We start from the raw sequence: 72089 nt of genomic DNA on the forward strand, positions 1-72089 counted from the left end.
TTGTGTCTCTTGCCCTAAAATAAAAATTGTTCTCAATTCAACACCACTTCTCTTTAACTTTGCTTGAGTGACATGTTGGGGTTATCAGAGTAGGGGCTAGATGTCAGAATCTCCTCAATTTAAGCAGCTGTAAATGATGGAGAACTTGCACCACAGAACTACTTGCACTATAGAACCTGAAGGTTGAAGTTTAGAAATAGATATTTGCTTTACCGTCATCTGATCCTATATACATCTCAGAGTCTAGTCTGATATTTTAGAGAGCTTCCCTTTTTGGAGAAACACAGCTTAGAAGAAAATCTTAAAACCTGGTCTTTTTTACATGAAGGAAAGTCCCCCCATGCATGCCTTTCTCGCTTTGAATTAAGACACTAATTTTCTATTAAAATGGAGAGCCACAAAACCAGCTAAAAAGGGCAGCATCCCCCTCAGATGTCCAAGGTATACTGTTTGCTCCTGCTTTCGTACCAATTTCCCATGCTAAACAGCAATTAAAAAGCCGACTGATTAGCTTACTATTTTTCCTTCCTTTCCAGCCGTGCCAGAGATGGAGTTGGCAAAAGTCCCTGGCTAAGAGGAATAGAAAATATAGAAAATAGAAAATCAAGACTTGTGTCTCAAGTCTTGATTTGTTCCCTTACATTTCACCCACTGCCAATGCACAACCGATAAGCAGCACATATGAAGTTTGCCAGAGAAGGACAGCACAGCTTTACGAGTAAACACTTATCATCTAGCTTCAGAAGCTTGTGACTTCTATTTCAACATGAACATGGATTTATTTCACATTCACATGGACATGTTTTGCAGTTCTGCCCAGCAACCGGGAGTATGTAGAAATGAGTGCTCTTCTGCACCCAGTTTGTTTTGATCAGTATGGGTAGGATCCAACCCACAAAGAAGCACACAAGAGGATTTTTGTCTCTGATCTTAGCAATATTAGGAATTATACTTCCTTATACACCCAGAAACTTAACTAGATAGATAAACAAAAATGTGATCAAGAAGTGTCCAAAGCTGTTGGCAGGCCTTGAACAGGATTTTCGCGCTAGGTATGGGAATATAGTCATTCATACAGACTGGATTCATTCTCCTTACAATTAAAAGGCACAGGATGGTGCCACACACTACTTTTACGGAATCATAGAATGTTTTGGGTTGGAAGGAACCTTAAAGACCATCCAGTTCCAAACCCCTGCCATGGGCAGGGATACCTTCTCCTAGACGAGGTTGCTCAAAGCCCCATCCAACCTGGCCTTGAACACTGCCATGGATGGGGCAGACACAGCTTCTCTGGGCAACCTGTTCCAGTGTCTCAGCACCCTCATGGTGAAGAATTTCTTCCTAGTATCTAATCTAAACCTATCCTCTTTCAATTTAAAGCCAGTCCCCCTTGTCCTATCACTACATACCCTTGCCAAAAGCCCTTCTCCAGCTTTCTTGTAGGCCCCCTCTAGACATTGGAAGACTGCTGTATGGTCTTCCCAGAGCTTTCTGTATTCAAATATTATATTCAAATAAGATTAAAAGTGTGTCAAAGTACTTGTTTTTTTCCTAAATAATGCATAGATCTAAGTTGAAAGCACAAGTACTTTTATTTGGCATATTTAACAAAATTCTTTTGCATGCTTTCCTAAAAGGTTAGCATGGGAAATTGCAAAGATTGTCTATGGGAAAACTGCTAACTTTTACTTCAGATATTTTGTGTTTTAACCTTCTCACCCCAATTTCAGAATTCATCTTTTCAGTTTGTTTGTTCTGCTTTCTCGGTCATTCACAGCCCCACCCTAGTGAGGAGAAAAGGGGGGCAGGGTGCACGTTCCACAGCTTCCTCCATGTAGAAAACAACATAACCAACAAAATACGAAGAGTTATCAGCATCTCTCTTCTACTCTTTCCTACAAGTAGCAAGGAGCAATAAAAGGGAGGTAACTTCAGGCACCCCATAAAAAATATTCTAAAAATAGCAAATAAACCTCTCTTAATTCACAGTCATTTCAGTTTGTAAAATCCAAAGTGACTATTACAATATTTCCGTCAGAATATTTCTCCTATTTCGATGTATTTCTCATATATATATTTTTCAATCAGGAAGAGTCCTGGCTGTGGGCTGTACTTGGAAACTTGGCCTTCAGAAGAAGCCCTACTAGCTAGAACCTGGTACCTGGCTCTCAGGGAGCCTCTGTGCAGGATAATGCCACCAGCATCCCAGTGCCCCTCAACTCCCCCTTTCCAGATAAGCCCTTCTGATATGAAATAAAAAATTTCCTTGGTCCGTGAGCTGAATCTCTGTGGGTGTTTCATTCTGGACCTCTGTGCTCCTATCAGTCACAGTACCACTCCCTGTGCTAGGGTGGCTGTGTAGTCCAAGATAACTACTGCTTGAATTTGTTTTCATCCCAAGACACAAAGCACCTACCTTGCACACTTTTCTGTGTTTCCACAAAACATCACAACCCTCTCATAAGTCACCCCTTACGAGTCCAGTTTTCTCTGGAGCTAGGATGAAAATCAAGGCAGTAAAGGTCAGTAGTGCACCCCTTTTCCCCCGCTAAGGCTGCCTGTGTACCAGAAGTCAGCAGCAGTCACATCAGCTGCATTGCAGAAGGTATCTGCTGTCGTGGTTAAAGCCCACGACATCTGCCAACATGAAAGCAGAAAGAAATCCTTTAGCAAGCTCATCAAGTATCCCAGGCTGCACAAGACCTGTAGGTGAAGGACATGTTTGAGGAAGAGCCAGGGAAAGGCAATGCCAACAGGTTCGCTCTCAGCAAGATGCATGGCCCCTGACAGGGCTAGGTTTGCTTTCCCACCCACTGCTCCCCTTTATTCCTCAAGCATAGAGTCAAAATAAAGCCACAGCCTGCAATCACACTGTGAAGCCAGGCAGGGGATGTGGAGGAGGCCACATCTGCGTGCAGGTCAGGGGAGTTCTATGAAGGCTTTCTGGAACAAAAAGAAGCCAAAATCTAGCAGGTGCTATGCTCGGCCCAACCTTTTTTATTCCAGGGGAGATTTATATTAGATATAAAGAAGAAAGTCTTCACTCCAAGGCGGGGCAACTGGAATGGGTTGCCCAGAGAAGCTGTGAATGCTCCACCTCAGGAGGTGTTCAAGGCCAGGTCAGATGGGGCTGTGAGCAACCTGGTGTAGTAGAAGGTGTCCCTGCACATGGCAGGTGGTTTGGACCTAGATGATCTTTAAGGCCCCTCCCAACCCTCACCATTCTATGATTCTCTTACTCATGGGGAGGTAGAGGCTAAAAAAAGGTTTAAAACTGAATCAATCAATCAATCAATCAAACAACAAAAAAACCCCAACAAAAAACAAACATCAAAAAACACCAAACCCTTGCTGAAAGGCACAAGATGCAAGTCATGAATTTGAAAAAAAAGAAACTTCCTGACCTCCCCCACTTCTCCACAAGTCCTTGCTTAAGAGTTGAAAGAGTTATTCTGCAGGTTCTTCACGACTTAAGTCCAGCTACAGGAAATTTCCTTGAAGGGAGTGAAATAGCTTTTTCCTGTGTAAAATGGTCCTGAAAAGCAACCTGCTCTGTCACCGTCTTCATCTCCCAGAATTAAAAGTTTGAGTTCTCCATTTCCATGAGCTGCAGGTTGCTGGTATCATATTGCACCATGCATTGTAAAGACCCATGATACGTGCTCAGTGAAAATATTTCAGTTTTTTTAAGTGTCAGCTGGTCTGCGATTTTATCTATTAAGCTATTGTGTTCAGGGGAACCCACAAGCCAGGCATGGGCCATAAGAACAGGCACTTAACAGATACAGGTTTGTCCTGTTTTCCTAGTTCTTACTACCCTGCCCCCTATAAATTACTAACACTCTACTAAAATACTGAGGGCAAAAGGTGAACAATAGTCTGTGGGCTCCAACCTGCTGGGAGCAATAGAAATGTTATCAGGTGTTTACCAGACTCGATGTTATGTCCTGCCCTCAGCCTCATGAAGGGACCCAACCTCCCTCTTTGGCTGTTTTTGGCATCAGTCACCACTCAGGCACCTCTTCCTCCTCCACTACTCTTCTGTTGTGGAGCTGGAAGAAAATGTAGAGATCGGCTACTCTTAAATAATAACAGCATCTCCCCCCACTTTCCTAGCTCATGCCTCAGCAATTTCACTCAGTTGCCTAAAAGCTAAGGGTCAGCTTCTTTGCCTTCAGGCTGAGTTTGTCCCAATTTCTGCAGATGGCTCCATCTCCACCATGGGTATCACAAAGCCACTTTTTGCTACCCATTAAGATAAGTAGTTATCTATTTTCCAAGATGTTTTAAGGAAACTACTGGAGTTGGACTGTAAGTAGTGAGCATTGCTGCTAGAAACCTTGTGAAAATTCATAAAGATCTACTCAGCTATTTTAATAGCTCTGGCATAAAATTCAAAGCAGTCAAAGGCCTGTTTTATTTTATTGTAGTACTGTCAATTCTAACACTTCCTGTCTCAGTGCATCTACTTTAAAAACAGCCCCTTGAAAAAAACACAGCCCCTAGAATAAACTTTTGTTTATCTTTCAACAGCTGTCAAAAATCCTCATTGAATAATACCTTACTATGCTATATCTAATTGAAGACCAGATGCTGTTGAACTGAAGTCACCAATACCCCATAAAAGTACAGGTCTCTGTCTGCATAAAACTTGCTTTATCAGCTCCTTACCTTCAAGCTCTTTGGTCTAGGACCAGTCTCACCTGTGAGGTGCATTACAAACATAAAGTATTTGTAAAAAAGAAATCTCATTCCTTGACTGCCATTCTACTCATGATAAAGAGGATAAATTGTAAAATTTTTATTGCAAAATATTAAAATAAATTACATTTTACAAAGACTTAGCAAATATTTACATACAGTGTGATTCCAGTGACAATCAGCAACAAAGAACAGACAGACAGGCATATCATGGAGTGACAGGAGTCAGAACTGTACAAACTTCAAAAGCCATATGAAAGACAAGCTAATTTTTTTAAAAGGTAAATCCATCACAAATGGAACGAATCCCACGAGGCACAAAAATTACAAGTCTACAATAAAGTTCTTGGGTTTTTTTGTTTAGGTCAACAGACTTGTATATTGCTTTTTGCTTTCCTCATCAGTGACGCTTGTCTGTCGCTACACATACTCTCCCAGATCAACTGGAAAAAAACAATAAAATCAAAATCTCAACATATACAACTGTGTCACCATGGATCTGTTATCAATCTGGTTTTATTTCTGCATGTTTTGTGACATCTATTGCCAGCAACAGATTCACAAACCATTAGTTCAAAAAAAATTTAACACATCACTTTTTGTATTTCCTCAGTGATTTCGTACCAGTGTATTAGATGTGTTAGACTGCCTGCTGTGAGATATGTATCTGAAAATGATGCCCTCCCGGTAAAAATAAACTTCAATAGCAGAAGACAATCAAGAAGTGTCACAATGAAGTCAAGGATGGGGTCACAGTCTATAGCACTTAAGAGGGCTTTTGTAGGAATAGCCTTTTGTTGTCACATTTCAAGATTATTTTTTTTTAGCAGTGGCTCATCTTGGCAACATTAGTAAGTTTATATTGTGAAAGGAGACCCATGCTTCACATAATGCGACTGAAAATACAATCTATTTGTAGGCAATAGCTAGAAAGAAGAGTTTCCATTTCTATTCCATCCCTTCCTTATATGCGCTTTCAGGGTTTGGGATTTTACCCCCCCCTCCCCCTTTTAAAAAAAATCCCGTTTCCCCTCTTTCTGGGAGGAGATGTGTCTCACCTATAAAACCAATTCCATAGCATTAAGACAGCTGTTAACATTATAGGTTAACCAAAATCTTACATGGCATCTGAAGAAAATGTTTCCAGGTCGACCAGGTAATTGAAATAAATAAAAGACTTTACCAAGTAGCATGGGGGAATTCACTCACAGGCACTTCTGGGGCTGAATAACTCAGAATCCAGTCTGGACGTCCCTCTAACTCACTTCAGAACATATAAATCTGAAGGCAGAAAGACATTAATTTGGATCCCCCAGGCATCTGCTTTTCTCAAGACGTGGAAGACAGGCAGGCAAAAAGCTGTCTTGCTTAGCACTTCGGCAATTCTGAGATGGCACCATAACTTTAAAAACCCTGGGAAATGGTTCAACTTCTTGGAAAGAACCAATATGAAAGCTATGCGCCAACTAAATCCTCCAAAACACTGACTGAAAACAAGTAGGGCTTAACGAGACCAACTGTGATGGCCCCTGTGTAAAAAGAAATTTTTTCCCAGTGTTAGGATTACATTAAGGCACACGGTGGGATGTCTTGAGAACAGTTTTGTGAGGTGTGATCATGTTTCCCGAAAAAGCAGGAATATTATACTTTGTTTTAATAAATTTAAACTATTACTTTAAATCCCATGATACTTACTACGAAGACTTAGAGTCTATGCTGACTACACTGGGAAAGGCCAGAGAGCCACATCTAACTTGATAATATGAAACAGATCCCATCCATTCTCAGCTCTGGCGTACAAGTGCACTTCGCTATGGAGAACGCAGAGTCTGGGTTGCAGTGTGCAACATCTCCTCCCAATCAAAGCAGCCCAGCCAAGTGTCTGGGTTGTATTATTTCTGTATTAAAGAGAGTTTTTATTTTTTTTTAAATGGAGATTGGAGTATGCTTTTCCATTTCATGCACTTTCAGCAAGCCTCTTCTTTCCTGTCTTGTAGCTTTCTAACTGTCACTAAAACTTTGATCTTTGCATCAGTAATGGAAGACAAGTTGGAGAACAACAAAAACTATATGGAGTGCTTTCTCATTTTCTCTGAAGTTAATGTATACTTTTTAAAAGAAAAGAAAAAGAGAAGGCTAGACTTGCTACACAAGTATCCTGTGTATAATGCACGTAAGTCTTACCTACCATTTCTAACAGTTACAAGGTATAGCTGTTAACCACAACCCTTCAGTTATATAGAAATAGTTGAAGGGCTTGGGAGTCATTTTTAAATGATGGGGGTGTGGGTGTCTATTAGAAGTAAATCAAAATCCTCTCAGTATGGTCTCTCCCTCTTTCCTGTCAGATAAAACTCAAATTCATCCAGCCACCCCTGCTTCAAATAGCAGTAATAAAATCTTATCTCAAATTAGAATCTTTTTTCAGTGATATTATCATAAAATACAGATTAACTACCAAATCCAACGATGTCGATTCCACATTTTTGCCAGTATAACAGAGGTGGCCCTAGCCTTGTGTTCAACTTGTGTTTGAAAAAAAAATGTCATATACATGGAAAATTCTGAAAAGACGACTGATAAAGACAGTCCCTTGTTTCACAGTAGATGACTTCAAAACTTCCCCATCAACAAGCTATCCAACCAGAGTGTCACCTTCCTGTATGTCCTTCTCCTCCTTCTTTTGAGGAGGCCAGCAACTGAAGCTGCAGCCAATATCTGCAGTTATTAGAAATAGCTAGTAATTCAAGATTAGCATTGCAAGATTCCATAAGCTCTTCTTTCAGAGCTAGTGAGTCTGCCAGCATTATGCCAAAAATGAGAATGAGAACTTTTAACTGTTCGCTGAACTTCAGAAACTTTTGGACATACTGGAATGACTTAAATACTGTAAAGCTGAACAGAACAACAGAACTTGACGTGTTAAGGTTCAAAGGTCTTGGGTATTTTCTGTTCCAAGTATAGTGGATACAATCGAAGTCAGTACCTTTTGCCAACATGTAATCAAGAGCCTCATTTGAAAGAGTTGTCGGGGTCAATACATAGATATGGAAAAAGAAAAATAAAGCCATGGTATAACTTTTTTTCTAGCCAAAACAATTTGGGCAGAAGTGTTATAAAGAGACATACTTCCTTCTTAATGAGAAGCCCCTCTCCAAGCCAAAAAACCAATACTTCTAGGAGCTTAGAGCCAAAGTTCCTTTAAAAAAGTGCCTTATGGCCTTAAGTCACTAGACCACATCTCAGTTTGCCCAAGATTTGACATTGCGCAGCCTTCTTGAAAGTGGGATAGAATAACCATTGTATATGCACATAGGTCAAACTTTGAAACAAAACAAATAAGCGAAGTGTAATCAACTGTTTCAAAAAAATCGTCTCTTATTCAAGTCTAGTGTGAAGTACCAAGACAGGCAGGAAGGGAGGAAACATGAAACAATACTGACTATCACACTGCACAGATCAGCAGCAGTGCTACAGGTCCCTTCTGATAGGCATTAGGGCATTTGGAGAATATCTGTGCCTCCCAATGTGATTTTCTCCTCAAAACTGTGTCAATAAAACTTCACCTGTACATAGATACTGTATAAGGTTCATTCAAGTATTTCCTCTAGGAAATGGACAGTGGAAGGACACTTTCGACATTAAAAAAGTTCATTGTATCCTGCATATGCTCATACATGCTTTGATCAATAGGTCTTCCAGTCACTTTACTTGTTAACAGTCCGGGGGCTGATGTGCAGTTTAGCAGCCCAATTGGTGAGCTTTATCCCAGGTGATTCTTCCTTGTTAGAAGGCTTCTTCTCAGTCCATTCCTTTGGAATTTTTAATTTTAATATTTTATTTATGAAATTACAATTCACTATAATTTGACAAGCACTGACATATTCTAGACAGATGTTTCAGAAGCTTCCTTCTCAGTCTGCCAGCATACCTCAGCTCAGATCTGTGTCCTGGTATTCCATCTGAAGTTTCTCATTAAGTACAACTAGTGGTTGCACCATTTTTTTTGTGGTAACAACTTAACAATGGGAAACTTGCGGCAGGGGAGGGGAAAACACAAACCCCTTGCTTTCATTTGTGATCAAAGCAGGATTCAAATCCAGGTTTTCAGAGGTGAAAGGCTAATGCAGTAACCGAACACATTTGATGCCCAGAACAGTCTCTTTGCAACAGTATAGTTACACTCCCAAACTACTTCCTCAATGAAATGCATAAACGCAGAGCAGGTCCAGTGTATTAACTAGTCTTTTCTTTTCTACGTTGTTCAAGAACCATAAAATGCCAAGAAGGAGCAGGACTCCAAATTCAACTGTTATTTTACAAGTTTTTTCAGAAAAGCAAAGCTGACTGGCTCAGAAATCAACTTAGGATGGGAAAAGGACACTGGAGTTTATTAGTTTGGGACTTGCATTTGTTTTCAAAGAGACAGGAGAAGCTGCAAAAACTTGCTTTTCTCCTTGCTCCATTAATTTTTTCAATATGCACTGACCACTTTCAGAAAACCATTGTCAAAAACACTTCACGTTGCAGCCTTCACGTTGTTTACTGTATTATATTCATTCATCAGTTGTTCGTAAGGCACAGAAAGTTCTAGCTCATTATTGGTAAAGGTAGATTCATCAGAGGATGGGAATTTTACCAGTTTTTTTGCAGTTTCAGATTCCTCTGCAAGATTATCATCCATGGAGGATTTTGAGGTTTCCTCATCATCAGAGATATCTTCCTCTTCATCATCATCTTCATTTACAAATGTTATATTGGCATTTTCAAATATTAAAGGTCGATAGTCTCTGGAATCCCACACTTCGCCTTCTTCTTCACTAATCCTGTCCAGTTGGTTTACAAACATGGTTCCTTCTAAAGGGCTGTCTCCAATACGTTTATCATGCAGAGGTCTCAGTACATGACCATTTTGAATGTCCAGGGAAGCCTCATCATACTCAAATGACTCTGTCTTTGTGTAAGTCACCTGGGCATCCATACTGGCATTCTGCATATTTTGTTTGGCATTTTCTACTTTAATCATTTTGTCATTGCTTGTTTTCAGGGCCTTCTTCCCAATTTGTTTAATAAGATCATTGTAGGTCTCTTCCTTCTTTGAAAGGAAGCTGAAAATGTTGACATCCTTTGAGGTACCCATTTGAAGGGGCTTTTTAGATCGAGGATGATTGTCAAATGACTCTTTTCTTTTTTTCCTCCGTTTCTTGATTGCTTTATGGACTTCCACAAACATACTGACCTTCCAGTTAACAAACAGTGAAAGCCAAGCTAGTCCCAGATAAATCCATAACTCCACAAAGTATCTGTAAAGGGCATGATAGTTTGCATCTGGATTTACACCTACAAGGAATTTAAAACAAGAACATTACTGAAAGAGGACTTGCAGCTGATAAACGTTTGAAGGTATGACCCTGAGAGCTACTCCCTTCTACAGTAACAAAGCTTTGTTGTTTGAACACTGCTCTGAGAGGTGGTAAATGGGGATCTGAAACCGTTCTGAAAGAAACAGTTGGTCCCAGGTTTTCCACTTCCTGGCTGCATGTATTCTGGCCACTGGACTAAAACAAAATGGCAGCATATTTATCCTCCCTTTGTAAGCTATGAAAATGAACTTTTTCCCTGTTTGAAAATTATAAGCCTTCTCCCTGCCATTGAGGTATGGATATAAGTACCTTCCTTGAGAAAAGGATTCAGAATTCCACTTACAAGGACCATCTCCAAAGCCCTTAACACGGCAGTGGATTCAGGAGGGAGACACCAGTATACTTAACATTTCCTGTTGACTAGTTCTAAACAGCTGCAGAGAGCATTGCTTAGTACTTATGCAACCTGCTCAGTAAACTGGATCCCATTCAAAGATCCTTAACTATCACAGTGGCTAGGATAGGTCCTTGCCTGAAATAGGGACCTGGGGCACCTGAAAGAGTTACGATCTCCAGACTTAGCCCAATAAAGGCATTAGGTATCTAAAAGAAGATTGAAGAGCCAAGATTCAGTCCACTGGATCAGTACTTAGCTTTAATTGGATCTTCTATTCAGCAAAATGTTTTGGGAAAGCACCTTTTCTAATTAAAGTTTGGAAATAGAATTGCTACGCTATGTGTACGTAGTGAAATAATACATAAAATACAGTTACTGACCAGCAACAAAATCTCCAAATCCTATGGTGGTGATGGTGATGAATGAGAAATAGAGGCCTTCAATGTAATCCCATCCTTCAGTCACCATAAAGACAAAGGGAGGAATAACCAGATGGACCAAGACACCCCAAACAATGAAAATAGCTGTGCATGTAATTTGTGCTTTCCTCTGTAAAAAAAGAAAGAAAATAAAAAGTCAGGGAAGGATCTCCAAATTTTCTTTTCCCATCCATGGCATCAAGCATCATCTGACAAAAACTAGGGTTTTTTCCCTTTACGCAGGACTCTATTATTACAACTACTTGCTCAAATAGAATTATTTCCTTATAGTTTTCTTTCACATTCTTGAAAAGCTTAAGGAGTTCCTGATATTTTATAAATAGGCATGGGATACAGACATAGCATTCTAGTCTAAAAGGCAGTCAATACCTCCGATTTTCCCTTTATTCATTTGAGTATAGAGGATTAGAAGTGTCAAAGATGCTTCTCTCCTATTTATGTCTCCTATCCTTTGCCACTCATGCAACCTCTGCACAAAGCTGCACTCACCATCCTTTCTGTACTTTCACCAGAAAAGGATGCATTTCACCATCATTTTCTGTACTTTCTCCTCAGGTACTGAACCAAGAATGTAATGTTCTTGCTTTGTTTCTGAAACCAAAACCTAAGCCAGTCTCACAGCTGTCCAGGCACTACGGCCCTGCATTGCCTCTCATCTCCATGCAGAGTTAGAACTTACTCATTGGGGGGGGGGGGGGGGGGAGGTGGGGGTAGGGGAGGAGAGGAAAAAGGCAGATAGTCACATCCAAGACACCACCAAAAGAATAACAAAAAACCACAAACAAAAAAACAACAAGCCAGTAACTCATAACAAAACATTATTTTCCAGATGGTTTACTACACAGCAGGAAGTTCTCATGCTAGCATAGAAGCAGGTGGGAACAAAGCAGAATAGCTTATTTCCATGCCAGGGCAACTTGCACGGAATGTCTGTGAAATGGAGCCTCACCTACATTTGTCCTACAGGTTTCTAATATAAGGAGACATATGTTTCCATAGAAGCTACAAGATCTATATCTAGTATCAAAGGTTTCTACAATACCTTATTTTGCTAAAGCTTCTTGCAGAACTAACTTATCAGACCCAATCCCGTTCTTAGTTATTTATATGCAACACCATTTAGGAAAATTCATATTTGTGCAAGCGTTCATTTACTAAGATTAGCAAGCAAGTTAAGAAGTGTAAGCTTAATTCATGCATCAAAAATACACAGCACAAGGGTAAACAAGCAAGGGCCTTACCAGGCTTACTCCTCTTTTCGTCAGAAACTGGCCCAGCCTCTTGGCACGTCCTCCGAAGAACTTCCCCAAAGCACTGATCCATGTCAAGCAGAGAGGAACTCCAAAGAGCCCATAAAATATGCAGAAGAGACGCCCAGAGGGTGTCTTTGGAGAAACATTTCCGTAACCTAAGAGAGATAAGTTTGTGCATGGTCTGTTCCTGTTGCGGAGAATTCAAGGCAATTCTACCTATGCACGAAACAACATTGCGTGGGCTTCTGCTGTATCAGATGCTCCTTACTTCACCATCTATAAGAGCTTTAGTCTGCTCCAGCTGTTGATCTTCTGAATCTGGATGCCTTCCAATTCTACTCTAGCAAACATATATTCCATTAATGAAAGCTGAGAGTATTACTGCATTTTAAATGTTTCTTAGATTTTGTGCATCCTTGTTCTTGACAAGATGAGATAAATACGAAACAAAGTTCATCTCAAAACTTCTAATATTATTCTCCAACCTTAATCAGCACTGTTAAAAGCTTGACTGATCGAATTTATAGAAGAAAATCTCAAAATTCATCCTGAAGCTAGGTTCCACATGAAAGGTGGAGAATGCACATTTAACTTGTGACCTGGTACATTTCCAGAGTAAGGGTTTGAGAGTTTAAGTGCACGATGAGCTGTGACATAGAAAGATATTTCAACTGAATTTAGGTCTTTGCTGGTCACAGAACCCAAAAGGGCATTACAAACTCAGGCTCTAAAATCAACAGCCTATTTCCTGAACTTCTGCCAAAGCTTTCTTATTTAGGGTGTTCCTGACTTCAACTTTTTATCATCAGTTATATTATAAGCTGGATATTGTGAGTTTCAAATAATAAAGAAAACCATGGTACTGCATATGGTTTAACAGTAAGACTTCCATTTCTGTATACCTCCAGCCTTCTCTAGTTATTTTGCATTCCTGGGGTTTTTTTGCACTGTAGGTGTATAGCAAGGGTGTAGCAATACCAAGTAGCAAATATTTTTCTGTAAAAGCAGAAGGCAGATGATGTTGAGTTCTGAAAAATCTGCCTATCAAAAGAGGAAGAAGTCTTTCAGTGTAGAGGGTTTTACAAGCACAAATCAGTAGTGAAACTTAGAAGACTACACTTGTTCTACTTTGTCTTCTTTGAGAGATACAAAGTCCAGATTGTTCTGCAAACCAGGAACACTGGTAATTCAGTAGCTTAAAAGGATGCACGTGAGTAACAGCACAGCTATACAATCCTCATACGCACATGCTTTAAGTAGTAGTTTAATGGAATGCTTTGTAATGCTTTCATTTGGGGATTTCATGATTTGGAAATTTAAGTGCATGAATTAAGGGAACTGGAATGACACCAGTCATCCCCAACAGCACCTTGAATCCATTACTTACTGGAAAGGCACACATTTCAATATACCCATGGAGAGAGTTCCAAAAAACTGTTTTTTAACTCTATGGACCTGCAGGTGAACACGTACTCTAGGCACCTCCAGCCATGGAGACTTTATTCAGTGGCTAGCTTGGCACATAAATGGGAGAGTACACACAAACTAGAGCAGACAGAAAACTAGTTGGGAAAGTTGACATAATAAATACTTACCAATTGTAGTGATCACAGTAGCAGCAAAGATAACAGCGTTAGGCCAATTCCAGTTGTTAAAAGTGTTGTTCCCAGTGATGGCAACCCCCTGTCCAGCAGCATTTGACACAACCTGTAAGAAAACACTGTACAGTCAGCCAATCTTGGAAAATCCTGGCAGCCTCAAAAAAATAAAACAAAGGTTCCTCTTGGGTTTTCCACCATTGTTCATACTTTCAAAATAATCACTGAAGTTCTTTGTGAATGCTAGCCTAAGTATATTTGCCAACAGTAATGCAATGAAAACTTAAAAACTTGCTTCACCTAAGAAAAAGTAGTGCAGGTGCTATGGCATTCAAATAGGGGGGTTTCATTAGATAAGCTTTTACTTGATTTACCCGTTTAACCCAAATGGAACTCTTCCACAGACAAAACACACTCCTCCAGACTGAACTAGCATTTAACCTCCAGTGCAGTTCTTGAATTTAGTTTAATATTAGGAACTTCATCACAACTACTATCCATTTCAAAACACTGTTACATGCCTCAGCTTGACTTAGGTATGAGCAGGACGTCACAGAATCCTTGGCAAAGCTAGCGTGATTAATGTTAATTCACCTGCCGTCTTTGGCAAAGTCAAACTATCTACAAGCCAATGTGAAACTCTACTTTTCAGCAAAGACAGACAACACTTTCCCAAAGTATTTCGTGCAACAGGATTACAATCACTGTCCTTGACTCAGGACTCTTTTTTTATCCCATCTTTGAAACCTAGTATGCCATGATGAATGTAAACCATTTGATTACAATGTTTCAGGGAAGCAAGTAGTTATTGGCATTTCCAGATTCAGCAAGTCAACTTTTTAATGGGTGTTCAGGTCTTCAAGTGCTCAAGCATTATTAACCAACTTCATCTTTTGTAGGGAGGGACTTGGAAGACCCAGCCTTCCCTGCCTTTCTAGAACTAGACTGTAGAAACCTCACTGATTAAAAGAAAAACTAATGACTATTTAGTACAGAGAGTCAAAGTTCCAGATCAAAATCATGCACCTTGCTGATTCTGACATTTATTTCTACCTCACTGAAATAGAAGAGAAAAATGATTTATCATATTCTCTCCTAGAAATCCCTAGTTGTTTAAATCTTTGCTCTGTTCACATCGTGATGCAGTTAAAGCCTTCCCAGGTTACTCTGCTTTTTTCCCTTCCGTATAAACCAAGATTGCCTGAACAAAACTCTGAGGCTACATCTATATACAGGAGAGGTGAAGATATCTCCAAAAGCTGATTCATAACATTATCCAACTTCCTGTGTTTTTCCTTCATTAAGTGCTGTACACGAAAACTATCTTGAGCTAAATACCTAAAATTGGAGGCAATGTACATATTTTAGTAAACATGACAGGTGAAGTTTCTGTTAAACTGGTAAGAACTTCAGAGGTTCCTACAAACAAACGTTCCTTCCCTCATCAGCCCTTTCTTCCTTCCTGCTTGATTAAGATCTGATCTTGGACCCAGCAGAGACTCAACACAAAGTTCAATCACTATGGAAAGCATACACAAGTTAACACAAGTTTCAATTATTCTTGAGACTTATTACATATCACCACACTGATGCTGTAATAAAAATACCCTCAAAGTAAATGTATTGTGCATACACAAGATGCAAACAATTTAATTAAAAATGCACTTTCAACACACAAGCTATTACAGAAGATAAAAGGAAAAGCATTGAAAGTCAATGAGGGTACAGAACTAGATTTTTCTCCTGGTAAACTGCATACAGTGTCTTTCCATAGCCTACAGGCTCTGGATAGAAAAGGATAGAGAGAGTTCTCACCAAAACAGTCATTTGTCCTAAGAAAGTAGTGCTGAAATGAGAAGTATCCCTAAAACAGAAAGGTTGAGAGCAGGCAAGTAAATACACAATGCCACCAAAAAAATATTTGAGGTAGGTACAATGGATCACAAGAGTTCATCTAAGTAGAGACCAACAAAGTAACTTAATCTGTTTCTGCTAGGACCTGCAGATGAACTTCCTGGAAGTCCCAAAGGACGCACAAAGTACCTGATAGATACAATCTGTGATCTATTATCCCTGAAAAGATGCCTTGACTTCTGCTGCTGCCCAGCATTCAATGCAACACTGCATTAAATGTTATGTCAAACACCAGTTCTCCAGTCATTTTCCATGCAGTAAGCACACTTGGATATTCTTTTATTATACCTTCCTCATAAAGCAACTGATCTCACAAGAGAGGCACTGAAGTATCTGTTTCCATTATCATTGGGCCATTATCTCATTGCATTACTCCACCTTCAGTCTGAGGTAATGAGCACTGTTTCCTAGTACATACACTTACGTTAAAATCCGTCAGTGTTTGAGGTCTGGAGCTGTGAAGGGGGCTCAGACTCAAGCGGAAGAAGCTGCTGGACTGAGTAGCACACAGCTGCCCTTCACACCCAGGTAGTTAACATTTTGGAGCAAGAAACGGCCAGGTCTCCGAGTTAAAAATCACTTCATATAGAGAATCACAGATACTCTCCAGCCAAAGCTGCCACCCTCTTCCTGTCCCTATTTGCACACAGATATCTGCTATTAGCACACAAATATCCATGATCTGCAGTCTAGTATTTTAAGTTACTTTACGCCTGCAATAAGCCTGAATGCACGCTATGCTTACCAGCTGCAGGAACAAAGATGGTCACAAAACATGCTTTAGATAGCTTTGGTGCCGTGGGAAATACGTAGCTGCCTTCCAAGCAGCAAAACTTTTGCCCATACTGAAATAATCAAATATTTTGGCTTCAAACAATGTGAGTGGACACTATATACAAGTGAAAAGTAAATTTTAGTGTTTTTTATTTTCTTGGATAGGCAATGTCAGATGCACCTTTATTTTTATATGCTAGGATACAGACTGCCCCAAGTTGCCTGTGCTGGATTTCTTATACTACAGAAAAGTTGCTGTAAATCATCTTTGATTTAGAAAATAGGGGCAAGGAGGAAGAGGAAGAGGATTCATGGTGCAAACGTTCTTAGTATCTTGATGCATGTAATTTAGAAAATACCTTTTCAAGTATGCCCATATTCGAAAGCTGAAAATAGTTAACTAGGACTTTATGCACCGCCTTAGCTCCCCACCTCATGGCAGTTTGTACTGATAAAGGCAGGACTTTATTTTCAAACAACTTTTGCCTCACAGGAATCAAACCCGCTCTTCTCCCTCACTCCCCACCACTCCAATTCTGCACTTTGGCAAAGGAAAAAGGAAAAGAAGATCTAGAGTCCCTGGAGCTATTGCTGAAAGTAAACAGACTAGCAATTGCAGAGGGAGATTTAAGACACACACATAAAACTAATACATCCTCTGATGACATTAACAGAAGTATCCCATTTGATCATAATCAAGCAATTTGTTCCATTTGCAGGTACTTCCCCACAGACAAACCCCAGCACTGCTCCAATAAAGCCTTGCGTTTTCTCGTCTTGGGGACATTTTTATTAACCCTCTGATAAGCAGGTTCACTCAAGGTTTACGAGTTATCACAAGAACTAGTTGTTCTTGGTTAAAGGAGAGGAGGTTCTCTCAGTTGCTTAGGGCACGTGGCACTTGCATGCCTCCCTACAAAAGTAACAACAGAGCTGAAAAGTTCTCAAAACAAATTTGAAAATAGCAAGGGGAAGCCTTGACTCACATAGGTATTATGGATATATTCCTACAGCTTTTTATTCTACTTCTCCATTTTCTGCAGCAAGATTTTCCCAAACTGGGAAGCTACATATTAATGCATTTGTGCCACCTCTATGGTGGCCGAAAAGCTTGCAATAGTCAGCGGACCCATTTCAGCTGTCCTTGTCTTGGTTTTAGCAGGAAGGATGGTTAGGTTTGAAATTTGATCAATACCACTGCAAGGTAAAATGGTTCACAACAGAATGACATTTAGTCCCTTAGAAGTAATGCAAGGGTACAAAACTAAGAACAAGCACGTTGGAGACTGCCTCTAGGCAGTCATGTGCCTCCAAGCATATCATAACTAGGTATGTGCAATATACCATTTTACTTTGGCTTCTTGCCCATCAGAAGAAGGAAAAATGGGGCAGAACTATCACCTTCTGCCTCTGTAAGCATGAACAAATGCACAAGGTTCTCTTCCTTTTAGGAAAAGAAGAAAAATATTATTTTACACTCTCCCTTCAGGTATTTATATACATTTATATAGGTTGATGAGATCTCCCTGAGCCTTTTCTTCTCCAGGCTGAAAAGACCCAGCTCTCTTAGACTTTCCTCATAAGAGGACTGGTGCTCCCTGCAGTCCCTTGATCACCTTGGTGACTCTTTGCTGGACTCTCTCCAGCACATTCCATGTCTCTCTTGTATTGGGGAACACGAAAGTGGACACAGTACTCCAGGTGTGACTTCACCAGTGCAGAGTAGAGGGGAAGGATCACCTCCCTCAACAGGCTGGCAATGCTTTGCCTAATGCAGCCCAGGGTACCTTTAGCCACCTTTGCTGCAAGGGCACATTGTTGGCTCATGTTCAACTTGATATCCAGAAGGATGCACGTTATTTTCTGCAAAGCTGCTTTCCAGCATGTGCTGATACATGGATTCACATGCAGCTAGTGATTTTATTCTAAGAGTTAAGGACTGCAAGAAAGTTGTAACATATTTTGCATATCAAGTAGGAATAATTTCACATTTGGCATGAAATCCTAGACACATTAATAAGGGTTAGCTGGGTTTGATAACAATGAGCAATAAAAAAGAAAAGGGACTTCTGGGGTACTTAAGGCCAAATAGATAGGCCAGACTAAAGACACGAGACAATAAACAGGCTATATAAACTAGAACAACAATTCCTGCCCCACAGGCACCCTATTGCATACAAGAAGAGCCAGATATTGCTCAGTGCCAGGTCTCTTTTGAAGAGGCTGAAGCTTCCCATGTTATTCAAAGCACTCCCTGGAGATCTGACACATAAGTCTAATGGTAGTTTTAAGCTTCTCTCAGTGGTATGAGCAATTCTGTTTCACAAACACTAAGTGTTTCTCCATAAGAAAGGAGATGTAATTGAACAATTAAGCCTGAAATCAGAACCAGTGGCTTTCATTCTACTCTCAGGAGAATCGCCACGTACATAAAGAACAATCACAGATGGCTGCTGCATCCCAAAGCAATAACTAATGTACCCTTTCAGGACTCCTTGAATTTGTCCCCACTTCTGAATCTGAAGGAACATGGACTAATTTTGCTTCTTTCTCAAGTTCTTTTATTGAAAATGTAAAGATCCAATGCACAGAAAAAACACTGAGAATTACAAATCTACCAAGTACTTTAGAGACCTTCTTAGAAGCAATAAAGCTTCAACAGCAATCTCTTTTCACATTGGCATCCAGATCTTTTAATATAATTTGAAGAAATTGGAAAACTGCAGTAGTTATCTAATCATGGATACATACAACACTGGCAACTTAACCAATCATAATAGGTTGTGCAGGGTAATAAGGTTTATATTTATCATATCAAATGAAACCCTATACTGATGTTCATCTTTAGGCAGATTTTAAACAAAGCCAGCAGCAGCAGAGCAAAGCAAATAGGTTAAGTGGTACAAGAAGCTGTACGGGCATTTTTCATGGCTTTTAAAATCAAGAGAAGGCTTAAAGTAACTCCTAAGTTACTTTAAAAATAATAATTTTTAAAAAATCCATGACATACAACCTGCACACCCTCCTACTTGTCCTGTTTTTGCAGTTAACTAGGTTCTCTGGCTCCAGTTATAAATTTACAGTAGCACTCAGCTGTTCATAATAATCAGATTTTTAAACGCAACCAAAACATATTTAATTGTTAATGTTTGTCTTTCCAGCAATAAAAAAATTGAGTTAAGACTCCCAGGTCAGATATGCACTACAAAGTTCTATATGCATTACAAAGTTCTGCTGACCTACATAATATTGTCTTAGGATGACATGTAAATAAAGAGAACTCTCAGTACTGCTTTTGAAGGAAAAAAGTCTGTGGTCACAGCTAGATTGACAGAACAACCAGGCAACACAGTGGCCATGGCCAGAAATTTCCTGCCCTGTTGGCGTAATTGCACTTTGACATCTGTTTGTATGCTAAAAGCAGCAGAAGCTCTTTCACAGGCAGTCTGAATTTGTAAATACTTCATAGCTAGATCAAAAGTAGCAGATTCACAGCCAAACTAGGAATATACTAATCCTGGCTAACAGTTGTCATAACTCATCTCTTGAGTAAGTTTGTGTGTCTAGTTGTTAAGCAACAAATATATATTTAATATAATAATAAATGCCATGATCTACTGTTTAGAATTATAGTAGTTGGAGAAAAAGGAAAACAAAAAAAAAAAAAAAGATAAATTTAAGGACAACTGCCTTCCCTCTGCACCCCCGATGTGTCCTGACTGAATAGAGGATATTGCCCATCAGAGAAAATATTTTTCTCTCTAGAGTATCTTGGCAGCTTAGGATTTGGGTAAGGAAAGGGAAACAGAAGCCGACTATGCAACTAATAGTTTTACCAATGAGCAAACCTCTCTCCTCCTCCTGCCTTACTTTTCATGTCTAGATATATGAGGTATATACACATAATGATTTATTAAATTTTTCTGTTTGAGTTCTCCAAAACCTTCATATTAACCTATATATTCTGGAGACTGAAATATTTCACTTCTGTTCCTAGCCTTCACTTCCAAGATAGCTGCACTACTGCTAAGAAAATCTTGCCATGCCACAATGCTCACTTTGGTAGCCAGAGGCACAATGTGACAGTGCTGCGGAAAGATGAGAGAATACATGAAGTTAAATTATTTCATCAAGACAGCAGAAATACCAATGTCATCCTTAGGAGGGCTGCTATACACAAGTCTATGCACAGAGAAATTGAAACTCATCATTTCTCTGGGGTGGGGGGGGAGGGAGGAGAAGAAATCCTTTGAGGAGCAGAATACAAGAAAACACAGCCTAGAATACAGAACAGCAGCACCCTATCTGGACATGCATATTTCTGCCAGCCACTAGGCACCTGGCACATTCGGTATGTCAGGGGTTCAAGACCTTCTCAGGGAAGGATGTTGGTAACTATCCACCCCTCCAGAGCAGCTCAAAGTCACCAGAAAAGCATATACTTGTAGTACCTGACATTCTTCTTTTCACCCTCCTCTCTAGTGTAATGACAGGCTTATCTTGATTGCTCACTTGGACTCAAGAGTTCCCAGCTGAGTTGAAACACACTGGCGTATGACCAGGGCCATCACACAGGGCCAAGCGAACGAGCCTTTCAGGCTGCCTTAGCCACTTGACAGTCTCTGCAGGACTATGCTAATCAGCAGGACGAAGGACAGCTGACCTTTCATTTCCCTCTCCGCACTATCTGTGTTCGCAATATGAATTTCATGTTTGTCAGGACAAGAACCATGCCAGATGTAAAAAGAAATCCTTTAGCTGAGTCCTGTATTTCCTACTTTACTTCTGTGGGAATGGTTTGCGACCTTTTTTGTAGAAAGAAAAATAAGACAAGTGAACCACATTGTCTCAGTCTAACAGGCAACACCCTTGTGTCTTGCTAACCTGTGAAAGTTTTGCTGTCCTTTACTGACCTATGCAGAGAGTCGAGTTGGAAGGTGGCTGGGGGAATAAGCGCAGGATGTGAGTCAGCAGCACCTGCATTGGAGAAGGGTGGTGGGATTTCATAAATTCCACATTTATTAAAGAGGACATCAGTTGACTACACAAGTCTGTTTCTGGATCAGCTGAGTATGTAAGAGCGAATCTGCAGTTAATTCAACTGCTGTGCATGGCATTTCTTCCCAGCTGGCCTACAGTAAGAGTTGCTAGGTTCTCCAAGACTCTCACTAATACCAGAACTTACATAGCCTACTTTAACAATTGTAAAATCTGAGGCAGAAACAGCTTGTTTCTAATAGCACAATGGAGTTACGGCCCATAGCCACCTACCACAAGACCAAAGTTGATACTGAGGCAAAAAAATAGGAATTAGTCATTGATGGAATAATACTAACTTTCACTTCTAAAAGAATAAAAACCCACAAGCCTCATGCTTGATGTTGACAGATGTAAATAATAAACCTAACCAAAAGCATACACGAATATTACCCAAAAATCTAGAGAAATCAATACAGATATGCAGGATTCCTTCCCCCCTATCCATCAGTTGAACTAGGACAAAAATCAAAATAAAAGCCTGGAAAGCAAGTGTTAGTCCCAGTATTTACATTCCTACATAGATCAACTACAAATAGCAGGGGACAATTTTTCCCCTTGCTGTCATAATTAACCATTTTATAAATGCAATGGAGGTGTTACTGCAAATAAAAAACATATTTTGCATTTTACAGCCAACAGCTTAGTCTTAAAATACAATTCCTATCAAAGGCCAAACTTCTGAAAATTCCCACTTGGGAAAAAAAAGAGTCTGGCAAAATCGGGTTTACACACTCCATTGGAGGTTTTTCCCTCCCCCCACCCCCCCAGTAATAGCAAGATTTAATCCAGAATGAGATGGTATTTTTATAGTCCTACTGATCCAGCAGATAGAATGTTATCTTGTCAGTTTTCCACAGTCTTCAGAGAAAGGAGAACTTCTTTAAGTTCTCATCAACTGTTCTTTTTAACTGCTTCAACATATCACTGTTTCTTTTTTCTCCTAAGAGAATAAAGTTATTTAAATTTGAAAAAAGTGACTTTAAATGATCCACCAGGATCTTAGTGTACAAAAAAGAAAGGTATCATATATAGGTCAAATGCATTGCCAATACCACATTTTATCTGAAGGATTATAAAACAAGATTGAACTTGCTCTACAGAGGAAGTTTAACTAATATTGTTGATTCTTCTTTCACCCAGGTAACTTCTCAGTGTTTCATTCTATTCATGCAACAGCACTTCTCAATGCATAAATAAATTACAGAGCCAAAATACTCTACTGCTTTTCCTTCATTATGCTTTACTTTCGTGTGTCAGCAACTTGGACCTCCATCTAAGCATACCTTTTTTTACCTAATAGAGCCTCCGGCACCTGCCACTTCATACAGACGTGTCCCTACATCTAAGCATGATATTTAAAGAATGCACATAAATACATGCCTGGTTTTCACTTTGCATAGTTTTGCTACATAACAGGACAACAAACCAGACATCATTTGTGTCGATTAATTTCGAATACAGCACACCCAAAGGGCTTTTTACATGCATCTTGGTCTTGGTTTCTTAATAAGCCCATTTTGTCACAATTCTTTATTGACTTTTTTATTATTATTATTTTATTGCTAGATTTAAGTGTTCCTAGCTTTTTCTTTTTTTTTTTCCGAAAGCAGCCTTGATAGCTTTATTAGATGGAGAAAGAACAGACTGGGATATATCATCTTGTACTGGACTTTGAAACCAGATTCCAATGAAGGTAATTAAGTGCATGTTATGAAAAAAGCCAGGGATTAGAGCTGTGGATTCCTTTAATTTACTGATTAGCCAGGAAAGCAGAAGAAGCTGTCTAGTAAGAACACCTGAAGATGAAGAATAAACACAGGCATACAAAACACTACCAAACACAGAGAAACACAGAAGTGGTCTTCTGCAGAGGGAAAACTCTTGACTGAATGCATCACTCTGTGCCATGAAAAAAGACCTATTTATGTCCTTCAAAGAACATGACTGAGCTTGAAGAGGGAATAGAAAGCATTCAACATCTTAACCCTACATACATACTTTGACACTGGAAAATATTTGCTATTTAGTGTAACTCAGACGAAGCTTCATCTGAGGTTTATTTAGGTGCTCAGAATTGAGGAAGAACACAGAAATATCTCAAAACCAACTGGAACTGCTCAAAAGTAAGCTCCAAGATATCTCTGCAAAAAAGAAAGCTTGTGGATAAGCCAATGAATTCCTATTGGCACCTGAAGTTACATCAAGTTAGCTGTTCTTTTCAACATTCACACGACCCAATCCCAGAATAACTAGTATACACAAAGAAGATTTAAACAAGAACATGCTTGCTATGGATTGGTGTACTACTGCATACAGAATCCAGGATTTTTCAAAAATGTTGTAAGCAAAGTTTTTCAAATGCACTTGCTAAAGACAGTACTAGAGGCACAAACATCTTTTCTTGTCACTGTGTTCTCTTACTCTACATGCTTCCTAGTTGGCAAAAAGAATGAGGGTAGAGAATGCACATTTGTCACAGATAGGAACACTTGTTATTCCAGTCTTAAGTGTTCATTTGTTTTCTTGTCTTTCGATTATAATTTAACCAGACTAAATGATCCTTTAGAAAGGCATCTGTTAATTAACCCGTATTGGGCAGGACAAATCATGCTCTTCAAGCACAATCTCATTTTATTAACCAGAATAGCTCTAATCAGTTAGAGACAAGAAAGGGAAGAAAGGTTTTTACTAGAGGATATATGCGTTACCCGGGATTTAGCTTGTTATCTGAAGGCCATGCAATAAATCATGAATTTAGAGGAGATGTAAAGAACCATCTTTGTACTTGCTTGAACCTGAAAGACTCATAATAATTTAATTGTGGCTAATATTTATGAGTCTGGAGGCCTCAGGACACAGTCCAGTGGAAACAATTTGTGAGTCTACAACCAAATTAATTCCACATTATTGTTTGGAAATAAAGAAGGTAAATAATTGTGCCAGCTATTCCCTGCTTGGAAAGATGATTAAAATTAGACAAAGCATGAGCAGGATGAAACAGGATACAGAAGAAGTAAGGAGAAATATCTTGGGCAGTTCTACAGTGCCAGAAATAGATGTATTGAATATTCTTCTCTCCTTCCTCCCCCTGCCCTCCCACCCACAATTTAAACCAGACATTCATCTGCTGACCATTTTAGTGGTTCATATAGGTGCAAATGCTGATCACTGCAATGATTTCTACTCTAGCTACAGCAAGTCTTTAGGATTGCTTCTACTTGGAGAAACAGTCTTAGTATTGCTGTAACATATTGCAATAAGATTACCTGCTCAATCAGCGTTGACAACTAGCACCATCGCCTCTTCATGCCCACCACACAAGCTTCACAAAATGTATTGATATCTTTTAATTTTGCGTGGAAAATAACAGCTGAGTAATAAACCTAATTAAGAGGACATGATGCTTCCCAAGATGCAAATGCTCTTTTTTTTTGTGCGTGTGCGTGTTGATTTTGGTGGCTTTTTTGCTGGGGGGAAAAGTGGGGTGTTTAGGTTTGGGGCTTTTTGTTTGTGGTTTGGTTGTTGGTTTTGTTGTTGTTGGGGGAGGGATTATCCCTTGACATGGAGAACAAGGGCTGAGAGTTTTAAAGTTAGTGGAAAATAACTTGGGAAAAAAATCACCATTGACATGACCGAAGAATTATCTCCAGTGGGACAAACAAGTGGGTGGAGAACAAATGTACCACTCAACACTCCCAGCTTCCGCAGTATCAGAAAATTAATAGAAAAGCAGTCATTTCAAGAAAGGGTGTTGATTTAACAACAGAAAATGCCTGCCTGTAAAAGAAAACCACTGGAAAACCATCTGACTTATTTCAATTATAGCCTTCCACAAGAGAGAACAGACTAACAAAATACAGCTTAAAATGTACCTAGTTTCCGGAATTTCCTCCTTCAGCCTATACTATGAACTGAATCTCTCCTTCAATTAGCCTGAAGTTCAGAGGGGAGTTCCAGAACTTCTATATCTTGAATTTGGACTTCATTGCCCTTAAAAGTAATATAGGTTTTGGCATCAATTTTTATTTAGAGAAGATAAAGTCTTATAGAGGTAGCACATGGGTTGTGATAAGCTCCAGCAGTGCTTTAAGCTTAAAGAAAAAGTAATGACAGAGCAATCAGTTGGCACAATGGCCATATCTTTTAAAGTCATTTGTTGGCATCCATAGCAAAGACGGCAGTAGACCTTTCATTCATATTACCCACTTGGGCACCCTGTAAATCTGGTCATTTTACAGACCTTGACATGATTTTGACATACAAACACCTTTTTCAAGCATTTATTGCTCAGCTGATTTGAGAGGCCTGCAAATAGTCCTGGCCAATTGTACACTAAATCATTACTGCTTTACTTTTTTTTTCAAGGAAACATATCTTAATGAAGAACCATGTTTCAAGAATTGGGTATTTTTAAAGTCAGCTTTAAGATGTCATAGTCACCCACTGCAATTTATTCTGGCTCTTCTTTTTCATTCAATGACATAAAAGTGGTATCATAACAGCAGTAAATGCAAGGGGAATACATTTTTTTTCATTACATCTCATCAGTCCAGTTGTACAGTTTAGGCAACTCAACAACAGAAGCACATCAATAAAAAAAAAGGGGAAGAACTTGAAGGAACAGCTAGATGCTAGAAATGTCTTTCCTGATGTCTTGCTGTCATTTCTGCAAAGCACCAATGAAATTTAGCCAGCTATTTCTACAATTCTGGTCATCTACCTTCAAGAAATGAGAACAGAGGCAGACAAGGGCTAGAAGAAGACGACGACTGTTATGGGTCAAAATAATTTGTACTGCAAATATAAAACCTGAGAGGGGATAGGATTGCTTTCTTCTGTACCATATCAGAAACTACAACACAGGACCACAAACAAAAGCCATTTAACCAAACCCCAGTGTTAATATAAGAACAAGGCAAAACTAATGAACATGAGTGAAATTAAGCTGTAATATAAACAGGTTCTCTACCTATGCAATAGTTTTTAATCAAAGCATTCAGCATTGTAGTGTAGAGAAACTTCACTGTCTAAACCAAGATCCAGCTTAACATGATTGGTCTAGTTTAATGTAAATATTTCTAGAATATGGTGTTATAGGTAAGATCTTTTGATCCAAAATCCTTATTAAAATTATAATGCACAGGGGAGCATATTATTGTCCTACAGTGAAATCCTCTTAGGAAGATAAGAGAGAAGTTCTTCAGAAAGAAGCTGTGAGAAAGAGTAAACAATTTCACCTTTTCTGTGGCACCGTTCAAAGGCTTGCAGTTCTTCCTTAACAACTGGCACAATGCAGAGCAGGTGAGAGATAAATGCTAGAGAGTAAAACAAATTACTTGGAAAGATACAACTGTACTGATAAATAGAACACCAAAACTTTAGCAGCACCAGCGTGATTGATTTTTTTTCCTGGAAGACCTTTAAATGTCTTTAAAAAAAGGCTCGAGCATCATAAAATACATGTCTTTTCCTTTACTGAGTACACGAGTGGTTCTACAAAGTGGACACACTGCCCTAACTGATTTTGTGAAGCCTCATCTTAAGGCCATGCTTAACAGAAGTACAAATCAAGATTAGTGATTTTGTAATGATAATTTGTACTCATTACTTGTACAAAGAGCCATTCTACTGAATATTTACAGATGGCTATTGTCTACAGCTACAAACATAACACAAGAGTTATCCTCTTCAGATTAAGCAAATTTTGCATGAAAATATTCCAGTTGATAACAAAAATAGAATGTTAATCAAGGACTGCATCAGAAACACTACACAAGTGGGGGGGGCAGGAGAGTGAAGAAGGGCAGGTCTTTGTTCTTTTGTTTTGTAAAAAGCAAGGCAAGTCTTACATTTATCCTTGAAGTTATCCATCATAAACCTCTATTTCACAAAATAGCATTTTAAAAACAGGCAGTTTAAGAAATTTTCAGACAAAAGACACCTAAGTCTTCACATTGTGTACATGTGTGTTTGTGGAAACCTGTTGTACTCTGCCCAGCTAGGATTTGGATAATATTTATTGATTTCATGGTCTGCAACAATTTCAGTGTTTTGCCTTTTTCCTCCATCCTTCTGGAAACTCCCCATTGCTTTCCCAAACTACCTCTACTGAAAGGAATGCCCCAGGTTTGAGGCTTCAGTTTTCACACAGAAAAATTAAAAAATAAGGATGCAAAAGGATGTTCAGCCCAAATAAGGTTGGACCTAAGCACATGCCTCTTCTTCTTTACCAAGGCAAGCTGAGGCCAAGCCAGCACTGCTCATGTTAGTCTACAGAAATCTGTGAGCAGCCAGGTCTTTGGAAATATTTATTACGTTTCTGTATCTTAAAGGTGTAATCATGAACTCTCTTGTAGCCCCATTGGCAGTTTTCATTCTTAGAAATTAAATCAAGCATGCAATTGAGCCCTTGAGAGAAAGCACAGAAGAATTTAAAGCCACTGTTCGATCAGAAATCAAGCACTTGTAAGATGCTACATGGTGAATTTTGAGGGTTTGGTGCAGTATTTTTTGCAAATTGAACCATTACAGCTAAATTAAGTTTCTCCTCATTTCCAACCTTTGCTGTCCTGCCGATGACCTTCTCTTTCCCATAACAGCTAGCTAACAGCATGCTTTATTAGTGATCTCCCAGCCCAGACGTGTGAAAAAGAAGACTAAGGATAAAGTATTGTAATTAGAGAATGAATTAATTCTGCAATAAACCCACAAGTTTTGGAATAGTTTTAGTTTTAGGATGAAATGTGAAGTCAAGTGAGACTTAGGTAGTAGGAGTTCATTAAAAAAAAAATAATAAATTTTTAAACAAATGGAGCTCCATTTCCATTCTGCAGTACAAATAGGTGTTACTGTTTCCTCTGGAAAAAAAGTGATAATTTGTAGGGATATTAACCTTTTGGAGGCATGTCAATATTTTTACAGCATGCTCTGTTTAAGACTTGCTTATGCATGATGTATAGCATGGGCAGTTAATTTTCCTAGAAGTCATAATTCATAGGACAAACAATGTGAGGGATATTAATGGAACGAGATCAAGGAGGTTATTTCCTTTTTGTGGCTTTCTGCAGAGTTAAATAATACGTGAAACTCATAATTCAGCAAATTAGTTAACTGGAACTATTTTGTCATTGCAGAATTGTATGCTAAAGCTTACCTATTTGTGATATGTGCAGATTCTATACTTGAATGAACTAATGGTGCTTAACTTTATTTCTCCTTTCCACTTATGTGCGGTGGATGTAAATACTAGCAGTTTTGAAGAGGCAGCTGACTTCTTTGTAACAGATCATGATTACAGGATTTAACAGTTGATATAGATTCCCCCCACCCCCCATTAATTTCAGAACAGAATTCCAGTTTAATGAACTAGTTAATAAACTATTTTGATGAAAAGCATATTCAGTGCTTTACTAGCATTCCCTTGCTCTTGTGATTAATGCAATTATACAACTGTTTCCTTTTCACTTTCCCAAGTTCCACATAGACATGTTTTGAAGACAAATTAACTAAAGGTTACTGCTGCATGAGAACTGCAGCTGTTCGGCAGATGCTGAGTGTCCCAACTTTTCTTTGGCTGTTTTTATTTCTCATTTTGAAATACGACCTATCAGACTATTTCATAGCTTCCATTAACACAGCTTAATTTTGAGGGCTTTTGAGTCAATATGCTTGTAACACACTTTTCCTTGGTTGGAAGGGGGGAAGTATTTCAACAGCTTTTCTGTTACATCAGCTGAAATTAAGATGTTAGAATAATCTGCAATAGCAGATTAGGTTTCCTTCCTATCTGACTACATACATGGTCACTAATGTAGCCAACTCCCCTTTAGAAAGGCTTTGGAAAATGCTGTTGTCCCCCTTTTAGAGATAAGAAAGCGAAAGCAGAAGAGTCAAGAGTTTAATCAAGCTCTCACACCAGTTGGTGACCTATGTTAGGCAGGGTTAGAACCAGACAGTGTTTACATGAGACTGTTACAACAGAGTTGGTACCAATTGCATAAGCAGATGCTAACCCATGCAGCAGTGAGTTTCCAAAATAATGTATTTCAGTTTAGCTGAAATTGATTTAAGTAGTTTAAATTAAGCCAAAACAATTCTAGCGTCAACAAAAACAGTTTACTGAGATTCATTTGCTAGATGGGGAGAGGTTGGACCATATCTTTGAAGTGTTGCAATTCTCCACCCCTCCCCCATTCAAACGAGGCCTGAAGACCAGAAGCAGCAACCCAGCAATCTTATTAATCTGCAGATTTTCACCCACTCATAAAAGGGTATAAATTGGAATATTTGGACAGAAACGCCTTGATACAACATAGAAGAAGTAAAAGAGGAAGCTGAGTTTCATTTTAAACTTCCCCCCTACCCCTCATGCTTTCAGTGTATAAGAATAGTTCATTAGGACAAGTTAGAACACAGGTAATCCAAGCTTGAAAACTTTGCTTACAGAGACCTAAAGAGGCTTTTCAACCCAGTGAATGAATTGCAGCAGTAAGTAACATTGCATTAAGAAGCATATTATGCTCTCTCTCATTTATAACCATGCCTAAAAACATGCTTCAGAATAAGAAATATACAGAAAGTCACTTTGTTAGAACAGCCTAAGAACTATTTGGAGTTTGGTTCTTAGTAGCTAGGACCAAAATGTTATAGGCTTTTGGTTTCATCAGCATTTTTGTATTTCACCCCCAAATTTCAATACAAAATTTTATTGCTTCTCTGAAAACAAACTAGAAACTGCTGACAAAGTGTGCTGGTAGCACAAGTGACAAAAGGAAAAAAAAAAAAAAAGGCAAGAAAAGCAGCAGGTGCTGGTAAAATAGCAGCATCAAATTAATGAAACAAAAGTGAAAGTGAGCAGACTTGGGTAGAGCAGTAGATTTGAACTACAAAACAGGAGCAAGAAAGAGTCACATTGTTGGCTATTAACTTTGGGGTAGAACCTCTACTAACTCACCTTGTTAAGCCAAACAAACAAAAAGTTTGCGGGGTCAACCAAAAACTTTACATAACCTCAACCAAGCTTGTCTTTCTTCCTGTATCAGTCCATCAGACAGGAGGAGAAGGAGGCAAAGCAAGGCAGGCTTCCAATGTCAACACAGACAGGATGCTTTGTATGAATGGCAAGGTGATGGGTTTATGTTAAGAGGAGCAACAAGGGGAAAAATCTGACACAGAAACACTATTTGCTTCAAGATTTTTGTTACTGTGTATTTAGCTTTATCCAGGGCTTAACCTGAAACAAATTATTTTGTGTTACTTACTATAAATCCCTTCAACACTAGATTAGTTCAAGACTGATCTCTGAGAAGGATTGGGGAAGGACAGGAGGCTGCTCTGGACAAATATTTTCAAATAAATAACAGCATAATTTGACTAGTTTATCTTGTTTCTTCTGTGGGGTGAGTGAATTAAACTGGTAATAGCATCGGTTGCTGGTAAGAACTGTCTATGCACTACATTATTCCTTAAACATGGTTGTGTCAGGGATAGTATAACATTAAAAATGACATACGCGCAACATAGTACACTGGAATATGATCTTCTGCTATTTTATTATGTTCTGTGGCATATTACTAAGTACACAGAAGAGGCTTTCTTCCCAAGAGAGCTTCTAATCAATAACTTTGACAAAAAGCAGAGCAGATACTGCTTCAATAATTCTTCTTTTCAGTCCTGTATCACATTTAGCTCCTGGGCAAAACCTGATGGCAAACAAGTCATTGCATATGCCCTGTAGACAGTGTTTTGAATAAGTGAAAAAGCAAGTTTAGTCAACTGAAAATCTTTTCAACTTTAAGATTACCAAACTGTGCACATTTTCAGATTCATACAGTTTCCCATATATTTGCAGGCCACTCCTAAACATTTAACACAAGTCAAGTTAAGGCAAAAAGTAATTTACAGCATTGACATGTGGCAGGTAATTAACAGACTCTGCTCTGTCACTTCTCAACCATCCCACCCCTGAGGATGTATGAAAGCCAAACCACTATGCTAACTTCTTGCTATTGTATTAAAGGGAAGAGGGATCAGATGGCAGGAACGCTATAGTTGCTGTCTTCTGTTTGTTACACTCTTCTCCTTCCTAGCCTGGATTCCCTGCAACTGACATTTCTAACCATTCAGCAGGCATCTATTACCTTCTTAGAAGCTGAGACAGAGGAAGCACTTGCACATTGCTAAGTAGAGAAACCACAAGATTAAAAGCTGCTCAGCATGTAAGAAGCTCAGTCACCAAAACCACAGAAAAGCTGTAGTTACCTCAAGGAAGTGAGATGCTTTTCTTAAGATACACAAAACTCCGCTGAAAGCACCTAGTCAATGCCTAGTGTGAAACTACTTTATTGAAGTGTTTCTCTGCTAGGAAACAACAAGCGGCCAGCTGTGGGGACATCTGTCCAAATAACCAACTGTCTAATTGTAGCAGAGGTGAGCAAGCATTCTTAAAACACATTGAAATAAAGCCAAGGCACACTCAGACTGTGAACTATATTTTACTGCTTTTAAACATACAATAAAGACATCTATGCTCATTTTATTAATCAAGTTGACAGCTTTAGGACCCTGCAGAGACTACGTAGCACTTCATAAAAAGTGGTTATCCTACAATCACAATCCAGCTATGATACTGCCTTGAAAATCTAGTATTACTACAACAAATCATGTAGAGACACAATAAAGGTAGCAGCAAACCCAGTAGCTACAACAGAAGCAACTTCAAAGTTTTCCATTCTTCCTCTCCCTTCTCTTTCTACCCCAAAACCCCCAAAAATTTAACTCTGAAAAATGAAAGTATTATTTTAAAAGGGCAAATTATTAGTGACACAGGTAAAAAACTTTCAGAGTGCATTGACAGCAGTAAGAAAGAGTGATTTTTCTAAGCATGAATTCCAGTACCCTTCAAAAACCCTCATGCCAGCAAGGCAAGCATTGATTACAGAACTGCCCTCTGTCATTCTGCAGTCACGTACACACCACAGCCTGAAGGTTGAAATTCTAACTTAACTGGCAAGTTATCATAGTTCAACTATTTAACTTGATTCCAATATATTTGCATTACAGTCTGTGAAGCTGGTTAGCAGGAACTGTAACAGCTGAGCATGCGGTATTGAGGGTTCCCGCCAGACTGATGCAAGAAAAAATAAGACAGAAGTCAGTGCCACCAGTGAATTTGATTAGACCCCTTCTCTTTTTATACAGCTGCTTGGCTCCAAACACCTCCCCTGCTTCTTTGGTGCCTGGAAGAGGCTCATCAGCCTCATTTCCCTCATAGGCCAGATCAAAATACCTACAGCTGCTGTTTCTCTAACGACAGATTACACATGACTCTTCAGCAACTTTCCTCCGAAGCTTTTTTGCTCCCTTCAGTGGACTGGGAGTAGAAAAGAGGAGCAGCAATATGAGCATTTGCGTAGGCTACACAAATGTAGGTAACATTTGTAGGTCACACACAGAAGTCATCACTGATGAATTTGGTATTTTAGCCAAGCCACCAAGAATACTGTACTGTATCTATGTTTTCTACCTCACTACTTTCACAACCATTTACAGAATTGTCTTCAAGTTCCATTAGCTATCACTCATTCGCTGTCATTATCTGACAATTTCATTACTTAAAGTCCAAATATTGTTAAATAACTGCGATCTTTGTTGTTAAGAAGGATCAGAGTTCAGAGACCTGTGATAGGGCCAACTGGAACTTTTTTGCACCTGTTGCAACCTCAAGAGACACACAGGTCTGGGTTTTGTTTCTCAGCAGTTAGAACCTACTTACACAATATTTGTAAGATGCCAGCACAAAACAATGTCAATTTAGTCTTTGCCAGTTTGCTCAACCACGATCCGTGACCACCTTTTCATTAAGGCAGAAATATAGTCCTACAGATGGGCTGATCTACAACTATTGATCCCACAATAGAGGGCTAACAAGACAGGTCCATCAGAAGAAACACTACAGATAGACCTATTGTAAGAAAAGAAACTTTATTTCAGATTTAGAGGCTATCATATATAACCTATTACTAGTTTCTGATTCCCTTTTCATCATTCATGTTTCTTTCTCTTAAAACAGTGTACAAGGTTTGAGTATAAAACATTTCAGAAGCTACTTTGCACCTAATGGTGCTTTTGATCCACAGGAGTTCACACAACACAATGGAAAAAAAAAAGATTATAACTTCCTTACTGATTTGACTGTAAATAGAGCTGCTAGGGCAAGGCATGCCTAGGAGGCATCTCTCCTGCCTACAATTAAAATGTTGGTAAGTACATAACTAAGTAATATCTAAGAACTCTAACATAAAGACATAATAAACTAACATGGGTGGACACAAAAAACTGCCAATCTGAAGTTCCCTGCTAAAGAACTTGGTGTTTTAAAGATCTAGTAACACTAGAACCAGCAGTGCTGTTGAGGAACCTGAACCAGAATGAGGACAAAAAATAAGGAAGATGAAGTTATGCCTTCAAGCCTAACTCATGCCTTCAATAAACAGAGCTAGTAAAACTGCGGAGTGTCTATTGCATACCATAATTTAAGGGCTCAATCTGCACCTAAGCATGCCTCTCTTGAGCTTATGAGCTGAACTAATTTTGGACTAAACAAAACTTCTTCTGAAGTTTAACCACTTACTCATAGGCATTCAATCCACAGGACCACACAAGAGTCAAATAAAATCCCTGCAAACACAGGCACTGTGATCAGCAGGTTTACAGCACCAAAGCGCAAAAGTATTCTCATGTGCTCCCCTGCTAATCAGATTATCAACTGCCACTTGCAATCCAGCTTGTTTCTGCTTCCATGTTACTATGTTGACATCTACTTGGAGCACCGGCATGAAATGTGATTGCTCTGAAGGTCAGCGGCATTCAGAGAAAAACGAAACAATAAATTTTGTTTAATTAGTATTAATAACAAAACAACAATTTGTTTTTAAAAAAGGAAATCTGTACAAAGTCATCATTGCACTGTATCTCCACTGGCTACAGAAGGTATCTTGCAATAATGATAAATATGCTATGAACCAAAGCAGGAGTTCCAAGATCTTTTAGGACAACAAGCTATTGATAACCTGCAAATCTTCTTGCATGCCACGGCCTCTAAAGCAGAGCCTGCCAGAAAACACACCTAGTAGCAGAAGGTAACATGTCAGATAATACAAATGTTCTGTCCTAAAGTAACAGGACAACATACTACAAGCACTCAAGGATTAAGTCCATTGCAGGAAAAAGGAAATACCCATAGGCTTTCTTTTGCAGGAAAATGATAACTTCTGATCGATTGCTATTGCTCTATCAGCAGAGAAAGTTGCACTGTATGCATTATCAGCTTTGTTTAACTATGTTCCAAGAAAGTTTAAACAATTTAATGGTTAAACAGGAAGAAGAAAAAAAAAACGAACCAAAAACCCACACACAGAAAGGCATGCCTGCTTACATTTGAGTTTGCATGTAGAAGCACACAGACAAAAGCTGGGGAATAACATAGTACTGCCTGTCCTCAGTTTTCTTCTCCTAATGCTGCAGTGGCAATATCCATGAGCCATAGCCTGAGATGCCCCAGAGAACTGCGGACAGTGGTCCTACATTTTTCATCTCAGTTCATCCCTTCTGAACTTTGTAGGTGCAGTAATTAAAGATATACGTTTGAAAAATCTACCGATACCTATTTCTCAGGCATAAGCCTTAATTTGCACCGCAAAGATGTGTTAGATGTAGTTGTTAACAACTCTGCAGTCAAACATTTTCCATCGGCAGCCACTTGTCCATTTCTGATAGCTGCTCAGCTTTACTGCATTAAGCCCATACAAAAGTCTTGGTATTGAACGAGGCGGCTCATGTGGCATTCCAACAAAGGAATACCCTAGATGGAAGGGATCAGGAAGTTAAAGACCAAACAAACCCTAGTACCTTAGAATCTCCTGAAGAACACAGGGAAAGGGAAAGATTATGAAAAATCTGTTCATATTAACTTTACACTGGAAAAAAAATCATGTTACAAAGCATACGCAAAAGCCATAAATTTATTAAATGTTGAACTAACAAAAATAATTTAAAACCTAGCTCAAGTTTTAAAGAAAACTATAGTTTGCAGACTCTCTCAATAGTATTGCACGTAGATTCAAACCTTGAAGTAGCAGCTTATAAGTAAAGCATTGTGGGGAAAAAGTGCTCAGAATCAGAGAGTATTTTTAAAGTTTCATAATATAACTGACAAATTCCAAGAACAAACAAGTCTAGAAGCAAATTTCACCATCCTCTAACACAAACCAAAATCCTGTAAATGCACCTGTTATATTTGTGAGTGGAGAAGACATCCTGACTTTAAAAATAGAGGGGAAAAATTATTATTAAGCCACTTGACTGTTACTTCCTTTAGCATAAACGTCCTGTGTGCCATGTATATCCCAGCAGAAGCTTTCCTTAAAAGTTTTCTAAATGTTTGTTCACAGCACTGGGCTTTAAAACTAAACATTTAGGTTTCTAAAGTTCTCTCTGAGGCCCGTTTAGAGTCTTCTATGTTTTTCAAATAAAGACCTCAATTTTTTGTTCTCATAAACAGTATGTTTGTCTGCGTCTCCTAAATGGAGCCAACAGCTTCTCTTTTCATTTTATTGCTCTGTTTTAAAGTAGCCATTTTCACTTTCCTTTAGATTCTTCATTTTCTTTTCATCACTCTTGATGTTTATTAATAGGAAGCATTTGATTTTTTGATGACTCTGGTGAGCCAGTAAAAGGGATTTCCAAGTAAATAAGATGTGGCCCAGTGCTGGCTAACCTTTGCTCATATGAACAGTAACATGAGGGTCAAGAGGGCTCCTCCTTGCATGAATAGCTCCTTTATCATTAAGCTGATGTTTCACAATCAGGATGGAGCAATAAAGAGTAAAAGTAAGGAACTGGAGAAGAGTGAAATGACTGAACTGCCTTACCATTTGCATTACTCTCCAAACCTCATTCATACAACAGGGTAGGCAAAAGTGTCATCACTGTGGATCTTTGCCTTCTCCCCCTCTTCCTAAAGAGTCCCAGGACTTTGTCCCACAGCAGCAAGTGGCAAGGACAAGCCATAGACTTTTATCAACAGACAGAGGTATTACACTACTTTCAAGGTTCCACAATGCCAATATATATGGCAGTTACATCACTATTACAAATGTTTATTTTTGTAGATATTCCAGTGTCATAAGACATTTTATTCCAAGGTAATTGTACTTAGTGAGGAGAGATTACATAGTTTCTTGTGCCAACGCATGGTTGTGTCTGAGTGCCTTTGGAGGCATGGTCATGTGAAACATCTCAGTCACATTTTCATTTAAGCAATCAGCTTTATCCAGAAGAGCTTGGGCAGACAGCAACCATCCTATACACCATCCAGAGTGAGTCACCTTTAAAATCAGGGTCTACATAACATTACTCCAAGAAGAGTTTAAGTGCTTTCTCTACTACTTATACTAACTAATATGGTATTTAAAATAATCAAAAGCAAATGGAATCATCAGTTTTAAAAAGTCACAAGAGACTTTTTAAAAGCTGTTTTTAAGAAGTTTATTTTTAGGCATTTCTCAGGACTGAGGAAAAAGGCTTTCTTTTTAGCGTATCCTACCACAGCATGTGAGTTTTCTGAAAGCATACTAAACACATTTTGATAAACATTTATTGGAGTGTCTTTCTACTGTAAAGTGTTATGAAATCTTTATTACAGAATACAAACTCTAGGCAGTATTTGACCTAATACAACCCACTTAATAAATCACTTGAACTGTTGGTACACAGATAGTAGTTTTGCACATTAATTGAGAATCTGTGCCGATAACCTACTTATCTTTTTAATTGGTTAAGATGACACTACAGATCTTTGTAGCCATTCCACACAGAGTTCCCATAGCATTTACAGCTATCGTAAGTCTGGATGAGGAATAAGGGCAGCAGAGAGATCAGCCTCTGAATAACGCAATCTTTGTCACCTTTCAGGCTGCTCCTGGAAACAGAATTGGTATTGCTAGCACAACATTTCTTGGCATCCTTGCATTCTAACAATAACCATTTTAAATTCTATAGTTGGTGATATTTGTAGATCTTTGTCCAGTGTGTTTTAAATGGGGATATGAAAGAGAATATCAGTAAAGTAATAGAAAAGGTCAATGAGGCTCTGAAGAGGCACATGAGTGTCAGCGGGGACCGCAAGCAGACTGAGAGAAAAAGCTCTAAGATGAAGACTGAATGTAATTTAAAGATAAGTTAAAATATTTAAAGAGACAAGAGCAGAGAAATTAGTAAAATCATGCAAAATCCTAAGAATAAGTTCGCGCAGTCCATGGAAGAGGCTAAAGAAAGAGGTTCACAGGAGCAAAACACAGGTGGGGATGGGAATGCACATTTTCAAATCAACAACATTCTGCATGTATTTGGAGGTTTAATATGAGAACACGATCATTGGGATTTGCCAAAAGAGAACAGATGTTAGCAATGTGCTAAAGATTCAGCAGAATACTACAGAAGTGGCATACACTGGTTGAGGACGGACAACTACAAAGACTATTCCTGATACACTTTACAGTTCACTCAGGATGAAATCCTGATGTCCTTACATGATAACCCCCACCCCAGCTAGCTTCAGCTGGGCTAGATTTCACCTTGCCATCCTCCTCTATAAGAAATGCCACTCGTCCTTCTTTCAATTACTTCTCACATAGAAGGAACAGGAACAAAACTACAAGTCTGGAAGAAAAGAGAGAGTGAAGTTTTCAGTTACTGGTAAGAGTGAAATAAGAGCAAGGGAAAACATACATTTTAGCTAACCTGAGCTTAAGACAACAACAGAATATCTATGAGAAATCATCAGACCAGTAAGACTGGACATGGAAAGTAAGGTGTGATTGGAAGTAGTACAAAGGCAAAACTGGAATCACATGAATGTGAAACTATCACCAGGAACTAACACACACTAAAGAGGAAAGGTCCTCCACACTGTGTTGTGGAGAGATACTTAAACCAAGTATCTTGATTTGGCCATAGTTCACCTTCTACTACTTTTTTCTCCTCACTGTTTCTGCATCCAGTCCCATTCTACATCGTGCTCTATCTTACAGTTCATTTTAATGAACAGCCCAATATTTTTTTCATTGTCATTTTGTATTTTAAGAAAAATCTTTCTGCCACTTTAGGATTAATTGTGATAAGGATCACAGGAAAACAAAACAACTAATGATCCCCTCACACCAACATGAATTTCATCCTAATTTGAGCCAGAATCTAGATTCACATTTTGTCTGCAGCAAGTTAAGCATGCCAGGCTTAACACTCATCCCAATCCAAATAAGGGTCTTTTCTTGAGGATATTGGAACAGGTTTGGGATATAACCTAGAATAAGATTTCAGTAAGATTCCAGGAAACGCATGCTCAATAAACAGCATATGTTTCATTTTCCAACATCCCTTTATAACACCAAGCCTCTATCTACACATTCCACTCTATACCACAAAAACACATTTAATAGGGTACTAAGATGGTAACAGTAAGAACACTGCCACCAGAAAGCTTTGCTATCTGGAGCAGACAGAAAGCAGCTACCAACTGAAGAAAGATAATTTAAACCACAAACTTTTAGGATCAAGAACTCTTCTAAGCTTGCACAGTATTGATTACACCAATAGAACTAATGAGCCATTTTCCCAGTCTTCTGTATTTTAGCGTTTTAGTAGACTTTTAGTGCCTTTAAATATAAAATAATAATTTAAAAGAAATCCAAAACACAATGACCAGAAGATCTAGTCAATATAAACATTTCTGGAGTAAAGTCCCAAATGACTCATTCTCACCACTGGAGCCCCACATATCTGGGCAGACTGTTTTTTAATAGTTCACCATTTCTTGTCACCACATTCTGATGGATGCCACATCCATAAAAAGGCACTAACCAAGTTTATACTGCTCTATGATTTAATAGATGCTATTGATTAATAATTAGTTTTGAAGAAGTATTCTGCCAGATAGGACGATTATCAACTCCTTATGGCTTGGAAGGAAGTCATTCTCCTGAAATCAGAATAACCGCACAAGAGTTGTGAGCATCCCTCCACGCAAGCCGATTACCCCGACTGACCTCGGGACCCTCACCCAACTCCCAGGCACGTTTTCAGCATTCAGTATGAAAATAAAGTAAAAAAAGAGAAGAGGAAGGACATCAGACCAAACAGAACAGGATCAAGACGCCTGGCTTCACTTCATAACACAAGACCCATTGAGGCAGAAGAAACCACCCCGGGTGCTAAAACAAGAGCTGCATTCACGGCTACCGGAGGCGTTGCGGGAGCACACTCCGCGCGTGAGCCCGCTCCTCCAGCCCCACGACCAGCCAGCAAAAACCGAAATGAACCCCGACCGCCTTTCACCACTTCTGGGGGTAACATGAAGGAAACGCGGACCCATTTAATCACTCTATCATTAAGTAGTTAGGGATAATTAAGAGGTTTCCCCGCGCTCCCGCTCGAGGGGCAGCTTTTAGGCACCGGGCGTTGTGGGGAGCAGCTACGGTCGGGTGTTCCCGGGGAGCCAACCGGCTCTGCAGCCTGCAGCACCCCGCCCGCCACCCCAAGGCGCGGTATTTTCCGCTCCGGGGCGCCCGGCAGCACCTGCTGCCGCCACCCGGCACCCGCGGGCCCGGTCCCGGTCCCCGCCCCGGCGGCGCCCGTTGTACCTGCAGGATCTTGTCCAGCCCCTCTTGGCCCAGGCAAGGGAACTGCTTGAGCAGCTCCGTCTTCTGCCGCTTGTAGTCGTCGGTAGCCGAGCGCCAGTGCGGCTCCTCCAGCACCTCGAAGATCGCCGCCCCGATGGACAGGTAGAAGATGATGGCCGAGGTCAGCAAGGGGCCCCTGTCCACCATGGTGCCGGCGGGAGGATGGGCTGGGGCGGCTGCCCCGCGCTACGGCCCTGGGTGCCCGAAGCCGCCCTGTCCTTCCCCTGACAGCTCTGGCTTCCTTCGCTGTCCGCCGTGCCGCCTCTCCTAGCCTCTGCCGCGTTCCCTTAGAGTCTTCCACACTCCCCTCCCACTCTCTCCTCCTCCCTTCTTTCCTCCCTCCTCCGCTCCGCTCCGCTCCCCCCGGCTGCCTCCTTCCCCCAGTCTTCTCCCCTCCCTCCTCAGCACTATTTGAATTTGGTGCTCTCCCGCTTCCTCCCCCTACCCGCCCGCGCATGCGGGGCTGCCGCCGGGGGAAAGGCCGGCGGGGCGCCCCGGGGTGCTCCGGCACCCGCCAAAGGTTGGGCCCGCCCCACGGCCGCGGTAAGGGGCGGAGGTTGCTACAGGCGAGTGAGCGGCGGTTGGGTCCGGCCACCACCATCGTCCGCCCGCGGGGGGCCGCCTGAAGGGAGGCAGCGGGGCCGCGACCTCCGCTCCTCCCGCCCTGCCGTGGGGAGCGTGTGTGGCGGCCGCTGTGGTGAGTCCGGCTCCGGCGCTTTCCCCCTGAGCGGGTGGTCCCTGCGCACGGAGCCGTGCTTCGCGCTCCGTGTTTTTCCTTCAGGAAGAAGGGGTGACGTCCCTCCGTTTTATTTTACTTCTTCCCTCGTGCTGCCACGTTCAGTGGAATTTCTCGTTTTCGACGCTGGAACGCTGTGAAAGGAGAGCGGTGGCTTTCCTGGACCCAGCAAAGCAGAGGAGGAAGGCAAGCAGGAGCTGTGAGGAGAAAAGGGGGGCTGTCGGCTGGTTTGCCGCATCCCCGTGATGTCCACGCGTGTGCGTTCAGGTCCTTCACAGCAGGAACTGAGTCTCCCTTTCTTCATGCATTTTGTGCGTTCCATAAATGCTCCTGTGCATGCCCGTGTGCGTGTTTGGGACCAAGGGAGAAACACTGACTAGTTATTTTCCACAGGATGCTCAAAACCCCATCTGGGCTGAAGCCGCGTTGAAGCTCACGCTGTTCATGAAGCCTTTCCTAGGAGCTGGCGCTTACAGCCGTGCACAAGTGCATGCTCTTCCACATTCACACTTCGAGGCAGAAGGAAGGCAACACAACTGTTTTGAATAGATGGGGCTAGAAATAGGGTTAAATGGGTCAGGCAAAGAGCAAGTCAGTGAAAGGATACAGTGATGCATTACACACCCTGGCAAAGTGCTTTATGGTTCATCATATAAACACTTTTTATGGGGATAACTTTTTCCTTCTCCAGACACATGCATACAACCCCCAACAGAAAGAAGACACTCAAAAATACAGAGTTGTCCATATCAACTGCATTTACACTAAGGATTTGGGGATGTATAGGTATGTAAACTGGAGTCCACACACCAAAAAGCTGAGAGGAGCCAGATGAAATTTCTCACGCAGACATACATAATTGAAACAGGAGAAGGGAGACTACAGTAGAATGGGAAAGAGGAAGAAAATAAGTAGAAAATACACAACAGAGTATGAGAAAACAAAAAGGAGAGCATGTGGAAGGCAAAGGAATGTGCCTTGGTCAGGAGGTATCCAGAGACACCTATCTGTAAAGCTTTGAATCATGCCCAGTGGATACTCTTGTGAGACTGCCCACAGAAAATTACATGACCTTTAAGCAGTCCTTCCAACTAACGTGTCTAGTGCTCAGTGAAAATACATCTGCAAGAGGTTCCTGGCAGCCTATAAGCAGGACTGGAGAAACCACAAAATCCACAAGCATGTTACATGATCAGCATCACTGTCTTTGCATGGGATTCCCCAGTTGTGTAAAGGAAACATTGAGAAAAGGATTGCCGAACTGTAGTAGTAACAACAAACCAACCAAAAAAATCACCCCATATATATGTGCTAGAGGAGAGATCAAATAGAAAGCATCATAATAAATATTTTTAAATAACAAGTGTCTCAGAGAAACTACAGTAACATCTTTTACTAAGGAAAAAATAGGGGATGCTTTATGAAGTTGTAAGGGAGAACTCTTAATTAAAATGAAAAGAACAATTTCATGGTGCATAATTACCACACTAAAATTATTCCCAGGTGTTATCACTTGGCCCAAGACCTTTGCAAAACTTGAAAAGCCATTGGCCAAATGCATGAACAACGTGAGGATCCATCATTGCCTCGCTTACCAATTTAAAATTAAAGTTTAGAGTAAGGTAAGAGTGTAAGATATGTAAATACTTATGGCAAGTGACTGAAATTGAGGAAGAACCCTTCCCATACGTAAACTATGATATAATTTTCCTTTTGGTGCTCTTGCACCTTCTTCTGAGTCACCTGCGAATGGTTAGATTATTCCAACAGCAGCAGCAGTAGCCTGACACATTATAGCAATATTACACTTGTGTGTTCCTGACCCTGAACATCTGTGCTTCGTAAGTGGAAGGTATTTGATTAAATTTTGAAACTGTACCCTTCTCCATCTGCCTCTGAGTCTCTAAAGGCCAATTTATACCACTGAAACACTATCTTAAAGGCACAAGGAATGACACGAATGACCCTGAACCTACTGCAATTATAAAGCTCAAATGAGAGCAAAACCACTTCCAGGCATTTTATAGAAAGTTTGTTTGCAATTTCAATTCAACATTTTTGCTTTCCAGTCTAAACTCCCAATCACTGATTGCATAATTAGTGCTCTCAGTAACTGAGTCAGTCAGCGTTTAAAAACAAACAAACCTGTAAATTACATACCATTTTTCCTTGTGTTGAAATGCTATTGCACTTGTTAGACTGACTCCTTGAGTTTCTCTTAGTTTCAAAGAGGTGAGCCTGGTAAGGAGGACCATCCAGAAGAATAGTCTATTCCCTTAGGAACTGTAGCCAACTACTCCTACAAGTAGAGGTGATCCTCTGAATATCAACAGACTTCTTGCATTTAGATATTTCTCTTTGAGTCTTTTGTCTTTTGCGGAACAAATTACAAGGCATAATTTCATGCTTCTGCCCAAGTGAGTATGGCAAGGAGGAATGTTTTCTGTAGCTGGCCTCTCTTTGCACCTCCTGATCTAAAATGCTTCTCCTGACCTCAGAAAAGATCCCATATCCTTTTATTTATGGCCCTTTTCTACTCTCTGTTTCCCTTGGATTAAACAGTACCCCTATTGTTAACGCACAGCACCTGCCACATAGGCCCCACAGCTTTTCATGCTAGCTAAGTTAATGAAAAGGCTGGGGTTATTCACTCAAAGGCTTGTAAATCTCATTAAAAAATCAAGGGGGAAACAGTAGATAGCACTGTGGTGAGCAATACCACAAGTATCAATCATTTGTATTATTTGCATAGGTCATTATTTCAGGCTGTCCAGTCCAAAAGGAAATCCCTTTCATCCAAGCTGTATGTCTAAGACACATTTGCTGTACAGATGTTTCCTAGAACAGCCTGAAATGAATGGATAAATGTCAGAAGATGTTTTAGATAGAGCAAATAAAAGACATTATTTGGGCAAAGGAAACCTGTCATGTAGTGGCAAAGACTGCATGTTGTACTGAGTATGAAATACGAGCTTTTCTTCAAGACTCTGCTATTTTTCACTTGCAAGTCTGTTTTTGGCTGGTTGATGGCTCTGTTCTTGATGATGCCTGTCAACTCTGCATCTTTCGCTTTTCTCTATCCATTGAAAGTTGGACATCTCCAACATTGCTTCTAAGCGCTATGCATCTAGCCATGTATGGTTTTAAGTAAGTTGAGGGGTGTACTATTGTGACAAGCAGTTTGGCTTCTCTGGTACAGTCCAGTATACAGAAAGGATAAGGCTGGTCTGCAGATGATGTAGAATTTTATATGAGACATTTTTAGATAGTTCAAAAATTCTCTGTGGGATTGTTCACAATTCTTGGCCTAAGTAGTTACACTTAGCACGTTTTGTGCCTTGAATGTACAGTAACACATACTAAATAATAATAAAGAAACCAACCTGCATACCACTGCAACAGACTTCTTCACCCATGGACAGATAATGAGTGAACAAACACCACATGACAGACATTAGTCATGCTGCTTAATGAATAACTGGTGATGAGTACAATACCTGTGTGGAATGGCTGTAATGTGTTCAAGGAAAAATATGCATTTGGATCATTTGTTTTTCACTGAGATACCTGCAGTGTTCAAGAGAAATGTCTTCATCAAGAAGCCCAGGTATTTCAACATTTTTTCTGTGTGTATTTCCTTGACTGCCTTCCTCAGCCATCCACAGCAGTCACTGCATGATGAAACCCAGTTTCCTTCAAAATATTCTACAAAAAAAGAGTCTGGCCTTCGCTTTCTGCTTCACCATGGCCTCAGTCTTGCAGACAAACACACACAGTACCAAATGCTTATGATAGTCCTTCACACTGACATTCACGTCACTGGTCTAGACAGTTCAGCATACAGCTAGACAAAAAACCCAACTAAGACAATGTTGGTCCTGGACTGGGTTTTACCATCATGATACCTGGAGCACATTACTATTCTAGATAATATGCTCAAGGCTAGCTGAGCACCATGGTAACAGAGTCAGTGAATAATGCAACAATCTGTTATTTGGTTATGTAAAACATCACTGTTGAGTCTTATTTTTGTGTCATTAAGATGGATAAATGTCTGCACATTGCTTTGAGACTTGTTTCCCAAACCAGTTTAAATTAACTTTTACCAGTCTTGTGTCACGAAGGGCAAAAGTCTTCTCCACTGTTACTGCTTCTGCCTGAATGTGAGTGGGGCATATTCCAGGGGAGAATTCAAGGAGCTGTTGGTGTCCCCTGTCTCCCAGTTGAGTTGTGCAGCTGTATGCCAAGCTGTGCAACAGAGAACCTTGCGTGTGACCAGGCAGTTCCCACATCCACATGAGGCTCCTTTCCATGCGTGGCATGTAGTGTTTACATTTTGTAAGTCAACATCCATGAAGAGATGTTCCCACCTACCTCTTCCCTTTATAGAAACAAAGTCACCACGCTAATTTTGACAGAGGAAAAACAGAGGGAGGGTTGATCGCTTCTTCTTTTTTCCCCCTCTTGGGGGAATAGAGTCTTGTGGATAAAAAATGAGGACAGCTATACACCCTAAAACCACTGAAAAGGAATCATATTCTTATCATTTATTCTCCTATTCCAAATCCTGCAGCAACAGCTTGTGAAGTTAGGTTGGGTCTTATATGAGGGTAAAAAATATTGGGAAAGCAAGCAAGAGAGTTGACTACATACAGTTGAAATGAGTGTGAATTTTAAAGATTTTTTTCTATGGACACTGGTTGCTTTTGTGCTTGGTGTCCTGGAATGAAAGAGGGGTCATGTCCTGTGCTGTCTCCATGCATGTGCTTCTTCCTTCCATGCATAAAGGAGTTTTGTAAGAAAACAAGTGTTTCTAGCATAGTCTACCTCCACAGCCCCTTCACCTGTCACATGGTCCTTTGTGGTGCCTCTTCCATCATATGTGGTATTGGGAAAGAAGATGGCAAAGGCTGAGCCATAACACCCATGGCTGTCTGCAAGTGAAATGCTTGCAAGTTGTTAGTGGTTTTTAATTTACAGTGTGTACCCTCCTAGACCGTTATCAGGAGGGATATGAAGAGAGTTTGGAGGGAACTTGGAACTTGGAACTTGTGGGGTGCCTCCCACATGCCAAACCCAATGCAGAAGTAGCAAGCAAATCCAGGTCACTAGCAGATATGATTCTAGGGAGCCAACTTGGCACAAAAATGACTGAGTTAGAACATCAGGAAAAAATCCACCTGGTCTAGTGCTTCTAGACAGCTAGACTGTCATCACCGTTATAAGCATAAAAGCTGCCTGGTCCTGGTCTCATGGTGATCACCATGCTCTTGGTTCTCAATGGCTTTTTGGGGTTGTATGTGGAGGGTCACAGTCAATTGCAAGACAACCCATGCCTGAGGTGGTAAGCAAGTCAGATGCTGGAGGTTTTCCTCATAGTGTGTAGCACCTCAGCAGTACTCTGTTCTTCATTCTGTCCAACTGCCTCCTGGCCTCAGAACTGGAACAAAGTGCAGGCAAACTGAGGAAACTGTGAGTGAATGGGAGCAGGTTCAAATTGCCCACGTTGCAGTTCTCCTTTAGGAGCTTACAGAGAAGTCCTCATAACTCAGGTCAGACTGAGAATGCTGCCAGCAATGAGGTGTGGGATAGGCCTGGTAGGAATCAAAGTTGAGGGAAAGCAGACAGCATAATAATAGACAACCCTTAACTATACCTGGAGACCTGGTACACCTGCAAAAACCTATGGAGCAGTTGGTGGGGAGAAGTGGAGAAGAAGGATGGGGAAGGGAACACTGACCACATGAAGATGAAGTGATATGGTGCTCTCTGAGGGCATCCAAACAGAGGTGAACATCCCTAGCTGCTTCTTTCACTGAAGAGGACCATTGGAGCCAGCCAGAGGTCCCCAGTGAATATTGCATTGCCAACATGAGTTAAAGAAACTAATGGTTAGCAGGCTGTTAGAGGTTTCACAGCTCATTTCCTTTGAATATTAGTTATTTCTTTTGCCAAAGAGAGCGAAAAAAAAAGGGAGGAGGAGGAAATAAAAACTACATGGAGTAGTTTATTTTAAAAGATTGAGCTAGTAAGGAGATGGGAGAACTCTGCAGATGGCATTGCTTCAGTCAGGAGACAACATTCAGTGCTTTCCTTGCATGTGTTTAAGATTTCTTTGGAACAAGGAAGCATATGCAAATAATGGGACCAATCTGCAAACTCTTACTCAGGTCAGCAGCCTTTGCTCAAGAACTCTCACTGGTCAGGGATACTGGTAACAACACAGTTTCCCCAGACTGGGGAGCCTGGCTCTTAGGTCTGCCTCATCTTCTACCCTTGCTTCACTCCCTACTCTCACCGTGTTCTTTTGCAATTCAGTGACAATCAGAGTTAATAAAAGGTGTGTCTGTGATCCTATAAAGCAGTTTGCATCATCGTCTTTCGTGATGAAATTTTCACAGGAAAATGAGCAGCAGCAACATTTTGCCCAAGTTAAGGTTGTCCTGGTACTATACCAAGAAGCCTGAAGCCCTTAATTTTCATAAGAGAGATCTGATTACTGCAGCCCATATTACAGTGCAGAAATGTGTCCAGCAGAAAACACACTCCCCATACCTCTTCCCTCACTTCCAAGATCAGTCTTCCATTACTGCCACTGCATCAGAAGCAGATGGCCAGGCTTGGGCTGCCTTGCTGAAGTTATTGTACTACATCTGCAGCAGATCACGTGACATCTACCTCTGCCCTACCAAAAACATCGTTTTCCTTAACTGGGTTGAAGAAACTGTGTTGCTTTCACTAAACAGAAGTGGCCAGACCCTGCCAGTTGACGTTAACTGTGTTGTATGTTATTTCAATGTGTGTCTATTATAAACAGATGACAATGCAACTTTCATTTTGACTAAAGGAACTGATAATTGACACAGAACTATTAAAACGTGACAAACAAGCAATGTCTAAGCCAGCTGAATAAAAAAACTGTCAGAAGTGTCTTTCTTCTGCTGTGCTCTCTAGCACAAATTCAGCAGCCTTGCTTAATAAGCAAGGCCTCATTTAGTTCTGGGCTTGTCTCAACATTAGCCTTTTACAAGCACTTGGGACAAGATCATTAAACCTACACGAATGAGCTGAAGACCTGCCTCAAATTTCCTTCTAATGCCGGGAAAGGCCCTCATTACACAATTATACGTTAACTAACAAATAATCATTCTCAGCAGTGGGAAGTGAGTTATTTTGCAGCTCTCTGTCAGAGTGTTCAGATGCCTTGTGTGAAATCTAGAGAGATTAAATTCCTTTGCTCTTCTTTATAGTTGGACTGCTTGTAGGGCATGCTGCAACACTGGCATCTAAATATGCTTGGAGAGCAATGTGGAAAGATTACAACTGGAATATCTATTATCATGATAATGTGTGGAAATCTGGCACCCCTTAACAGAGCAGTGTGGGAAGGACATTACTGGGGCTCATAGGTAAAGCAGAGAGGGGAATTTGACATCTAATGTCACTAGTATGCAAGAGCAGGAGAAGCTGGTGTGGTCATTCACTGGCAAGACACAGTGGGGAGGTTGCTAAAGCAGTAAGTTGGGCACTATAAGAAGGGGTGACACTGAAGACTGTAGGAAGGGTTGTGCAGGCTGGCTGCCATTGGAGGCGTTCACTGAATGAGTTGTAGGCAACAGGGCTACGTGATGAACAGATACTACAGCTATCATCTTTATTTTCCAGAAAAAAGTTAGCTTTCATATCTGGAGTTACTGAACTAAAATGTCTTTTCTCCATTTAATCTTGACGCAAACTCATATATGTTTCCGCACAGAGATCCCGATTCTTAAGATCCAGTTTGAATCTGAACCTTTTCTTTCCTTCTGGTCTCCACTTTGTGGAGAATACCTCTGAGTCTGGTGTTTTCCATACCAGAAGTCTAACATTGTTATATGGACATCGTGGTTAAGACATAAAGCCTGACTTCAGTTGTGTATGGATTGCAGGATTAAATACCTTCAAACAGTGGCAGAGAGAGAAAGAATAAAAATTCCTTGAATAGTATAAGAGGTTCAATCTGGCACTGCTAAGGAGACAAGTCTTTTCCATGTGTTACTGTTGCAGTTGACAGGCTTTTCACAACAGTCAAGTACCTCACATCAGGGCCAGAGTGCAGCGGCAAAGAAGAGCTCTCACTATCAGCTCGACAGTTTGCCAGTGCATGCAGCAGCAGTACACATCTTTCAGTCACTGCAGTGAATTATGTTTTCAGTTGTACCTTGCAAAGTGAGTAGCAAATAACTTTAGACTATAACACTGTCCAATCTGTTCCCCCATATGCACTCCTTTTCCAAAGAATACACCGTACCATGCAGTAATGAGGGCGTTCAAATAACAATGGAAAGAATGACTCTGAGATTCTCTTGAACTAACTTCGAAGCTGCATATCCAATTCTCTGCCTTTTTTGGTCAGTCTCTTTACACCATTTTTGTCTGGTTTTAAACAGACTGGATAGGAGAAGAGATTCCAGCACACCTGATCCAACTTTTAAACTCAGCTCCTCAGAAAAGCAAACATTACACAGTCACAGGGGAAAAAGTCAGTACTTTCCCTGCTCACAGCACATTTATATTTCTTAAAAGTATCCAAATGATATGTTGGTAAAGTAGGTAAAAATGAGAGTGGAAGGTTACATGTGAACTGGAATGCAGAACACAAAAAGTCTTATCTTTCTGTAACACTAGTATCTCACACATGGGAGGCCACTTCCAGGCAATATAGCAGAACTCACAAATCACCTTTCAGGCATGTGTGAAAAACCACCAAAACCAACACAGGCCACCTGTGACATGCAAAGCCCTCAGCTGAAACAGTCACATTCACAATGCTCAGCTATAAAGTCCTCTGTATTAAAAAGTCCCCCAAACTAGAAAGATTTATTGCCTTTTTTTTTCGGGTGGGGGTGGAGGACACAACAGGCACACACCTTATTCCCACTGAGCTCTGACAGTTTCACATATTCTATTTCTTCTCACAGTATCTTCTCTATAGCCAACCCTGCAGCTAGCTCATCTTCTAGCTGGACAATCTGCCTCTGCTGTAATACCAACGCTTGCTGTACCAACAAGGAAGAGTGTGGAATCAGATACACAGCATAAGAATGGCAATACCAGTGTATTCTTTATTCCTTGTATTGACTTTCTCACTGAAGGACTGTGCAAAGCACAATAATGAATTTCAGCCCTGTGTGCAGGGTCAGGATACGGCATCTGAGTTCTTCTTAATCCTCAGGTTGGCTGTAAAGAGGAGATAACTCTTGTGTTACACTTCTGCACATTGGAGAATTTTGATTAAAGAGAACTAAAGATTATTTGAGAGTGGGGATCTTTATTTTTAATTCTCAGTCTGGAAAAGACCACCAAAGCCCTTGTGCCTACAGAACTATGAAGGCAGAGAATGAAGGTTGCGACTACTATTGGCAGGGGAAAGCTTTTATATCACCACTCTGTCCTGTTTGAGAGGTCCACCTCCATATCTTGATCATGGTTGGACAGTGCAATTCCTACTCAGGATTGTTCCCACTTGAGTGTCTGCTACATGCAGTGATAGTTAACAGAACATTGTGCCATATACGGTACCTGGCACGGAGCATTGGTCTGCCTTTCCAACCTGCTGCGAAAGCGCTCAGCTGAGTACAGTGGCTGTGATGACATGGGTCAAGGCTCCCAAGCACACTTGCTGAAGCAAATATGTTTCTTCAGAAACAGTGTCTTGGAGTGGGACAAGCAAAAACCAACAAGCATCTCACTGAAAAACAAACAGCCTGTTAATTCTTCCAAATTTTTACTCTCATGTTGGTCCAGACAGGAACCTGTCTTTTCTATCAAAATAAATCCTGCTTATGCAGCAGATGAATACAAGCCTTCCATACTTCTAAAATCCTCCAGGTCTTATAAACAGACAGGTCTTATTCTAACCATTATCCCAGATATATTTCTTCCTTAACACAAAGCGAGCCTGGCTCAACCCTTTGCAGACCTCTGAACTGTCAAAAGTCTGGAACAGCAAAGCTCCCAGGTAATTGCATCACGTGAGAAGGGAGGAGGTTGAAGGGAATCATCACTTGAGAATGCATGCCCACATTTCAGCTCCTATACATGATCTAACACTGGGCATGTCAGATCATGCATGGAGGAGATGCACAGGGCATGCTACTGCCGGCAGACGCGTGCTGCTTAATAAGGTTGCTTTGGATGCAGACCCCTGTGGGGTCTTCTCCACCTGCTCCAGCTCCGGGTTTGAGTGCTTCCTCTCTGCAGCTGCAGTGCTGGCAACAGCTCTTACCTTGAGAGATGCTATGGGGAGGGATGGGTGCAGCAGAGGAGCAGCAGCAGACTGAATCTCACTCAAAATGCTTCAGGCTCAGCAGGGCTCCTTTTGGCATTTACCAATGGATCATGTCACTGCCGTCACAATCACAGAAACAATGACCAGCATTGACTTTTGCTTTTAAAAATGGAGAAATTTCATATATTTCTTAGGTGTTGTTTGGCTTCTCAAATGGCTGTAACCTTTCAGCCAACAGTTTCTTTTTACCAGACCAACCCAAGGCCTTCTTTAATCTCCTAAAAATGCTGTGTCTTGTATCTTATTGATGAAAGATTAGTTTGTTCATGCTAGACTAGAGAGGCTCTTTTCATGAGACTCTGTTATCATACAGGTTACTAAGCTCCTTGTAGCTTCCTCACAAAGCAAATATTGTTCCCTTTTCCCTAGAAAAACATTGAAATTGTCAAGGGATTAGCATATGCTAAAGCATTAAAAAAAAAAAAAAAAATATAAAATATATATATAGCAAGAAGGTCAAAGAATACACAAGTTCTTCGGGTTCCTATATTTCAGAGCCAAAGTACTTAAAAGCACTTCTATTCCAATGCAGAAACTGTGGCTCCCTGTGCTCTCAGAAGGGTGTCAGCAAATGCAGAAGTGTGGGAGAGGAAATCTCATGGTGCCAGCTGAAGGAAGGAGAGGCAGTGAGATGAACAGTGCCCCTTCGACCAGCAAGAAAAAGAGGAACCACCAGCCCTGCAAATGCCCCAAGTGAAGAGTAATTTGTATCACAGAAAATGAAAGGAACCCATGAAGTCAGGAAAAAAGGACTTGAGAAAGGGCTGAGTTTCATTGCCCTGCTTTGAACTTGTGAAGTTCAGATACATTCAGAACTGGATTTTTGGAGCAGACCCATCTCTGTTGCCAACTCATTTAACCTCTGCTGTCATGGACTATTTATTATAAAATAGTGTGCGCAAGATACCACTCAAGGTAAAAATGTAGAAAAATGAGTTGTGAGTGCAGTGGCTGTAATAATTTCCTTGTTTAAAATGCTTTAAATAATATTCTTAAGAAAGATAGGGACAAGTACATGTGAAGATATACTGTGTAAAACAGTGAACTTTAACCATGTAGGTCTGCACATTTGTACAGTTAACCACATCATAAACTCAAAGCACTTTTAGTTCAAAACAGGCTGGATTCATTAGGATGTCATTGTCTGTGGACAGAACATATTTCAGCAAGTTGGAAGTAGTACAAAATGATTGTGGGCTAAAAAGGCTTTTACTCTGCTCTGAGTTGCAAACAGAGCAGGATTTGTGCAAAAAATAAACCAAAAATAAGCTCTTTGAATGAATGTAATGGTAGAAATGCAGTGGGTTTATACCTTTTATCTAATGGTCCCGAATTAATTCATAAGCATTATTTAGCACTAACTACAGCTTTGAGTTGTGGGAACGTGTATTCACAGGCAGCTCTGATATCATCATGTGAATTACCCTAGGTCACAAAACTAAAGGAAAAAAGAACACTAAACCAAAAGCAGACAAGAAAAAGAAAGCAAGGAAAGGACCGCAAGAACAGGGCCAGGGAATCAGTCAGAACCGGAACATGATGAGAGTATCACTTCCTCTTCCTGCTGGATAATAAATATTCTCTGTCACCATCCTTCCCACTGATTTACCTGACCAACATGATGTCAAGTTACACATTTTCATGACTCTACATAATGTTATTTTTGAAATCTTATTTACCATCTTTTTGAATGCTTACCAGGTTCACTCAGAGAAGCATACAAATGTTTCCCCTCAGAGAAGCCCAGATTGTATTATCATGCTCTAGGAATAGTTTCTGAACTCAGTTGCTCCTTAGATATTAGAACAGGCTGTATCTGTCAATCCATCCCTTTTAACTGTCCCAAGCACTGGATGTTTTGCAGTGCTTTACACACATCTAATTACAATGACACAAGTGAAATATTTAGTTTATAAGCCTCTGGGTTGTTACTCAAGAGAGGTTACTTCAATTTCTGGCTTGTCACAAGAACCAGCCATATAAGAAATGTATGGGTCTTTTCATAGAATCATGGAATCATATGAGAGGAAAATTAATATCAGGAACTTTGTAACTAAGAAGATGTTCAGAAATGTGCACCATTAAAGGCTCTGACTAGCAAATCAGAGAAATTATAGCAGCCCACTGGTTACTGGGAGAAAGATGCTCTTAGAGTTTCCCCACCCAGAAAAGGCTGGGTCCAAATGTTTGTTGTCAGTTGCTAGAGAGCCTGTAACTTGACATAACCAGGCGCTGATGTCAGGGCTTCAGGGCTAGTACTGAGCTAAGATCTTGCCAGCATTTATAGTTAACCTGTTTGTACTACAGATCGATAGCATGAACCAAACTTAAGTCAATGTTTACTTCTACAGTTAAAAGCAAGGGGAAGGGGAGAGAAAAGTTGGTGGCTCCAAGAGGGCTTGATAGCCAACGACCAGTGTCCTTGTAAATCTGATAAATAACAGACAGTCCAAATTTTTGTAAGAGCTCCAAGGTTTCCTTTGGGATTCCTTTAGATAAGAATTTGAAGGGCGCTGGTCGCTTCTGAAGGTACATTCTTCTCTCAAGGTCCAGCATATGAGGAGAAACAACACTTTAAAAAAACAAGAAAACAAAACACTTTTTGTCCCTTCTTTGCATAGAGATGGATGGTCTATACTCTCTTAGAAGAAGCATGCAGTCAGTGGATGTGTAAAGCAAGAGGAACAGTTAGACATGATAGTGGTGAACAGAAACATAAAAAGCAGTGGAACTGAAAAACAAACTCTGCCATATGTAGCCTCTTGAGTGACGGTCATGCCGTAAATATACAATACTGTCTGAAAGTAGTGCAATATAGTATTTAAGCATCTAAACACACACTTACTACATACTTGTAAAATATTTTCCAGATCCAGCATAATATCCTTTTACTTGTACAATATGTTCCTTTAATAAGGAAGAGACGCCAATCCTGAACCTGCAGTCAGAGGCGCTTGTCTTAGAGAAGGTTCCTGGAACCATCTCTGCTTAGGTTCAAAGGCTGCTTGAATGTTTAAGCTCAAACTAATCAGGTTAAGTATGTTCTTGACAGATAATTTTCTCTCTTTCATAGGTCTCCCCTGAGGGATATTAGTCATAAACTCAGCAGAACGCCTACATTAGATCCATGCAATTTGAGGTAGATGTTAAAATAGTCCACCACTTGAGCACACAAGTCTGGTAACTGTTCAATCAGTTACGCAATTTGCATGTGTAAATGAATTTTGCATTCACAGATGGATTCACATATGTATTATGGATAGTTAAGTGGGGAATCTGAAAACTGTTCTATATCATTCATTTTCCATAATGGTATTTTATCACATCAGATTATAACTCTGTATGGTTTCATATCAATATATATATAAAGATGCACAGAACATGTCTGGCTGTGTTCACTATACTTCTGGAGCTGTAACAGTGCTTAGCCAATTAGGAATGGGTCGCTGGAGCTCTGCACTGGATAGTCCTTGCCTGTCGCAAAGTGGGTGGAACAGCAAGACTGGCAATTTTTTCAAACTGTAGTGGCCTATGAGAATAGCTGATTTCATCCTCTGGGTGTTTGGATTTCAGTTTGCACATCATTGCAACTCTTACTCTATTTTTTTGGAATGCGTATCTTCAGGTTATGCAATGCACTATTCAAATTCTGTATTGTCAGTGCTCAGAAAGGAAGCGTGTCACCAGTCCCACTGGCCACTTATTGGCACCAAGTTGCTAGCAAAATGTTGCGTGAGTGCTGAGTTTCTGGCACTGATCTTTTTTAATCCTTTTTTTTCTTTAGAGAGCAGGCAAACACACAGTTCTGAGCTTCTCAGATGAATGTAGGAAAATAAGATGGCTTAAGGTTTGCGTCTGTCAACTCTCTGTCAGTATTATCAATTTCTGTAGTATAATAAAAAAGGAAAACATTTTTGCATGATCAATCCAGGATAAAATCGGATGGTTATAATGACCGATACTTCACCTAACCTCAGTGAATTGAACTCTCATCTATTTCTCATGGAAACAGAAATATCTTCCAGATATTCATATGTTAAAAATATAACACCTCTCACTTGCATGTTTACAAAACAGTTTCCCAATATGATTTTCAGTTTCTGTATGCCTGAGAATTCCAAGAAAAGTAATTTTGGAAGTCAGCCTACATTTCATGTTTAGTGATCAGATTAAAGTTTGGGTAGTTTGGGTAATGGCACATCCAGGCTTTTCAAATTCCACTTCAGAACCACAGAGCTATTACTAGGAGTCATGAATATAGCTCTGCCTATGTGCCTATAGGCATAGGTTTATATTATTATAGGCTTATAGGTTTATATATATGAATATTGCCTGTCAGATATAAGAACATTAATCAGTATAAGATGTTAGGAATTGATCAAACTACTTAACTAATTCTCCAGGGGCACCTCCCTCAGATTGCTCTGTTTTTTGATTAAATGAAATGTATTTAACTCAAATTATATTACTATATATTATGGCCTTTAAAATCTTAACCTCAAAGATTCCCAACAAATTTTGGGAAACCAAAAAAATAAAAACTTGCAATACTCTTCTCTAGTCATAACGCAAAAAAGATTTCAGTGCTTTTTCCTTTTAGAAAAAAAGAGCAAAAGGATACCTCTGAATTCATGGATTCTCTACATTGTTGGTTTATTTTTTAGGGGAAAAAAAAATTAATAGAAATTTAAGAATTATAAAATTTTAGAAAAAGTATTATACCAGTGAGCAGACCTGATATAGGACATTAGCCAACTAGAAAAATGAACAGTGATTAACTGATTAACTCTTTTCTGTCTTTTAAAACTCAGTTTCTAGTTTGTAAATTTCCAATTCTAATGCCCTATAAAGAGTTAGGAGGCAAAAAAGTCTTTGCTGAAGACTTTACATTTCCTTCCTATTCTCTTACATTTTTTAATCAGAGACTGATGCCAGTAACACAAATAAATAAAAATAAAAAGTTCACTATAAAAAAGCCAAGATCCCCAGAAAGTCCTGTAGGTAAACCAGTCTTTAAAAAATAGCATCGACTATACCTGTCAGTTCCATAACCTCATAAGAACTAGAAAAACTATTATTTTCCCTTTGTAAATCACTTTAAGATCAGTGTATGTTATTTTACTTGAAAATTTCAACCCTAAAAAAGAAAGTGTCAAAAAGAATATTAATCCTGTCCACTGATGATTGCAGAAGATGTGCCTTTATGGGTACTCTGTGTCCTTTGCTGGTGTTTGGCTGCTGCTAGCTGCCCTTGTTTTTACCTACTGCTGGAATATAGCTTTATCATATGAGGTTGCTGTGTTATAATGCTGCTTCCTACTGGTGTGCTCCTGTTTCATTTCTTCAGTTACTGTCTAACGTTTATGCCATTTACAATATGGGAATGGAAACAGAAACAAGCGCATGAAAGACATTGACAATATAGATAAAGCTGTAAATCTTTATTTTCTTTTAGTCCCCTACTTTGGCCTTTACTATCCTCATATTTATTTTATTTAGTTACGGTGACATACTGCATTTGCGTTTACCCAAAAAAAGACTAATCATTTGGGAACCCTTTGGTTAACTAAGATGTAGGAACATTTTTTCAGGCACAGCAAGTATTTTTCCATCCAGATCTACCTTCACAAACTCATGATGTCTTGGACACATGAGGTTATTCTTTTCTCTGTCATTTCCAGTGTGGACTATTCAGTATTAGTATAATATTTTGGCCTGAGGCATGACTTTAACCAGCACAACTACGTAACTGAAACTTATAGGAAAAATGCAGCTGAAAAAAGCAGATAGAATTTTTGCTTTTCATATGGTAGTGAACTACTCTGATATAAACACGTCACTGTAAATATATTTTCATCTGCACTTTAGAAGATAGTTGGAGCAGTAAAATTTCTGGGTGGAAACATGGCCCAAATGACTTTTTCATGATTCCTTTTAAACCTAGTTGGCTATCTTGGTCAATGTGGAATTGTAATTCAGTTTGATTATGGATAGATTTAGTTTAAGTGGTTTTTTTTAAAACAAATGTATTTAAAACCTTGAGTTAATCTAAGATTAAATGCTTTGTTGCACAGGAATTTAGGTAAGTACTGAGAAGTTCTGCTGAATCAGAACCCAGTGAGTAAATGAATATCTACATGCTTTTATAAGTTCTTCTTTTAGATTACACTTTCTCAAGCTCAAGAACTACTGATGATTCAGCACAATTTTTATTAAACTTATTTTTTTACCAGGAAAGACACTAAATTATAACATACATATAAAATAGTAAATTTTAAAATGTTTATTACATTAATTATATAATGCTATTATTATATTATCCCCCACTATGTGCGAGATGGACAGAATTCAGAAAAAGAGTATGCTTATTCTGGGAAGGCAATGGTCTAAAGACAGTTGGAAAATTTTAACAAATATTATGGGGAGGGAAATAGTGTAAATGGATTAACTATAAAATCTCTGGCAGGTGACATGATGGTGAAGCAAAGAGTGTCATTAACATATGTAAGATAATTTTATCTACTCAGACCTCAAAGGCAGAGAAAAATGAGAATCTTTGTGAAGGTTAACTTTAATTTTTTATTGTCCTTCTTCCTTGAAAATGAATTTTTAGGCGATCTCCAAGCACTAGCACAGTCAAATGAATCGAATATGTTGGGACACACCGTGTGAATATGACAAAAGGTGATTGTGAAAATTTAACTGTTGAGAGTAGTGAGAAATTTGCAGTTTTGATTAGAAAATATACACTCATAAATCCCCAAATGTTTCACCAAAATATTTTCAGTGCACTTCTGATAAAATGCAGGTTGGATCCACTGGTGATATGCAGCTTGCTCAAAGTCCAGCTAATTGGTCTGGAAAGTAACCAAGAACTTGAGCTTCCAGGTTCATAGCTCTGTGTCAGTGCCACAGTGTTAACTTGGTGGCTCTGCCTTTAATGCTCACAGGTCCCCTGCTATCAGCCCTGCCCTGCAATATGGGTTGTTTCAAAATCAGCCATCTAAAAGTTTCCTTGCTTCCTGTCTTGCAGGCCAAGCACTGTAAGTACTGACAGCTAGTTCTATTCAAGGACTGTCTTTGAGTGCCATTGCTGGAAGTTACACAGCTAAAAAGGTGTTAGGCAAGTAAGTCTTATATTTGTATAGGAACCGATGTTAAACTGATGTAATCTGACTAGACATATCATTCTCTATGTTGATTTAGCTTCAGTTAATTGCCTACTGACTTAAGCTAAATCCTTAAAGCCACTCATAACTTCCTATGTATATCAGGGTGTATTCTGTCTAATCATTATAGTTTTCTTTTCTGTAAAGAAGTTAAGTCTTCAAATGCACTTCAGTGATTTAGAAGCCTAAGACTCCTTTTAGAGATTACTTGCATATCTAGGAGCCGCGGTCTTTTTGCAAGACACTAAAACTCCAGCTTATCTTGAAAATGATATCAGTGGTCTTAAAATGGCAAGAGTCTGCACCTGAATTGTGTGACAAGAAGCCTTATATTAGAAAACAAGTCCAAAGTAAATATTTAATTGAGGATAAACAATTAACTGCTCAGGAAGATCAAAGAGAGAACTCACACTTCTGACTAGGATTGTTTAAACTTGCCTGGCTGCAGGTTAGGAGCAGTGACCACTTTGAGGTTGCCTTCACAGTCAGAAGCGACAGGAACTTCAACACTTAAGGAATGTCAGATCTCCAGGCATAAAATCTGTGGGGACCCCTGATCTCTAAGCTAGCTACACGTTTTCCATGCCCGGGGATTTCTCATGTCTCATTTAATAACGATCTCCAACCATGAAAGCTAGTGATGATCACAAGTTCTTAAGCTGTCAGTTATCTGGTATTTGCATCTCTTGTTGAGGGGAAAGAGCAGGGCATGGAAGAGGGAAAGATGGCATGCAAAATGAAACTGAAGTCAAAGAGAGATCTGCAAATGTGCAGGCTGAAAAGCCAGCTGCTAAACTATCCTATAATACAGAGACTCAGGAAAAGTTAGGAATGGAGATATATATTCTAGCAGTGTCAATATACTGAGAAAGCAAAATGTTAGCATTCCAAGACTTAATTTTCCTTCCCTGCCTTATACTTTAATTTGATTAATTTAATATAACCGAGAAGATTTAATACTTTTATCTTCTACCTCCCTTGGACTCGGTGGTATCAGTTCAAAATCTGACACACAAAGGTATGTCATAGTCATATTCTTAGGTAAACTGAAAGACCTCATCTTGCAATGACAGTAACCACAATTTCAGCATTAAACCTATCTTTCTGAGAGGCAAGTATTTTCCATCAGGAGGGAAGATGATTGAACAGAAAAAATATCTAAATATCTACATAAGAGACGCATAGAATATCTTCTTTCTGTGCCTAGCTAGTGGAGCATGGCCGAATGTGTTAGGGCTTGCTGAGGGACCTGGTGGCCTGACCGCACCAGCCCTTTATATTGACACTGAAATTTCAGGATTCTGTTCGAGGCTCTGGGACAGCTGGGCAATGCTGTTCCAGTCAATGTTCCTCTCCAGTGCACTGCTTTGCAAATATTAACAGCAACATGCTACTTCCCTGTCAATAGAAAGAGCTATCATACAATAAAATCATGAAGGTACAGAAGAGCCTCAATGTAGTTGAAAACAAAGACAAACCTGTGCATGAAACAGTGTGAAAAATACAGAACTGATGTTTTTTTACAGTTCAAAATACAAAAGTCAGGCCTCCAAGATCATGATTTAAAAAAAATCTGCGTGTCCTGTGCACATTGCACAGCCTTTACCCCCAGTCCTATTCACCCAACACGTGTGCCAGCATGAATGAGATGACGTGGTAGACAGCTCCCAGCTGTCCCTAAGATTACAAAGTCCTACTCTACTAAGGATCTACCCCACAGCCAGCGTCTCTCCCCTGTCCTACTGCTCTACCCACTCCCACAACTGTTCTTGTGGCTGCAGGTATTTTTTACCTTCTCTTTTATCTTCAGATTGTTGATGTACATCAGCTACACCAAGGTTAAAAAAAAAAAAAAAGGACAGAAAAAGCAGCATTTAGCACTGAAGACAAGCCCTAAGGAGATACTGACAAGCAATCTGTCTTGAGGGGTAATTTCCAGGTGGATCCAGTGTAGAAACCACATTCCTGAAACTAGTAGATGAAAGCATGGCAACTGATACAGCTTAAATTTGTGACTCGGGCAAATCTGTGTTTACCCAGGTAGGATTAATGCTGATACCAGCCAGAACTGCAGTCACATAGTGCCAGCAGTAAGGGTTCCGGGATTGTCCATCTAAAATGACTACTTGCTCTACTGGCTGCTGTGAATACACCATTGATTTCTTCATTTATTTAAAAAATGACAAAACAAACACTCCCAATACAATCTGGGCTTTCATTTGCAGAAGGGCTGAGCTGGTTCAGGCAGGTTACAGTAATTTGCCTGTTGACATTCTTCTGATGGACAAAATGCTTATTATAAATAGGTTTGTTGCTTCTCCTGCTCTAGTGGCCTCTCGCCAAAAGTATGGTCTGGGTCTGGCTTTAAGAGCTTGCTCTGCAGACACAATGCTCCCATATGCAGTGCAGCTCCAAACACTAAGAAAATTAATTAGGCATACCACTAAGTAGAACAGGGAATTCTAGAAGGTTAAATCTTCCCACAGCTGAGTGGAAGAGATGGGAGGCATGTGTCCTTCTGTGGCTGGTGAATTCAAAGCCTATGAATCTTTTGCACCCCATTTATCATGGAAGAAGGATGTAAATGGTCCATAGGCCTGCAAGTGGCCTTGTCAGTTTCTGAAAAAAAATCCCAAACCCAAAAAACCCCTTTTAAAAGTTTTTAATCTTTAAGCTAGGTAATGTCATAAACCAGATCATATTGCAGACATACAAATGTTAATTCTAGCACAAGGAAAAAGGAAGGAATACGAAACTGGGAAGGAGAGAAAGGAGAAGTTAAGACTAAGGCTGCCCAAACTTAAATCAGCTCAAGGTGCCTGGAACCCTACTCAGAGTTTCGGCATATGCCTTTCAAGGTCTCACATGTATTTGCTTTGAGACCAATGCAAAATGAACTCAAATTGTACATACTTGTTGAGCTGATCTATATGCAATTTTAGTAATTGTGTCAGAGAAGCCAAACCTCATTCATTTCCCAGGGTCCCAGCACCCTTCAAATTACATCTGTCAGTAATGTACACTTTACTCAAAAACCCTTTACATGTTTAACTACAAACGGTTTTCAGGATCAAAGCTTGCAGCAATAAGATGACACATGATGACAAAAAAGGTCTTGGAAATTCTATTCCTCTCCCTGACCCGTCTGCTTTTCAGTGGGAATCAAAAGTGGAGAGGCACCCTGCTGTACCAGACACCAAATAGGATGCCCAGGGACCGCCAGAGGACCATGGCGAACCACTTTGCGAAGGCTGCTGCAAATCCAGAACAGAGAACAGAAAAGCATTGATAAATGATCAAAACCTCTACAGGAAGATAGACTGATCTATTTTCATAGATCAGAGGCAAGCAAGAGCTACATAAGAAAAGTAAGGAATATGGCAGGTAGTCTGGAAAAGGGAGACTAGGAACTAAACTAAAAGAAGAGGAGAGTATCTTTGATCTTATAGCCCAGTGCTTAAACAACTCTGGCACAGATGCATTGCCATCTGTTTACTGTAGGCTTCTTCTGCCTGCCTTGTAAACCTCTGGTCTGACCACAGTCTCAGGTAGGCTTGGGCTAGCTGGATGTTCAGCCTGGTTTCTCATGGAAATTCCTGTATTCTTCTAATTGAACTCTTCATACAAGGTTCAAATCTGATTGCTGTGGTGATATTCAAACACGGGTTTAAATGCTTTGCTAAACCAAAGTTTATGTCAGTACCTGTTTTGGGCACTGCAGAAGTTGCACCACTCAGAGGAACACACTTCTAGCAACTCTGGATGGGAAAAGATGCAGGCACATGACTGTTACTATGCTGGGTTGATTAGCACATGTTAACCACTTGGGTGGATGTTTATTTAAAACCATCTGCTCAGTTAATCTGTGTAGCTATCTGAAACAACTCCTGAGGTCAGTCTTTTAAACAAAGGAATTGGACAGATGGTCAGCTTTGCAATGCAGGTGGAGGTTTGAGGAAGCAAATATAATTCCAATAGAAGCCTGAATTACCCACTTTCCTTGCAGTTGTTGGATTGTTAAAGCTGTTGCATCAGTTCCCAGGTAGTGCTTCTTGTATGGACAGTTCTAATTAGTTTCACTGCTCAGCTTCCAACTACCACCCCACAACTAGTAGCTGCTGCCTACTCAGCTGAAAAAGCATAACTATGTCAGTGTGGACAGCTTTAGACCCCTTCTAGAGGACATTTAGACTTGTCCTCTTAGTTTGCACTGCTACGACTCTTCCGATGGCTGTGATCAGCTACTGTATCATAGCTGAAGCAGGGCGAAACTAGCCTCTGAGGGCTGCTAACTCCTTAAATTTATTGAGGATAACAGAACATCTGATTCTACAATCTTATTTATTTCTACAGGCTTTGCCTGAGTAGAGTCAAGCAAACAATCTACCTACGTATGTCTCATTTTCTGTATTTACAAAAGAAGGTGATAGCACATATCTGTCTCCCCAGTGGTGCATGCAACATAATGAGAAAATACACACATTTTTCACATGTCTTTAAAAACATCCATAGAAACACATTGTTCTCCAGGTCTGGTGAGGGTAACATATGCTAAGCATGGAAATCCCAACAGAAAAGGACAAGCTCTGTTTGCATATTTTGGTTGTCCTTGAAACTTTATAGAAATGTGGGAGCCAAAGGGGAGGTAAATAGTTAAAAATATTTGTTTAGCAATGAAGTTATCTGTTTACAGAAACACAGAAAACCAGTGTGATTTTTTCAGTCAAATTTGCTCTGAATGACTTCATCAGACACATCTATGCGATGGTTGTCCAAATAATTGATTTTGTGGCTTGTCTGTCAAACAAAAATTTGGGGGAAAATTCAGAATTTGAACCTTCTTGCCAAACAAAAATTAGAAAATAATTTAATTTGACATGTCATGCTCTAGATAACACAAAATATTTCATTTGAAGAATTTTTACAGAAGCAGAAATAGAAATATGCAGAGAGGGAGTAGGTCCCAGAACTGCTGCTGGGAAGACAGTTGCCCCTTTATTCAGTATTTCAAGGGCTGTAGCACTTAGACAGAATACGAGCCATCCAGATTCAAATCTGTCCTCTCTGTCTCCATTGTTCACCTCCCAGAAAAGTCACATAATCATCACATGTGGTTAAAGAGCCGGTCTCCATTTGTCTGCTTATGCACTTTCACTTTAGGTAAGTATTTGCAGCTCCAGCCTTTCAGGGGGTTTATCGCACATCAGGTGGAGGCTCATTCCTGGACACTTTTCTGTGGTCTTTAGTAATCATAGAATCATAGAATAGTTAGGGTTGGAAAAGACCTTAAGATCATCTAGTTCCAACCACCCTGCCATGGGCAAGGACACCTCACACTAGACCATACCACCCAAGACTCCGTCCAACCTGGCCTGAACACTGCCAGGGATGGAGCATTTACTACTTCTTTGGGCAACCTGTTTCAGTGCCTCACCACCCTCACAGTAAAGAACTTCTTCCTTATGCTTTATGCACAGTTTAGTTGCAGTGCTAAGCCAGGGTTTCTCATAGCCCAGGTAAGCACCCTACTCCCAGGCTGTAAGATAAATCCCGTATCTGTCACATCCTCCTTTATTTTTTGGTCAAAGAGGAAGAGGACCAGGTTTTAGCAAAAGGTATCTAATGAATTCAAACTGAATTTGTAAATATCATCAGGATAAATAATCTAAATACACTTTGCTGAAAATTTGTCTAGCTCCAGTAATTCCTCTGCAACTGTTGAGGAAGAAGTGCATATTTTACATATATTGTCTGACATTGGAAAGCTCAGAGGCTCCGAGGAGATGGATTGTGGTAAAAAAGTTTTAGTTGTCATTGCACTGAATGTGTTCAGTATATAATAGTCTGCATTAGTATATGAGAGTTACATATAAGATACATTCCTGGGCTGGGCAAGAGAAATTGAATTTTAAAATCTATATTAAACTGACTGCCATTAAACATTTTGCGCTTAAGATGTACAGAGTCACACCTCCTGAAAAAATATTTATGCAAATTCATTGGGAATGTAGTGATCCTTGCCTCTAAAATATGACAACTGTACATATCTGTATGTCAACACAGTTGTCAATTAGCTATGTTTAAATTCAAGAAACTCTGTAGAGAAACTTTTAAGGGGTCACTTGAAAAAGACCTAAGAAAGCAGGCTGTCTCATATGTTGCTGTTGATGGTGCACAAAAAGCCTGCCTGGAAGAAGCCAAAACAGTGTTAAGAATGCTGGCATAAGTAGATGAATGACCAATGCCTCTAGGGCACTGACGTTTCATTACACAGACAAAAATGGACAAGACCATCACATGCATTCACATGTAGCGGAAAAGAGGAAAAATTCTAGCACTTTTTTGATGTCAAAGATCTAAGCCAGGAGGCTTTTGAAGTATCTTGGTAGATCATAAGATAAGGAGCAAAAAGGAGGGCTTACAGTGGCTTTTATCTTCTTTTTTACTCTTGAAGAGATCAATCAATTAATGGAAATAAGTCACATTTTAGATCACACCAGAAATGACTGCAGCCTACTGCCACCATCCTTAGACAGAGATTGAAACACAAAACGTAGTCAGAAGTGATATCAAGACCTTTCTACTTGGATGCAACAATTTATAATTGGGGCACAACTTAGTGCTGTATATTCCTGGTGACTAGTGGGGGCAGGAAGAAAAAAACCTAACCAACCCAGCTTCTGCTTTGTGTAAAACTCCAGGCTGCTAATATTGTGCTGAGGACAAAACACCAGTGGCCAAGTTTCCAGCAAATGGGAACAACGCGGTCCACTGGCCAGCCAAAATGCCTGCTCTGATACAAGCAGGGAAGCCAAGGAAGTTAGCCAGTTACCTAAGAAGCTAGCCAGATTGTGAGCTCATCAGGCAGTCACACCTTTAGCCAGACAGCCAACTTGCCTGACTTCTGCCAAAGGTTTTCAAAGTGCCATTGTGTCTTCAGGAAAAAGAAAAAAATAAAAGAGGGGGGAAAAAATGTTTAAAAAGTTACCAGTGAAAAAGACGTATTTTCTGGAAAATGTGTTTTGGTGGAAAAATTGTGACCAGGTCAAGAGGCAATTCTGTCTGTGGTGCTTAAACAGTCTCTGTTGCATAAGGTCTGATATAATTACAAAATACTGCTGATATCAAAAGAGAGGTACACACTAGAAATACGGTATGTGAGGTTGAAGGGCTAAAGAACCGGTGAGGTAGATGGTAGTAGGACTCCAAGGCCACAAGAATCACATATGCCTGAGGTATAGCTGACTTCAGCCATGGTCTAAAAGTTGGATATTTTATTTTTGTAAAACAACCCCTGTATTATAACTTACATTTGGCTTGTACACTTGTGTGTCCTAAATTGACCCTCACTTGAGGTGAGTACTGAATAGAAATCTTCTCATTTGCTTCACTTGGTCTTAAATGTTCCTTCTATGATGTTTCCATAATGCATCATGATGACTTAATGGCTGTCACTAGAACTGCATGGGACTCGCTAGTCAGAAATAAAAGGAGCCATTGAACTGTGATGGACTTCTTACAGGCCCTAGAGTACCTTGATGTGCTTTCCACTAACAGAAGTCAGTAGGAATAGATAGCAGAGATGAGGCACATTCTTTGCAGCACAAATCACACAACACTGACAAGCTGGGTAGTAAAGTGTTCTGTATCATTAAAACAGTAACTTTACCTTTAAAGAAAATCTTCACCAGTGCTAAATATTATTCCTGCCCTGATCAGAATTTGCAAATCCTACCACATACCCAAAGACCAGTCAGTTTTCAGCTCAGAGGAACTGCAGCTGGTATTGGAGTCTTTGATTTAGCCAAGGCAGACCTTGACAGTATCCCAATTTTCGTATTTATACTACAGAAATACTTTGCATTCCTCTAGCACCTTTTATCAGAGGATTGATCTCTTTTACAGACAGTAATGAATTAATGCTCACGATGCCAATGTAAATTGGGATTTGTTTTCCTTGTTCTGCAGATGGGAAAGAATGAAGCACAAAGATGATGCAACTATTTAAAGAAGGCTTGGCAGAGTCAGGCACAGAATCTAGATCTCCTGACACCTGAGCCAGTGCCTTCACCTCACTATCTTTGCCCTTTTATCTGCATGCTGTGCAACAGTCATTCAAGCTGGACACATACAAAGAAAACCTGTTTTTTAGAATGGATGACCTAAACTCCCGGGTTCATAGCTAAACTCCAAGTGTGCTAAATGTCCAGAACACCATCAGGCATGAGATTTCACTAGTTCTGAAAAGCAGAACTTAGTGACTATATAAGGATTAAGAACCCTTGTTGTATCCATGCTTTCTTCTTTTTTTCTCTTTTTTAGATCTTTACCTTTTCCTAATAAGGACTTTTAAGTGCCCATGCTGAGTGTGAAAGTATCACAGAAAACAAAGATATTGTGGAACAAAAAAAGTAACTGCTTTTGTTTCATTGGTGTCTGTATGTCTATCTGAGATGTCATTATAACCAAGGCTGATTTTATTTGTAAATGTTTGGCAAAGTTTCCAGGAAATATGTGCATGGACTAGAACCTGGCAGTATTTGGTTTTGAACATCGGAGCCCATGCTTTTTTCATAGGTCAACTACCAATAGAGCATCCTTTACCATGTGGTCACCTCTTATACCCTGCCCAATGACATTATCTTATTTCCAACTTACATCAACTCATATTCACATACGTCTATGCCAGCCAGACAAATCACTAATATTTGAAAAATGCTAGGAAACCATAGCTGATATTGTGTGATACTCAAGTTCTATTTGCACCAATGACTTTGTTGTGGTTTGGTATGCCATCACTTGGGTATATTCCTTGATGCATGAAGACGTGCAAAGCAATATTCCAGTGGAAATAAACAAAAGCATGTATGACCTTGAATACATTACCATGCCTGCTCTTCCAGTAATTCTGTGTTCCTGAGCACTCCCTTTGCTTTCATAACATGTTTGAGAGTGTTTCTGCCTGTTTTGTTCCCCCTTGCACACAGGGAGACATTGCCTAGGTGAATCTACTGATTTAATGGACACAGCTTCATACCCAACCTGTAATGTGAACTGCCTTTGGGCTGAAAGTTGTTGCTTTTCATCTCCTATTGTTTCCTAAAATCGGGCTCACAGAAGAGTTCTCAAAATTCCTAGCAGCTTCATTCAGAGCCACAACTGCCTACAGCTAAAAAAAAAAAAAAAAAGGCAACGATTTAAAACTTTCTAGCTTAAACCAAGATAACTGGAGATATAACTGGAGATAATAGACCATCTTACTACACAGGGTGCTTTCTTTTGCTCTTGTAGATGTCATTTGAGAGGTCAGCATGGAATTCCCCGTGACAATACTAAAGAACAAGTCTGAATGCCACTATTTAGCTTTTTTTTTTTTTTAACTGTATTTACTTCATCTTTGTCCTAGCTGCTGCTCTGTTCTGCCATAACTTCAAGCCATGTAGATACTATCTACAGGAGTCCACCCCTGCCAGCTATGGCTGTTTACTGAGATTTGAAGGAGATAAAAAGTCCCACCAGTATTTAAATACATCATGAAGGTAAGTCACTCTAGCTTGAAGGGTGTGTCTTTATTCTATAGAATCTTCTTTTTTACATTAACAACTCCTTTACTTTCCTGTCTGAATAGGCTTTTTTACATAAATATTACACTTTATTGTAAAAATCCAAGAGTCAATTTTTTGTGATGTTATCTCTGACAGAAAAATTGTTGTCAGTAAATACACCAATAGATCACCACCCTTAATGTAACTCTACTGTGAGATTCAGCTGTTGGGGTTGGTGGGTGCACTGCTGGGCTATGCACGCATATGTGGACGCAGTCCAGTCTGAGAGCTCTTCAAGCATCCAAGCCAAATTCACAAATTCAGAGCTTCCAGGACAAAGAAAGCAAGCTGTCTGCAGTTAGGTGTTTGATTTGATGCACAAATACTTCATTTGTTTCTGTACTAGTGTTTATTAGTTGCACTGAGTAGGCATGAAATTGTATATGGCCACTGATTCCTCATCTGTTTTTTAGAAATAACTCTGATCCTAACATGTACTCTGATCCTGGCTCTTCCTGCCTGTTTGGGGTTTTTTTTATGTTTTCATTAGTAAGAACGTATTGCACCTTATATTTGTACAGTAAGCGACCACCACAGTCACACTGTTTACAGTCTATTTCCAAGACAGATTTCTGCTTTAGCCTACCCTGGACCCCTCAGTTCATTCTGCACAAAGGATCTGAGATTTTTAAGCTATAACCATTGCTCAGCCCACCGACATGCCCCACTACCCTCAGTTTTGTCCTTGGTCCTTTTCGACAGGTATTCTTGCCACTTTTTTCCCCATTCCGTTTCCCTCTCGTTCATAAAAGCAGTCAATTAACCTTTGCAACAACCAGCTCTGAAACTGTCCCTGGGGACAAGGCAGAGTGAAAGCCTGACAGCACACCTCTCCAGGGGGAGGCAATAACCAGCAATCATGATACAATTTTTCCACGGAGCTAGACTCAGCCTGGCTACCACATTACACTGCACGAGGAACCTCTATTGTAACAGGGATTTAGACTAGGTGGCTCAAAGCCCTTCCTTCAAGTAGATGTTCTTCCAGTCTTTTGATTTTCTTAACCTGCCACTGATCCCTGTTTTTTTCCTGTTGACACTCTCATGAGATCTCAAGCAAACCTAAAATGAGATAAAACTTGGACTAAACAGAAGTCCAATTCAGTAGGTTTAGTTTACACAAAGCCAAGAATGCCTCAGCTACTCTTTGCCATGAGGAGCTTTCTGAAAGGCAAGACTCCTGCAGAAATGTCTCTACAGACAGCACTTGCGTATGTAGCAGAACTCAGGCAGCAAAAATAGCCCATCTTTGGGGACAGTGAGGTAAGGAAGGCCAGTCAACACTTGCTTGTTTAACCTAGGGCCGGGACAGAGGTGTCTCTTTTTGGCTTGCAGGTCACCACCCCACACACACTAACGATGCAGTTCCTGTGCAGAAGAAAGCAACAAGAGAAAATAAGCACATCATTTTCTTTGGATGCTTGACTATATGGAGTACTTTAGTTCAGAAACTTGATTTTCCATCTTTCCTCATCTGTTCTTTCTTATAGGTCTCACTGTTGAGCTTTGAGGAAAATAATTCCTAAATAGTTACTATTCAGATCATTCATATTATCAGTACTTTCAGGTGCTTCTGATTTTAAATCCTGAAGTATCTTCCCTAATAGTACATTTCAGGTATGCCTGATTTTAACCCTGTTACAGTGCAGCTATTTTAATTCTGTACTGAAATGCAGTTGCCTTTAAAAGTCAGGAAAATAGAAGAGCGTTTTGGAAGATTAACTCCAGGACAGGACATTCAGTGCAGCTGGGCAATGAGGGTATGCAATTAATTACTGCAGTTCCAGCCTCACCATTCCTAATGTCCAAAGGGGCACGTAGAAATTTATGATCCTGTTAGTTAACCGTATTAACTAATCATGATCCCAGGTGATGTATATAGCAAAGGTATTTTCTTTATCTCATACAGGGGGTTTGAGGCTTGATGTCCGAGTTTTTTTAGTGGAAGCCCACTGATGCACTAATCCAATATGCTGGCTAAGGATCCCTAGCTGTTGAAAATCAATGAGTGGAGGGTAGTAGTGACAAATATATTGTTTCTATTTGCTAGGCAAGGTTATGGGACTTCTCAGGGACTTAAGCAGCATAGACAGTACTGGTCAGGATTATGCCACTTCTAACATGCAACTAGAAGCTACAACTGTAATCAATCTTTATAAAAGTCTGAAACCATGCAGAATACCTCCAGATTGTCCACCCCCTGGTTTTGCATTTCTCAGTAAAATGCATTTAATAAAGACTGAATTTCTTCTAGCCAAATACATGGCAATATTGAGCAAAGACATTCTGAGATAGATACATGTAAATATGCTTGTAACATAAGAATTACTATGTTTGGGCGTTTGGTTTTTCAAGGCATATTTTCTCTTCACTTATCTTTGGGCACATGTACACTAAATAATGGAAAGCAGTGCAGAAATTCCTCGTTTAGCATCACCAGATGGCTCTGTGTGGAGGATAAACACTCGAGACACTTGCTGAGGTCCAGAAGCAACATAGGTGCCTGACAAACCCTGCCAAGCCACAAGGCTTACTATAACTTTTTGGGACAGTCTGGATTTTAGTAGCCCTGTCTAAAGTGCATCAGACATTCCTTGTGATCAATGAAATGTCTGATACGAGCAATGAGCTGGTCCCTGCTCTGGGATGAAGCAAGATGCCACAGATCAGCTGTCCCACGCCGCTGAGCACTGTGCAGCGGGGCAGCCGCTCCTGGCGTTGCTCCACTGCCTCCCCACCAGTGCAGCTGCAAGAGCAATGCAGCAGCAGAGCTGGTCTGGGAGTGCAGGAGCCTGGGCTAGGGGGCTAAGGGTGGGAAGGTAGTCGAGCTTCAGGCTGGGTGAGGAAGTGGAGGAACCATAGGTACATCAGAGACATGCAGTGACATGGTGGAAGAGGCTGCTGAGGACTCAGGCTGAAGTCTGAGGAAAACATAGTGTAAGGAGGGATAATTCCCTGTGAGTCTGTGTGTGTCCAGACTTTTAGCAGCTGCAAGTACCTGTCTTGGCTGAATGTCCTCTAGCAACAGCTTAGAGCAACAGTAGCTCCAGTTTCTTTCACAGCTCTCTGCCATGTGCCACAGGCACTAAAACCAGTGGTCTTAACTGCAGACACCTGAGGCAAAACTTAATCCCATGTGTTCAACTCACAGCATACGTTTTTCATCTGTCGACAACCACTCTGTACGTAGATGGGTACGTCCTGGGTTCATGCTGTTTACCTACAAGGAATCCAAAGCATTTAACGGCACGCCAGCATCAGGGTGATTACTGCTGTGCTGGAGCTGCCCCCTGGCTCTGATGTGATATCCTGTTTGAACAGCTGCCAGTGCTCTAGTCTTCCCATCCCATCCTCTTGACCCATCTGAATTCATAATATTCTTTTGAGGGTGAGCTGAGGCTACATCGTTCTGTGTCTGTTTGAAAAGTAATGGTTTTTATGTGACTGCATAAGGATGACCTGAAAAAGTAATTCTGATATAACTTGAGAAGTGAATTAATATCAGTATGGGGTATCTGATATGGACACTGCCATCACAGCTTTGACAGATGAGTGGCAACAAAACTCACTCTGTAGTTCAAGACTACTATGACTATTCCCTTTGCTCTTGATAGCATAGTTCAGTAGGAAGAAAACCATGATTATTCCCTCTCCCTTCCAAAGAGGGACATAATCCACAGACAGTTACTTTGATGTATAATTTTTTCTCTCCAGTCTAGCTTCGGGCTTTGAATAATTCAACACTGTAAAATGAACAGACATTTTTCTTCTATAAAATAAGGTTCATGAGCAGTATATATGCTAGTTTAGGGAGGGTTCCCTTTCTCCTTTATGGAAGTTTCCTAACAGAAATGTATTTGTGCCATGAACATTCAACGCAGTAAAGCTCCAAGAACTAACCGCACAAACTGTCTAGATTTGACCTGTACAAAACTTCCAGAAGATTCTAAGATTCTTTGGGTTTTCATCATGTCAGATTGTCCAGGCAGAGCTGTACTACTGTCGCAACTGGGCTACTGGACATCTGGA

General features: G+C 40.1%; 1 protein-coding gene across 1 annotated transcript; it reads right to left on the reverse strand.

Moving 5' to 3' along the window:
- Positions 1 to 4789: 4789 nt before the first annotated feature.
- On the reverse strand, positions 4790 to 40525 carry KCNK5 (potassium two pore domain channel subfamily K member 5). The gene is made up of 5 exons (XM_030499499.1): positions 40182 to 40525; positions 13753 to 13864; positions 12146 to 12312; positions 10845 to 11013; positions 4790 to 10044 (listed from the first exon to the last, which is right to left on the reverse strand). The coding sequence occupies exons 1-5, from the start codon at positions 40365 to 40367 to the stop codon at positions 9224 to 9226; spliced, it is 1455 nt and encodes a 484-aa protein (XP_030355359.1). The 5' UTR covers positions 40368 to 40525; the 3' UTR covers positions 4790 to 9223.
- Between the last annotated feature and the right edge of the window lie 31564 nt (positions 40526 to 72089).

The sequence above is a fragment of the Strigops habroptila genome, chromosome 10 (assembly GCF_004027225.2).
Source record: "Strigops habroptila isolate Jane chromosome 10, bStrHab1.2.pri, whole genome shotgun sequence".
NCBI classification, from domain to species: Eukaryota; Metazoa; Chordata; class Aves; order Psittaciformes; family Psittacidae; genus Strigops; species Strigops habroptila.

What these genes read in the sequence shown, in the direction of transcription:
- KCNK5 (XM_030499499.1), bottom strand. Translation starts at nt 40,367, where the DNA reads ATGGTGGACAGGGGCCCCTTGCTGACCTCGGCCATCATCTTCTACCTG. An exon ending in CGAAAAGAGGAGTAAGCCTG is followed by an intron (nt 11,014 to 12,145) that starts GTAAGGCCCTTG and finishes CTTTTTTTACAG; the next exon opens with AGGAAAGCACAAATTACATG. An exon ending in ATTTGGAGATTTTGTTGCTG is followed by an intron (nt 10,045 to 10,844) that starts GTCAGTAACTGT and finishes AATTCCTTGTAG; the next exon opens with GTGTAAATCCAGATGCAAAC.